The sequence below is a fragment of the Budorcas taxicolor genome, chromosome 2 (assembly GCF_023091745.1).
Source record: "Budorcas taxicolor isolate Tak-1 chromosome 2, Takin1.1, whole genome shotgun sequence".
NCBI lineage: Eukaryota > Metazoa > Chordata > Mammalia > Artiodactyla > Bovidae > Budorcas > Budorcas taxicolor.
Window position 1 is genome coordinate 48,864,741 of NC_068911.1, and position 71,365 is coordinate 48,936,105.

The 71,365-nt window shown below is 43.4% G+C and overlaps 2 protein-coding genes and 1 non-coding gene across 4 annotated transcripts; 2 read left to right on the forward strand and 1 right to left on the reverse strand.

The window, feature by feature from the left end:
- Positions 1–13,911: 13,911 nt before the first annotated feature.
- TRNAR-CCU (transfer RNA arginine (anticodon CCU)) lies at positions 13,912–13,984 on the reverse strand. Its single transcript has one exon. It is a non-coding gene; the product is annotated as a tRNA-Arg (tRNA).
- A 10,520-nt stretch (positions 13,985–24,504) lies between these two features.
- AMMECR1L (AMMECR1 like) lies at positions 24,505–44,317 on the forward strand. Of its 2 annotated transcripts, XM_052656941.1 has the most exons (9): positions 24,505–24,649; positions 26,172–26,281; positions 33,592–34,036; positions 36,272–36,382; positions 36,683–36,797; positions 37,423–37,513; positions 39,061–39,157; positions 40,012–40,065; positions 40,764–40,876. In XM_052656941.1, exons 3-8 carry the CDS (start codon positions 33,630–33,632, stop codon positions 40,037–40,039), a joined length of 849 nt encoding a protein of 282 aa, XP_052512901.1. In that variant the 5' UTR covers positions 24,505–24,649; positions 26,172–26,281; positions 33,592–33,629; the 3' UTR covers positions 40,040–40,065; positions 40,764–40,876. The 2 variants fall into 2 exon arrangements, with proteins under 2 accessions (XP_052512901.1, XP_052512893.1); XM_052656933.1 differs by lacking the exon at positions 40,012–40,065 and having other exon boundaries at positions 40,764–44,317.
- A 2,408-nt stretch (positions 44,318–46,725) lies between these two features.
- Positions 46,726–59,916, forward strand: POLR2D (RNA polymerase II subunit D). Its single transcript, XM_052660470.1, has 4 exons — positions 46,726–46,841; positions 48,588–48,768; positions 54,734–54,829; positions 57,774–59,916. The coding sequence occupies exons 1-4, from the start codon at positions 46,769–46,771 to the stop codon at positions 57,850–57,852; spliced, it is 429 nt and encodes a 142-aa protein (XP_052516430.1). The 5' UTR covers positions 46,726–46,768; the 3' UTR covers positions 57,853–59,916.
- Positions 59,917–71,365: the final 11,449 nt, after the last annotated feature.

Here is a 71,365-nt window from a genome sequence, read left to right on the forward strand (position 1 = left end):
AATCCAATTATCTGCTAATGGGTGGGGTTGCACTCACTCCCTGGTAGTTTTTCAGCCTGAGGCAAACCAGCCTGCCAGTCTACAGGCTCTATGATAGGGTTAATGGTAACTTCCAAGAGGGTTTACTCCAAGGGGAACCTTCCCAGGCTGCTGCTGCCATTGCCCCCATCTCTGGGAAATCCCATGGATAGAGAACAGTGGAGCCTGGTGGATTAGTCCATGGGGTCGCAAGAGTCGGACATGACTTAGCTGCTAAACCACCATAGCCCACAGACTCACGCCTCCACAGAGACCCTCCAACACTAGCAGGTAGTTTTGTTTCAGTTTCCTGTGAGGTCACTGCTCCTTTCCTCTGAGTCTTGGAGCGTGCAAGGTTTTGTTTGTGTCCTCCGAGACTGTTTCTGTTTAGAGTCTCTCTTTTCCCCAGTACCCTGAAGTCTTGTAATCAAATCCTGCTGGCCTTCAAGATCAGATTCCCTGGGGATTCCCCGTCCCTTTGTCAGATCCCTAGGCTGGAAAGCCAGAAGTGGGGTTCAGAACCTTCACAGCAGTGGGAGAACTTCTTTGGTATTATTGTTTTCCAGTTTGTGGGTCACCCACCCAGTGGGTATTGGGTTTGATTTTATCATGATTGTGTCCCTCCTACCACCTCGATTCAGCTTCTTTGTCTTTGAATGCAGGGTATCTTTTTTTGGTAGGTTCCAGCATCCTCCTGTCAACTGTCGTTCAACAGCTAGTTGTGATTTTGGTGGTCTCACAGGAGGCGATATCAGCGCATGTCCTTCTATTCCCAGATATTAACTTTTTGACTTGAAGAGTGTTGCAAGTGTTTTTCCTAATGTAAAACTTTCTCTTTAGCTTTATTTTTCTAACAACTTTACTCATTTCCTTTCACTCACCATCGTGTTAGTAAGCATTTACTAGTGCCTTGATGTTACCATCTCTGTATAAGATAAAACAAAACAAACAAAAACTAAGCTTCTCATTTTCCCTCTTTTCTACACTAAGCTCTCTTATGCCTGGATGTGAAACATTCATGCACGTTAACGTTGGCTTGGCTTGGAAGGTAACCAGACAATCTTTTCTCCTTGAAATTCAGGAACATTTATTCTGAACTTTCCAGTCTGCAGATCCTCTACCTTTCAAAGAACAGGTCTGCGGACTTCCCTGGTGGTCCAGGGATTAAGAATCCACCTCCCAGTGCAGGGGATGCAGTCTTGATCCCTTAGTTAGGGAACTAAGATCCTACATGCTGTGAGGCAACTAAACCTGTGCACCTCAACTAGAGAACCCATGTGCTGCAACTGGAGAAGCCCTCGCTCGCACTGCAACTACTGAGTCCACGTGCCCAAGCACCACAACAAAGACCAAGCACAGCCAGAAAACAGATAAACTACCAAAGAGCAGGTCTGCAAAGGCAGAATGCAGGCATCCGTAGGCAGCACTCAGATTACGCTCTCCACAAAGCATTCGTCTAGCTCTTAGCCTTAGACACATCTACTCATTCTTGATGTCTTTGATGTATAGATGCTATGAGTGTGCTATGTCAACCTCTTATACCTAGGACGCAATGATGTGTGTTATTTTAGTCCTTGCAGGGCCAAAGTGACATGGGAGAGAACTGGGGCTATGGTGGTTTAGCTGCTAAGTTGTGTCCAACTCTCGTGACCCCATGGACTATATATAGCCCTGCAGGCTCCTCTGTCCTCTATCCACAGGATTTCCCAGGCAAGAATACTGGAGTGGGTTGCCATTTCTTTCTCCAGGGGGATCTTCTTGACCTAGGGATCGAACCTGGGTCTCTTGCATTGCAGGCAGATTCTTTACCAATTGAGCCACCAGGAAAGCCCCGATGGGGGTTATAGGAGATGAGATTTCATCTCACCCCAGTGTGCTGTGCCGTGTGCTCAGTTGCTCAGTTGCTCAGTTGTGTCTAACTCTTTGCGACGCCATGGACTGCAGCCCACCAGGCACCTCTATCCTTGGGGATTCTCCAGGCAAGAATGCTGGAGTGGGTTGCCATGCCCTCTTCCAGGAGATCTTCCCATCCCAGGGATTGGACCTAGGTTTCCCGCATTGCAAGCAGATTCTTTACCACCTGAGCTACCAGGGAAGCCCATTTCACCTTAGTGTTAAGTAAATCCTGGAAATTGCTGTTATGGGCATAACATGTGGATATGCCTACCATCATGTGTCTTATAGCAGGGCCTGAGCAAGTGGTGGCAATTAATACTGTGCATGTCAGTATACACTTAACGTCATGTTTCCATAGAAACTTAGTTATATGACTTTACCTCCTAAAATTCACAATATAGCCAAGTGCCATTTTAATATGCATTGATATAATTTCTTACTGAGTTTCCTAAAATGTCCAGGCTGAGATGTAGGAAGGGCCAGGGTTGGCTCTTGTTGGCAATGAATAGACAGAAAGAGCTTCCATAAAACAATAAATTGCCATTAGCTTAATTTTTTTAACGTCACTCAGGAAGACTGTATTTGGCACAACAGTCTTGGCACAGTTATTGTCAGCAAGAAGCTAATGTGAGGACATGGCAACTGGACCTGCAAATGATTTCCTTGAAGGTAGATTGTGAACAGTTTTTCTTGGAAAGCTTCACTTTCCAGCGCAAACTTGAAAGAAGCTAATAAAAGCTTAGGATGGGGACTTCGCTGGTGGTCCAGTGGTTAAGAATCCAGCTTCCTCTGCAGGAGACATGGGTTCAATCCCTGGTTGAGGAACTAAGATCCCGCATGCCGTGGAGCCTTTAAATTAAGCCCACGGGCCACAACTAAGACCTGATACAGCTAAATAAATAAATAAAATATTTTAAAAAATAGAAAAGCTTCGGGGTTCACAGCCACTGGAGAATCTGTATCTCAAGCTGCCTGTACATTCATTTTGTAGACTGCAGTAGTGTGAGGGCTTAGCTGGGCAAGGTTTCCTACTCATCATGTAATAGGGAGGAAACTTTTATCCCTATGACAAATTAATCACTGAAGAAATGTTTCCATAAGGTTAAATTGTACATAATGGTCCATCTCTGAGAACCCTACCTCCCAGGTAATTAGCTAAAATATCTTTGTTTTGCTCACAGGAAACATCTTGATCAGGCCCACTCCTGGATGACTGGAGGGAGGAAGAAATTAACACATCCCTTCCAGAGGCTGATGGGAACCAGGAAGTGTCTGACTTTAATTTCCCCCCTTTTAGTATAAAAGGAGTCTGAATTCTAACCCAGGAATGATGATTCTCTGGGACATGAGTCTATCATCTTCTCTGTCTTCTGGCTCACAAAGTCGCCATTCCTGGCCCCTACAACCTGAATCTCAATTTATTGGCCTGTTGTGCAGGCAGCAGTATGCACTGGAGTTGGTAGCAATCACCGTCACGCTTACCGCTTACAGAGCGTGACTGTGTGCACAGGTTGAGCACTAGGGCAAGGCCTCTACATCTGCCATTTAACCTGGCCACTGTTGGACAGTTACTAATCAGATGAAAAGCTAGGGCTCAGAGAGCTAAAGTGACCTGCCTGGCAGGTAGAGGAGCTAAATTCAAACCACAAATCTGTGCACTTTGCTCCATGCAGCATCCTACTCTTAGTCATGGACTGGCAGTACTTTCCTCACCCACTCAGTTCATTTGCATACTTACCTGGCCTTTCATCTGGTGAGCTGAGTTGGCACATAAATCTGACAAATGTGTCCTGTATGCTAGAAATTGTCAGGTGCCCCTGGTGGCTCCGACGATAAAGTGTCTGCCTACTATGCTGGAGACCTGGGTTCAATCCCTCAGTCGGGAAGATTCTCTGGAGAAGGAAATGGCAACCCACTCCAGTACTCTTGCCTGGAAAATCCCATGGACGGAGGAGCCTGGTAGGCTACAGTCTATGGGGTCTGGTAAGCTACAGTCTATAGGGTCGCAAAGAGTCGGATACAACTGAGCGACTTCACTTTCTTTCACTTTCACTTTCTACATATATGATCACTTAAACTTCACAGTTCTAAGAAGTAATTACCTTTGAACTTTTCGTTTGAATATTGTCATTTATTTTTTAAGTAGCAAGTCAATACAGAAAAGTGCACAAATCTGAAGTACACAGCCCAGTGATTTTCACAAAATGAACACACTTGTGTAATCATGGCTGATCAAGAATCAGAACAGTGTGTCTTTCCTCCCTTCCTCCCTACTGCCAGTCCACTCTCTTTCTGGCTAACACATGCAGCTCCATGCAGCTCAAATGAGGATTTGGGGGTCTGATTCAGAGAGGGTTGCAAATAATTAAGGAAATGGCACACACACAAAAAAAAGTACAGGTTTTGTATCTTATAAACTCAGAATGAAATCGGCAAGTTAGGCCTCTCCTGTCACATAGGACTAACTTCAAAGTGAAAGGCACAGATCATAATTTCAAATGAGACTCTTTGGTAAATGTCCTACAACTTATACTAAAATACCTTGAATGTCCCATATTGCAAGGCAGTTCAGCAGTACTTATTTTATTTACTTTAGTATTTTATTTATTGATTTGGCTGCACCAAGTCTTAGTTGCGTCATGCAGGATCTTTCAGTTGCAGGGATCTAGTCTTGGGATTTTAGACTTGGGGTCTAGTCCCTCCACCAGGGATAGAACCCAGGGCCCCTGTATTGGGAGGGCAAAGTCTTAGCCACGGGACCACCAGGGAAGACCCAGCAATATTTATTTTAAATCCACATTTCTTTTACAGGTATTGAGCATCTGATATGTACCAGATGCACAATCAGGCCTGTCCACACTGGCTCCATTCCCATGGATGGTTCCTTTTGGAGCCAGAGAAAAGGCCACCTATAATTGTGGCTCTTTTTTAGATTATTATTTATTTACTTTATTTTTGGTTGTGCTGGGCCTTCATTGTGGTGCACAGGCTTCTCATTTCAGTGACTTCTCTTGTTGCAGAGCACATGCTGTCCATGCGTGGGCTTCAGTAGCTGGAGCACTCAGGCTCAGTGGCTGTGGACCACTGACTTAGTTGCTCTGCATCGTGTGGAATCTTCCCAGACTGGGGATCAAACCCATGCATTGTCACCTGCATTGGCAGGCAGATTCTCATCCACTGTACCACCAGGGAAGTCCTGTAATGGTGGTTCTGACACCAACTAGATGTCTAACAATTCAATTCAATCCAGTTTGGACACTACCTACTCATGGTTAGGGGCAGACCCCACAGGTTTAAGAAGTCATTTCCACAAGACCACCCCCACTTCAGATATAAATTGCAAGTCCTGGGGGGTCCATCCCTAATTCTGACAGATCAGCTACAGATTAAGGGTTCCCCCACCTCCTCCTCAGTTTTAGTAACTAGAACTGCAAGGAGATCCAACCAGTCCATCCTAAAGGAAATCATTCCTGAATATTCATTGGAAGGACTGATGCTGAAGCTGAAGCTCTAATACTTTGGCCATCTGATGCGAAGAAATGACTCATTGGAAAAGACCCTGATGCTGGAAAAGACTGCAGGCAGGAGGAGAAGAGGATGACAGAGGATGAGGTGGTTGGATGGCATTACTGACTCAATGAACATGAGTTTGAGCAAGCTCTGGGAGTTGGTAATGGACAGGGAAGCCTGGCGTGCTGCAGTCCATGGGATAGCAAAAAGTCGGACACAACTGAGCGACTGAACTGAGCTGAACTGAGAATGACTTACAGAATTCAGGAAAATAGTTTATTCACATTTACTGGTTTATTAAAAAGGATACATCTAAGGGACAGCCAGATGGAAAGTGCAAAGGGCAAAGCAGGGGGAATGCATGAGCAGAGCTTCCATGAATGGATTTTGGAGACACAGAGTCACTCTACCACACCTCTTCTATGGTAATTTACTTTTAAACATCACTGCCTTCACAATTATTTGAAAAGGTATTTAGTTTGGATATCTTGAGGCAGTCCTTGCTTCCTGTCGAGATTCTTGAAATATCTCACCAAAAGTGTCACTTTGTGATGAGAATTTGGGAGTAATTTTCCATCAAAATAGTTGACGTCTCTAGGCCTTAATGATAAAATTGGCTAATACAGCTAGTTATAATACCTTGGGGTTTCCCAGGTGACGCTAGTGGAAAAGAACTTGCTTGCCAATGCAATAGACAAGAGACACAGCTTCGATCCCTGGGTTGGGAAGATTCCCTGGAGGGCATGGCAACCCATTCCAGTATTCTTGCCTGGAGAATCCTGTGGACCGGAGAGCCTGGCAGACTATGGTGCATAGCATCACAAAGAGTCAGACCCAACTGAAGCAACTTAGCGCACACTCACATAATACCATGGTGTGAAATTTAGAGCCAGTACTAAGTTTCCTGTGGGTAAGGTGACTGACTTTGAGCTTGGATGATTGATGGGTTACTTATATCTTAACCTGGCCCCACCTCCTCAGTGTCTCATTCTTCTTGTTAAGAATCAGGATCAGATCATGGACCTGTCCCAGGGAAGATGCAATCGCTCACCCTTCAGAGAAACAGGAACAATAACCAGGCCCCTGAAACCTGCTGCCTCCTTTGCACCTGCCAAGAGAAATGAAGGCTAACAAAGAAGGGCCAGTTTCCTTGAAGCTGCTAAAACTGCACTCATGTCCCTCCTCCACAAAGTCTGGAATGTGAGAAACCGACACCCACCCCACCACGCCCCAGTCCTGGCTCTCAGGAACAAAAGAAACATTACGCCTTGCTTGTGGGTTACCTGTATTTTGAGTCTTTCTCTTTAGAGTCAAGGGGCTTCCCAGGAGGTGCTAGTGCTAAAGAACATGACTGCCAATGCAGGAAACATAAGCATTGTGGGTTGGATTCCTGGGTCGGGAAGATGCCCTGGAGGAGGGCAGGGCAACCCACTCCAGAACTCTTGCCAGGAGAATCCCCATTGACAGAGGAGCCTGGCCGGCTACAGTCCATGGGGTCATACAGAGTTGGACAGGACTGAAGTGACTTAGCAGCAGCAGCTTTAGAATCAAAAGAATATGATTCTGGCTCCATAGATGGAACTGGAACGTTATTCCTTAATGAGACTGATACAAAATAGGATCAGAAAACTGGGTGACTGTTCCTGCAGAAATCTGATTTATTTAGGATCTTCTGATTTTGTGAGGATGGAAGATGGGGCTCAAGGAACAGAGTAATTCTTCCCTTGCACCCTCCCTCTTCCTGTAGACTTTAGGATTTCAGCAACTCTCTCAGAGGCATTTTTGTTGCCTGCTGTCGTTTGAACTGTTCCAGGGACACTTTATAGTGTCCTTTTAAAAAATAATAATAATTTTATTTATTTATTTTTGGCTTTTTTGTTGCTGTGCAGGCTTTTCTCTAGTTTCAGAAAGAGGGGGCTACCCATTGTTGCAGTTGGTGGTCTTTTCATTGCAGTGGCTTCTCTTGTTGCAAAACACAGGTGCTAGGGTGGGTGAGCTTCAGTAGCTGCAGCATGTGGGCTCCATAGTTGCAGTGCCTGGGCTCTAGAGGACAGGCTCAATAGCTGTGATGGATGGGCTTAGTTGCTCTGCTGTATGCGGAATCTTTCCAGACCAGGGATCTAATGAACCTGTGTCTCCTGCACTCGGAGGTGGATTCTACTGCTGAGCCACCAAGGAAGCCCCTTGTTATTTCTTTTAATAGAAGACATCATCTATTGGCACACAGAAATGATGAGTCTGGAGGTGGCTCCTACCTCCAGGCACGACCTGTTTCAAACAATACAGTCAACATGGTTTCTCTCCAGCTCCTCCAAGGTCATGAGCTACAAGGTGCCATGACCCCAGCCAGCAGTGCCCAGAGAAAGGCAAGCTGCCACTCTTGCTCAGCAACTGTCTTTGGCCTGAATTAGGTCATGGAGTCAGGCCTGACCACTCACTAGGATGAGAAGGATGAGATGCCAGACCTAGTCCCAGCCTGTCCTTACAGTGAAGAATGAAGCTGAGCCAACCTGACGGCTGGGCAAAAGTGTGGTAAAGGTATGTTCCTGGGGATCTCACAATACACTACCCCAGGTCTTCACCCTTCAGCTCCCTCTGGCCAGGTCAGCAAGAATCGGTTCATTTTTATGGCTGAGCAGTATTCTAGTTTTCAGTTCAGTTCAGTCGCTCAGTCGTATCCGACTCTTTGTGACCCCATGAATTGCGGCACACCAGGCCTCCTTTTCCATCACCAACTCCCAGAGTTCACTTAGACTCACGTCCGTCAAGTCAGGGATGCCATCCAGCCATCTCATCCTCTGTCGGCCCCTTCTCCTCCTGCCCCCAGTGCCTCCCAGCATCAGTCTTTTCTAATGAGTCAACTCTTCACATGAGGTGGCCAAAGTACTGGATTTTCAGCTTCAGCACCATTCCCTCCAAAGAAATCCCAGGGCTGATCTCCTTCAGAATCGACTGGTTGGATCTCCTTGCAGTCCAAGGGACTCTCAAGAGTCTTCTCCGACACCACAGTTCAAAAGCATCAGTTCTTCAGCACTCAGCTTTCTTCACAGTCCAACTCTCACATCCATACATGACCACTGGAGAAACCATAGCCTTGACTAGATGGACCTTTGTTAGCAAAGTAATGTCTCTGCTTTTGAATATGCTGTCTAGGTTGGTCATAACTTTTCTTCCAAGGAGTAAGCGTCTTTTAACTTCATGGCTGCAATCACCATCTGCAGTGATTTTGGAGCCCAAAAAAATAGTCTGACACTGTTTCCACTGTTTCCCCATCTATTTCCCATGAAGTGATGGGACCAGATGCCGTGATCTTCGTTTTCTGAATGTTGAGCTTTAAGCCAACTTTTTCATTCTAGTTTTAGACTAGTACAAATGAAGCTGCTGTGACAATTATATAAAGGTTTTTGTGAAGACATAACTTTTCATTTCTCTACAATATCTGCTGGTGCAATTGTTGGGTCCTATTGGGCTTCCCAGGTGGCTCAGTGATGATCTGCCTGCCAATGCAGGAGACACAGGTTTGATCCGTGAGTTGGGAAGATCCCCTGGAGAAGGAAATGACTACCCACTCCAATATTCTCACCTGGGAAATCTCACAGACTGAGGAGCCTAATGGGCTACAGTCCATGGGGTTGCAAAAAGTTGGACATGACTTAGCAACTAAACCACCACCACTATGGAAAGTATACGTTTAGTTTTTAAGAAACTGCTGAACAATTTTCAAAATAATTGTACCATTTTACATTCTCATCAACACTCTATGAGGGACCCACTGTCTCTGGATCCTTGCCAGTATTTTTTATAACCACTACTTTTTATTTCAGCTCCTCTGACAGGTATGTAAGAACATCCCAGTGTGGTCTTCACTTGCCCAGGGATACTGAATATCTTTTCATGTGCTTATTTTCCTTCCATATGTCATCTTCAATGAAATGTTTATTAATGCATTTTGACCATTTCCTTGGATAGTATGTTCTTTACTATGCTGTTGCGAGAGTTCTTTCTATATTCTAGATATGAGTCCTTTATTGAATATGTGACCTGCAAAATTTTTTGTCCTTTCTGTAGTTTGTCTTTTTATCCTTTTTCAGAAGGTCTTTCACAGAGAAAAAAAATTTTTTGTGTGAATCTAATTTATCACTTTTATTCTCTTATGGATGGTATTTTTATTTGTCATGTCTGAGAACTGTTCACCAGGCCTTAGATTCTGAAGATTTTCTGCTGTTTTTTTCTTCTAAAAGTTTTATAGTTCTACATTGTAAAGTCTATGGTTCATCTTGAGTGAATATCAAGTGAAAACACCTTAATGCCAGGTAAAAGTTGTGAGGTTATGCCAAGACTTGTTTTTTTTTCTTTTCTTGTTTTTGTTTTGTTTGCCTAAGGATGTCTAATTACTCCAGCACCGTTTGTTACAAAGACTCTTTTTTCTTCCACTGAACTGCCTTCTCATCTTTTTGAAAGAAAACAGTTGGCTGTGCTTCTGTAGGCTATCTCTGCTTTCTCTATTCTGTAATCTGTTTGTCTCTTAACCAATACCACGGTCTCTTTTTTCCCACTTTCACTGAGAAATAACTGACATATGTCACTGTATAAGTTTAAGGTACAGAGCAGATGGTTTGATTTACATATATTGTGAAATGACCACCACAATAGGTTCAGCTAACATTCATCATCTCATACGGATACAATAAAATGAGACAAAAAAAGGGAAAAAAGGTTCTTTTTGAGATGAGAGCTCTTAGGACTTACTTTTAACATTGTTCCTTTATGTCAACCACATATAAAGTGTTAACTAAACTCATCACACTGTGCATAATATCTCTAGTAGTTATTTGTCTTATAGCTGGAGGTTTATACTCCACCTTCCTCCAATTCCCCCTTCTCACACCCTTTGCCTCTGGTAACCACAAGTTTGATCTATTTTTCTATCAGTTCTTTTATTTGCTTATTTTTAAATTCCATGTATCAGTGAGATTATACAGGGTTTGTCTTTCTCTATCTGACTTACTTTACTTAGCATAATGCTCTCGAGGTTCATCTGTGTTGTCCCAAGTGGTAGGATTTCTTCATATTTTATGACTGAATAATATTCCGTTGTCTACATACAACACAACTTCTTTATTCATTTATCCATCTATGGATACTTAGATTGTTCTCATGTCTTGGCTACTATAAATAACACTGCTATAAACATGGGGGTGCAGACATATTTTCGAGTTAGTGTTTTTGGTTCCTTTAGATATAGTCTCATGAATGGAACTGCTGGATCATATGGTAATTCTGGGCTTCTATGGTAGCTCTGGGAAAGAATCTGCCTGCCAATGCAGGAGACATGGGTTTGATCCCTGGGTCAGGAAGATCCCTGGAGAAGGAAATGGTAACCCATCCCAGCATTCTAGCTTGGGAAATCCCATGAACAGAGGAGCCTGGCGGGCTACAGTTGATGGGATCGGAAAAGAGTTGGACACAATTTAGTGACTAAACAACAACGGTAATTCTATTTTTTTTGAGGACCCTCCATATTGTTTTCCATAGCAGCTAAGGACCCATTTATAATCCAGTGCTTAGTTCACAAAGGTTCTCTTCTCCATGTCCTCTTTAGCATTTGTTTTCTTTTTTTTTTTTTCAGGGTTGTTATGATGGCCATTCTAACATGCATGTTAACTCATTGTGGAGTTTTTTGGCTTTTTAGCTATTATGGTTTTAAGCGTATCTATCTATTTGTTGGCTGCACACGGGCTTTCTCCAGCTGCACTGAGCAGGCCTAGTTTTCACTGTGCTGCGTGCTTGTGCCGCATGGGGTTCGTCGCTCCAAGGCATGTGGGATCTTCTTTGCATCAGACCACTGCACCACGGAAGTCCTCACTGTGATTTCAATTTGCATTTCCCTAACAACTAGTGATGCTGAGTATCTTTTCAATAACTGTTGGCCTTTCATATATTTTCTTTGGAAAAATGTCTATTCAGTACCACAGCCCTTGATTGCTGTAGCTATATAAGGAAGCCTTAGTATCAGGTAGGCTGAGTCACCCCATTTTACTTTTCTTTTTCAAAATTGCTATAGATATTCTAGTTCCTATTCCTTCCCATATAAATTTTAAATTAAGATTTTCTATGTCTACAAAAACCCTTGGTAGAATTTTTAAAGGAATTGCATTAAATCTTTATTTATATAGATTAACTTGGGGAGAATCAATATCTTTATTATACTGATTCATCCAATCCATGAACACACTATGTCTTTTTGTGTTTTTAGATTTTTTTTACCTCCTTCATAAGCATTTTATAGTTCTCATTATATTGATACAAGCCTTTACATATTTTATTAGATTTATACCTAAGTGTTTGATTTTGGGGGGAAATTGTAACTGATATATATGTATACATAATATATACATGTACATGTTTATACAACATATGATTTTTATATACTATATATTTTATTAATATTTGGCTGTGTCGAGTCAGTTGCTGGACCCAGGCTCTTCCTTGCAGCATACAGGCTGTTAGTCATGGCATGCGGGATCTATTTCCCTGACGAGAGGTCAAACCCAGGCCCCCTGCAGTCAGAGCATGCAGTCTTAACCACTGACCACCATGGAAATCCCTAACTGGTATATATTTTTAATTTCAGCTTTTATTACTAGGATATGGAAGTATGATTGATTTTTGTGTATTGATTTCTTTTATCCTGTGGCCTTCATTTATTAGTTCTAGAAGTTTTTCGCAGTCCCGTATGTTCTACATAGACAATCATGTCATCTACAAATGGAGGCAGTTTTCTTTATTGCCTTCCAACCTGCATCCTTTTATTTCCCTTTCTTGCTGTACTGTGCTACTTAAAATTTCTAGCACTGTGTTAAATATATACTTTACTTTTTAAAATCCTTTTTTTTGCTAACAATAATTTTTCTCCTCCTAAACCATCTCCAGCATGTTTATTTTTAATTTACCTGTTAAATATTTATTGTGCACATACTACGTGCACACCTGTATGCTGCAAGCTAAAGAGATGGAAGTGAAAAATAGCCAGTTCTGTTTTGGAAAAGCTCTCATTCCAGAGAGAGAAACAGGCAAGGAAATATACACAGTAGCCCTCCTGGGAGGGACCAGCATCCAAGAGGGTGAGTAAGGCTATAGGTACAGGCACAATGGTTGTTCAAAGGAGCCCGTGTTTCCTCCACCTCTGCCTCCCTGCTAGTCTGGGCAAGGGGGACTAGGGGGCCTAGAAACCTGTGGGGAGGCCCCAGTCATTCCCAGCACCCAGCTTGGGAGCAGCTCTTCCTCACAGCACAGTGGATAATGCAACCCAGAAGATCCAAAACCTCACTTCTTTAAGGTTCCAGCTGTCTAAAGAAAATGAAAAGGAGAAAATTCAGTTCTCAAGGGGGATTTTTAAGTCCTCTCTGAGTAGGCAAGAGATAGAACTATATAGTGGAGGTCTTGTGTCTAAACTGGGCTGCTGGAAGAAGTGGAGCTATTGTGGTCCTGTCAAGGTACAGAGTCAAAAATACCCATATTCACTCTCCAGTCAACACAGGAAGCAGTGGGCCTAGCGGCATGTCCACCTGTGCACAGGTCTGCCCTCTTCCGCCTCCCTGAGCAGAGACACGCTTCCCCTCCCCATCCTGGGCCCTCTCTGCTTGTTCTCTTAGCATCCTCCTTCCTACAGCTTTGTGGTTGGAAGGAAAGTAATCATGAGATTGAGATGTCTGGGCTCTCTGCTTCTCTGGAGAAACGTGTACCACGGTTCTAAGGCTCTAAACCTTACAGCTTTTCCATCAGTTAAGATCCTTGCCTTGAGAAGTGAGAAAATACTCATAGCCTTCGAAATTCACTCACATATTCCCTCTTTTGGACAGACACGTTTGTGTGCCCAGTGCTGTAGTTATGTGGTATTTCATGCTTTGACGTATTCAACATATCAGTTGCGTGGCTTCAACTGGAAAGCCTTCACGAATTCAGCTGGAAAGCCTTCATGACAGGGGTCAGTGAGCCAAGATGTTTTCAGGCACATTGAGCTGCTTCTACTCTGCCTTGGTGTGCACTCTCAGTGATTCAATGTTTTCTATTGTTCTCTGTGTGTTCAGTGATTTCTGTCCAACGTGGTTACTTCTGTTTTCCCTGAGCAATCCCCAAGCTAATCGTAATCCGCCTGAGCATGAATAAATAAATCTCTGAGCTTGTGGCTTCTCACTAGCTCCTTCCTTCTGGGGCCCTGTCTCCTGCCTTTCCTTCTGTATTGGTTAGACATCAGCTGCTTATTCAGCCCTATTTCCCCCCCCATCGTGTCTGCACATAAAGATCTCAAAACAGAACAGTGAAGGAAAAATAGATGTCTTCAATTACTCTTTTTGGTTTCCATCTCTGAGAAACACAAAGTAATTATGTTAAAAGACTCCTTCTTATATTTGAAGGCATTTACTTTTTAAAATTAATTAATTTATGTGGCTGTGCTGGATCTTGGTTATGGCATGGGGGATTTAGTTCCCTGACCAGGGATCGAACCCAGGCCCCCTGCATTAGGAGTGCAGAGTCTTAGCCACTGGACCACCTAGGAAGTTCCATGTAAGGCTGGATTTTTGTAATGTGCCCACTGACCTCAGAGAGGGCAAAGAAAGGAAAGTGTGTCTGACCTCTGGCCCTTTCCTTCCCCTCATGTGTATCTGACCAATGCAGCTTTAAGAGATAGAAGTTCAGGAAGTCAGCAGGCCCTAAGGTGCTAGACAGTTCAGGGATGGTGCCAGCTTTCAACATTATTGGAATAAGCCCTCAAACTTCAAAGATTTCAACCCAAACCTGAAGGATGTGCTACCGGCATATTCCCAGTAACAGAGAGGGCAATCTTATTTTGGAGGAACCTTGAGCTGATGGCTGTGCCATTATTTACCTGTTACTGCTCAGGCCAAGCCTATCTTTCTCTATTCTGCTCTGTGATGCTAGGACTGGAATCCGTAAACTATATTTCCTAGAAGCCCTTGCCATCTAATTTCTTTTCAGGTTCTGCCAATGAGAAGTGCTGGTGGGAGACTGGAAGATGGTAAAGAAGGCCCCTCTCATCTTCGGCTCCTGTGGCTCTCCTCAAGGTCTCCCCTACAGACTCTCTTAGAGATCTCAGCACCAGCCATGCAAGTCTCTCATCCAGCACCAGCCTGTGGTGGCCCATCCGTTTTGTCTGAAACACCTCCTGCGTTTCACACAAAAGTTTCTATTTCCTAGATCTTAACTGATAGGATATGTGTTACCAAGATTAGGAGTTATTTTCGACCTCCTGGAACATATTCAACTTTCTAACACATCTGAGGTACCTGCCACTGCCTGTTCCTCGGTCTGTGCAGGAAGATGTCATGAATGTAATGATCAGGGTGATGTTCTGTGGAACGTCAGGAAGATTCAGCTCTCTGCTGGCACAGTGACGGCAGTGAGAAGGAGAGGTGACATAAGCCTGAGGCTAGACAACCGAAGATCTATTGCTGCCACACCTCCTTCCTGCCTGGGTCCTGACGATACAGCAGCCATTTTTAGGATATGCATTTGAGGATGAACTACACTGAGGCTGCCAAAAAAAAAAAAAAGGATATTTTCAGGGAAAATCTTAAAATCACTAGATTCAGAGAAAGGAATGATTTTTCTTTTTTCCTATTTTTTTGGAGGTACCACGTAGCAGAAAATTGTTTTAAAATAAGTCTGGATAGACAAATTGTGGCATATTCATTCAATATGTATTGAATGACATAGTAGTTTATGAAGCAAAGAAAAATAGTGAACTATAGCTGCAGAGAACCAGAGATGAACTCCTAGGATATAACACTGAGCAAAAGAAATTAGACACAAAAGAATTCACACTGTATGAAGCAATTTCTATGACATTCAAAAACAAGGAAAACTATTCCAAGGTGATAGCAGACAGAATAATGGTTAGCTTTTGAAGAGAGATTAATACAGGTAGAGGCACATAGAAGCATTCTGGGCTGCTGGAAATTTCTACGTCTTAATTCAGACGGTTGCTACATGGATGTATACTAAGAATTTACATCCAGTAAGAAATTGCTGAGCTGTACACTTATGAGTTGCACATTCTATATGTGTATCTCTCAATAAAAAAGCAATACAAAATTCTCAGTAGAGAAAAGACATTAAAAGTATTTATAAGATAAACAGATGTGTAATTTGAGCTACTGCATGATAAACAGAAGGGGAAAAGGTGGAAGTAGTGACAGATTTCCTCTTCTTGGGCTCCAAAATCACAGCTGACAGTGACTGCATCTATGAAACCAGAAGATGATTGCTTCTTGGCAGGAAAGCGATGACAAACCTAGACAGTGTGTTGAAAAGCAGAGATATTACTCTGCTAACAAAGGTCTGTATAGTCAAGGCTATGGTCTTCCCAGTGGTCACATACAGTTGTGAGAGCTGAACCATAAAAAAAAAGGCAGAGTGCCGAAGAATTAATGCCTTTGAAATGTGGTGCTGGAGAAGACTTCTGAAAATCCCTTGGATGGCCAGGAGATCAAACCAGCCCATCTTAAGGGAGATCAACCCTGAATATTCACTGGAAGGACTGATGCTGAAGCTCCAGTATTTTGGTCATCTGATGTGAACAGACAACTCATTGGAAAAGTCCCTAATGCTGGGAAAGATTGAGGGCAGAAAGAAAAGAGGGCGTCAGAGGAGGGATGGCTCCACCACATCACCGATGCAATGAACATGAACTTGGGCAAACTCTGGGAGATGGTGAGGGACAGGGAGGCCTGGCATGCTGCAGTCCATGGGGTCACGGGGGACTGAACAACAAGAACAACTTGAGCTTTCCAACCTGGTTTCATTTATTTCACCAGAAATAAATGAAGTTTAGGAAATTTTTGATGAACTGTGTATCAAAGTGAAAGAAAGAAGTCGCTCAGTCATGTCCAACTCTTTGGGGCCCCATAGGCTGTAACCTACCAGGCTCCTCTCTCCGTGGGATTCTCCAGGCAGGAATACTGGAGTGGGTTGCCATTTCCTTCTCCAGAGGATCTTCCCAACCCAGGGATCGAACCCAGGTCTCCTGCATTGCAGGCAGACACTTTAACCTCTGAGCCACCAGGGAAGCCCTGTACCAAAGTGACATACAAAGTTTAAAAGCTTATCTTCTCAAGAGTAATGTGGTTTAATTCAAACACAAAGAAAACACTGTGGGACTTAGTTTATTTATACTACTTCATATATCTGAAAATATTCAACTCACGTACACACTTGTATATATAAAGATTTATTTGAATCAGGTAAGTATTCATCTTTTTAAAAAGTAATTAGTTGATTTGTACCTTTGGTTGTGCTGGGTCTCCATTGCTGTGCATGGGCTTTCTCTGGTTGCAGCAAGCAGGGGATACCCTCCAGTTGTGGTGTGCAGGCTTCTCACTGTGGGGGCTTCTCTTGCTGTGGGGGTCAGGTTCTAAGGTACACAGGTTTCAGCAGTTGTGGTTCGAGGGCTCTAGCGGGCAGGCTCAGCAGTATGGCACACAGGCTTGGCTGCCCTGTGCCACGTGGGCTCTTCCCAGACCAGGAATTGAACCTGTGTCCCCCAAATTGCAAGGTGGATTCTTTACCACTGGACCACCAGGGAAACTCTTTTTCTTTTTTTTTTAACTTTTTTCCTGCTCCAGGATTCAGTCTAGGATCAGGTTACATTTGGTGGTCATATCTCTCTAGTTTTCTTATTTATTAAAAATTAAAAAAAAATTTTTTTGCCAAGCTGCAGCATGCAGGATTCCAGTTACTCGACCAGGGATGAAACTCGTACCCCCTGCAATGAAAGCACAGAGTCCTAACCACTGGACCACCAGGAAAGTCCCCTCAACATTGCTCTCAAGTACCCAAAAGAACTCACCCTTCGAAGGATACACAAGAGTACACAAAAGATACACAGACACGTTTGTGGAGGCCAAAGCGCAGATGCAGATTCTGTATCTACTACCAAGACCAGACTCATGTCAGTCTGGAAAGTGGGACAAATGAAATCTATAACTGTTGTTCAGTCGCTAAGTCATTTCCGACTCTTTGGGACCCCATGGACATAAGCACGCCAGGCTTTCCCATCCTTCACTATCTTCCAGAGTTTGCTCAAATTCATGTCTAGTGAGTCAGTGATGCTGTCTAACCATCTCATCCTCTGCTGCCCTCTTCTCCTTTTGTGTTCAGTCTTTCCCAGAATCAGAGTCTTTTCCAATGAATTGGCTCTTCACTTCAGTTGGCCAAAGTACTGGAGCTTTTATCTTCAGCAGCAATCCTTCCAATGAACATTCAGGATTGATTTCCTTTAGGATTGACTGGTTTGATCTCCTTGCGTTCTTAGGGACTCTCAAGAGTCTTCTCCAGCACCACAATTCAAAACCATCAAGTCTTCAGCACTCAGCCTTCTTTATGGTCCAATTCTCATACTGTACATGACTACCGGAAAAACTGTAGCTTTGACTATATGGACCTTAGTTGGCAAAGTGAGCTCTCTGCTTTTTAACATGCTCTCTAGGTTTGTTGTAGCTTTCATTTCAAGGAGCAAACATCTTTTAATTTCATGCCTGCAGTCACTGTCCACAGTGATTTTGGAGTCCAAGAAGATAAAATCTGTCACTGCTTCCACTTTTTCCTCTTCTATTTGCCATGAAGTGATGGGACCAGATGCCATTATCTTAGCTTTTGTTTTGTATTTTTATTATTCTTTTTTTTTTATTTCTGTTTTTTTTTAATCTTAGTTTTTTGAATGTCGAGTTTTAAGCCAGCTTTTTTACTCTCCTATTTGACTCCCATCAAGAGGCTCTTTAGTTCCTTTTCACTTTCTGCCATTAGAGTGGTATCATCTGCATATCTGATGCTATTGATATTTCTCCTAGCAATCTTGATTCCATATTGTGATTCATCCAGTCTGGCATTTTCTATGATGTGCTCTGCAGAAGTTAAACAAACAGGGTGACAATATACAGCCCTGTGGTACTCCTTTCCCAATTTTGAACAAGTCAGTTGTTCCATGTAAGGTTCTAATGGTTGCTTCTTGACCTGCATAAAGGTTTCTCAGGAGACAGTTAAGATGGTCTGGTATTCCCACCTCTTAAAAAATTTTTCAGTTTCTTGTGATCCACACAGAGGCTTCAGTGTAGTCAATGAAGCAGAAGTAGATGTTTTTCTAGAATTCCCTTGCTTTCTCTATGATCCAATGAATGTTAGCCATTTGATCTCTGGTTCATGGATCACAGCCTTATCATGGAGAATGGGCTGCGTAACTCAGTGAAGCTGTGAGCCATGACATGCAGGGCCACCCAAGACAGACAGGACATAGTGAAGAGTGCTGACAAACTGTGGTCCACTGAAGAAGGGAACGGCAAACCATTCCAGTCTTCTTGCTGAGAGAACCCTATGAACAATATGAACAGTTCAGCTTAGTTCAGTTCAGTCGCTCAGTCGTGTCCAACCCTTTGGGACCCCATGAATTGCAGCACACCAGGCTGCCCTGTCCATCACCAACTCCCAGAGTTCACCCAAACCCATGTCCATCGAGTTGGTGATGCCATCCAGCCATCTCATCCTCTGTCGTCCTCTTCTCCTCCTGCCCCCAATTCCTCCCAGCATCAGAGTCTTTTCCAATGAGTTAACTCTTCGCATGAGGTTGCCAAAGTATTGGAGTTTCAGCTTTAGCATCAGTCTTTCCGATGAATACCCAGGACTGATCTCCTATAGGATGGACTGGTTGGACCTCCTTGCAGTCCAAGGGACTCTCAAGAGTCTTCTCCAACACCACGGTTCAAAAGCATCAATTCTTCGGTGCTCAGCCTTCTTCACAGTCCAACTCTCACATCCATATGTGACTGCTGGAAAAACCACAGATTTGCCTAGATGGACCTATGAAATCTATAATTCCCATTAATATATCCTGTGAAAACTTATTTCATGGTCACAGGTTGATAAATGTCTTTGGTGCATCAATGCATTGCCCATCGAAGCTGTACATCTAAAAGAATGCATGTGTTTGCTTTGCAGGCTAACTTCATGCTTATTCAATACCCTAATACGAATGAGGCTCACAGTGACAGAGCAATTTTTGACATGTTAACCCTATCATAGCTTTATAAGTATGGTGTTATGGTGTTTTAGTCATTAAGTTGTGTCCGACTCTTGCGACCCCATGGACTGTAGCCTTCCAGGCTTCTCTGTCCATGGGATTTTCCAGGCAAGAATACTGGAGTGGGTTGCCATTTCCTTCTCCAGGGGATCTTCCCAACCCAGGAATCAAACCTGGGTCTCCTGCATTGCAGGCAGATTCTTTACCAACAGCTACAAGGGAAGCTAAAGGGTGTGTTGCCTCCCCGTTAGGGAATTGAACCCTGGTCTCCTGTGTTACAGGTGGGGATACTCACCACTACACTAACGAGAACAGCAGCTTTTATAAGTATAAACATTTAAATTCATAGGGACTGCTACAATCCCCATTTTACAGATGATAACACTAAATCACTAACATACTAACTTGCCCTAGATCACAGGTGTTCGTAGCAGGACTAGAATTTGAAACCATGAAGTCTGATTCCATTCTCTCTTTTTCAAATTATTTTTTTTTTAATTATTTAGTTTTTAAAAGTGCTCCACTCAATATGCCAGCAAATTTGGACAACTCAGCAGTGGCCACAGGACTGGAAAAGGTCAGTTTTCATTCCAATCCCAAAGAAAGGCAATGCCAAAGAATGCTCAAACTACCGCACAATTGCACTCATCTCACACACTAGTGAAGTAATGCTCAAAATTCTCCAAGCCAGGCTTCAGCAGTAGATGAACTGTGAACTTCCAGATGTTCAAGCTGGTTTTAGAAAAGGCAGAGGAACCAGAGATCAAATTGTCAACATCTGCTGGATCATGGAAAAAGCAAGAGAGTTCCAGAAAAACATCTATTACTGCTTTATTGACTATGACAAAGCCTTTGACTGTGTGGATCACAAGAAACTGTGGAAAATTCTGAAAGAGATGGGACTACCAGACCACCTGACCTGCCTCTTGAGAAACATATATGCAGGTCAGGAAGCAACACTTAGAACTGAACATGGAACAACAGACTGGTTCCAAATAGGAAAAGGAGTACGTCAAGGCTGTATATTGTCACCCTGCTTATTTAACTTCTATGCAGAGTACATCATGAGAAACGCTGGGCTGGAAGAAGCACAAGCTGGAATCAAGATTGCCGGGAGAAATATCAATAACCTCAGATATGCAGACGACACCACCCTTATGGCAGAAAGTGAAGAGGAACTAGAAAGCCTCTTGATGAAAGTGAAAGAGGAGAGTGAAAAAGTTGGCTTAAAGCTCAACATTCAGAAAACAAAGATCATGGCATCCGGTCCCATCACTTCATGGGAAATAGTTGAGGAAACAGTGGAAACAGTGTCAGACTTTATTTTTTTGGGCTCCAAAATCACTGCAGATGGTGATTGCAGCCATGAAATTAAAAGATGCTTACTCCTTGGAAGAAAAGTTATGACCAACTTAGACAACATATTCAAAAGCAGAGACATCATTTTGCCAAGGAACGTCCATCTAGTCAAGGCTATGGTTTTTCCAGTGGTCATGTATGGAGGTGAGAGTTGGACTATAAAGAAAGCTGAGCGCTGAAGAATTGATGCTTTTGAACTGTGGTGTTGGAGAAGACTCTTGAGAGTCCCTTGGACTGCAAGGAGATCCAACCAGTCCATTCTAAAGGAGATCAGCCCTGGGTGTTCTTTGGAAAGACTGATGCTAAAGCTGAAACTCCAGTACTTTGGCCACCTCATGCGAAGAGTTGACTCATTGGAAAAGACTCTGATGCTGGAAGGGATTGGGGACCAGAGAAGAGGACGACAGAGGATGAGATGGCTGGATGGCATCACCGCCTTGATGCACATGTGTTTGGGTAAACTCTGGGAGTTGGTGATAGACAGGGAGGCCTGGCGTGCTGGGATTCATGGGGTGGCAAACAGTCGGACACGACTCAGCGACTGAACTGAACTGAGCTTTTTTTGGTGGTGCGCGTCTTCGTTGCTGCGTGAAGGCTTTCCCCACTCTCACTGCTACTGTCTGTTGTGGTGCACAGGCTTCCCGATGCAGTGGCTTCTCTTGTTGCAGAGTACAGACTCTAGGGCATGTGGGCTTCAGCAGTTGCAGCTCCTGGGCTCTCAAGTCGCTGTGCATGGGCTTTAGTTGCTCCAGGGTATGTGGGATCTTCCGCACCAGGGATAGAACCCCTGTCCCCTGCATTGGTAGGCAGACTCTTAGACACTATACTACCAGGGAAGTCCCTCCATTCTCTCATAATCATTATTTTAAAAATTGAGATATAATTGACCTATAACATTTTTTTAAATATTAAGATATAATTGACATATAACATTGTATTAGCATAAGTTTAAGGTATACAATGTGTTGGTTTGACACATTTATATACTGTACTATGATTACCACCAGGAGAGTTAGCTAATGTCTCTATCATGTGACCTAATGATCATTTCTTTTTGTGGTGGAAACAATTAAAATCTAACCTCTTACATTACCATATATTCTTAAACATTCAAGGTCAGAATAATGGAAAGATAGGGAGACCAACGATTTGATCTGAGGGTATTTTGATAGAGTGGTACAGCAGATGAGGGTGACATTTCAGGACCATGCACAGCACTTGAGCCACTTAGTTCTCTTGTCGTTCCCCTTTCCCAACTACTAATATATTACTTTCCCACTGCTTTGTGGCTTTCTTCTTCACTTAATCATTCAGGCTACAAATAATTATTGTATGCCTACTATGTACCAGGTTTCTGAATTACGTGCGAGAGACGAGATAGTAAGACACAGGCCCTTCCACATTTACAGCACAAATTGCTCTCGTTTCTTCCTCGTTCCTAATCCTAATTTCACTGTTTATTTTTTTTGCACCAGTTCAGACTGTTGCTTGCTGATGTGAGGTGACTCCAAAATGACTTTCTAAAAAGTCCTAACCCTTTTCTTTTTGGCCTCAGTAAACAACAGAAATAGTATATGGGTCCTACTTTTCAGTAAAATGCCTTTTCACAGCTCAAGGCAAGGTTTTGTTTTGTTTTTTTTTAAATTTGAGAGTGTTTCAAACCCAACCCGGTTCCATCATTTACCTACCGGCAGCTTGATAACCAGGGAGCAATAACTTCCTTATCTGTGGATTACTCAGTGACAATATAGTACCACCCCGGGAGCAATAGACTGAGGCCCTTTTCCAGATGCCATGTTTTAAAACTTTCAGCTGGAAAGACCTTCACTATGTGAAACTTATTGCGATTATTTAAAGTCAGTATCTGGTCTTCTTCAGAAACCAACAAACAAATAACCTCTGGCTTGCTGCCTCCTGATTTTGGCTCTAGACCATGGGATTATTTAATTTGGAGTTTTTCAGTGTGACAAGAGGTTAGAAACTGGCCAACGTGGGCCTCAACGACAGATAAGTGCGTCAAAACTGGCAGGAATTATGAAGACTGCTATAGATGGCTTTAAAAAAATCGACCTCCTGTTCTGCAAGGCATCATCGTCTCTTCTTCCCACTGCTGCGCTTTGCCAGGTTTTATGAGAGTTCCAGGTCTGAGAGGCACCAATCACTCCATTTCCTCGGTTTTTGCTGCGTACAGGTAATTAAGCTAAAAGTCTGTGGTAGTAGATCTTATTATGCTTTAGCACATTATGCATTCCAGAGCAGAAGGTTTTTGCTGGAAAGCTTCACTGTTAAGATATGATTTGCATTTTTTACTAGATACTTGTCTTTGCTCCTTGAGGACAAACACGTTAGGATTCCTTTGTGCATAAACAAAACTGTGGGCTTGACTGTGTGTTTTTAGCAAGGCTGGAAATGCTTTAAAACAGAGCACGTTTTTGCTGCAGAGCCTAAACTATTTGGTTAAGGTGAGGGAGCGAGGCAGAAATTAAGACTTTCTGTGCAACTCTATGTGTAGTTAAAATGAGTGCTAAGTCATCGTTCAGTTCAGTTCAGTCGCTCAGTCGTGTCCGAATCTTTGCGACCCCATGAATCGAAATTACAACTATTTACTCCTAATTTAAAAAAAACAAACAAACTGGTTTTTGTAGTGCTCTTTGAGGCCCCTGCCCTGCCAGTACTGAGGAATGTGCTTAGTCGACCTACTGAATCAAGCCTGTACTGTGGACAATTCCACCTGCGTGGTCTCCAGACTGGGACGCAGCGGGTCAAGACAGAGATGGGCTGTTGGCACCTCCCGGGTCTGGTTTGCCCTTTCTCATCCATAAGGAGACTGGCCCAGAGCCTGGAATATCTCTCCCGCGGATCTGGCCAGAGCCAGGGGGTTGGCTTCATTTAAAGCTGGTCTGAGCTGCCCCTTCCTGACTGCTTTCTAAGGCGGCGGCTCGGTCGGGGGAAGCGACGCGCGCCAGGACGCTTGGGTTCTAACGCGGGAGAAGGCGGAGCTGCGAGGCCGCGGCACCCGGGCACCCGGGCTGGCATACCCAGCTGGCACTTAGGCCTTGACGCGGCGGACAATGCCGCCCAGCCGGCCGCACTACAACTCCCGGCGCGCTCTGCACTCGCTCGCAGAAAGCCAAGGGGACCCGGCGTGCTCTGCGCCGGCCAGCCTGACAGCCCAGCGCACCCCTCGGCCTGCTCAACGACCTGGGAAGAACCAGCCTGCAAACCTCCTCTCGCGCCTTACTGTCCTCTCCTCTTTATTCCAACTGCCTGAGATTCGGCCACAAGAATAGGAAGCAGTCTCCTAAATTCAACCCCGTAGAGTCGGCACCAGCCAATAAAGTACTCAGAGTCAGGCCACGTGACAGTAGCGGGGCGGTGCTCCGGCGGCCCCCTAATCTCTATGGTTTTGGCGCCTCGCTAGAGGGCGTGTGGTCCACTGGAGGACTCCCTACATTCTTCCTTCATTACCTCACTGCCTCCGGTGGCTGCTGGGATACCGGAAGACTCGGGTCCCGACTCGGCTCAGTCCTCCAGCTGCCCGGGGAATACCTCTAGCAGTTCTTCCCTGCCGCCACCGCCGCCCCGCAGCTTCCTCCTCCGCCCGCCCCCTGCCGGCCTTCTTGGCCCCGCCCCGTCCGCGCCGCGCGTCCGGCCCGCCCGCGGCCCGCTTCTCTCGGGAGCCCCCACCCAGGCGCATGGCTCCATGAAGCAGGAGGAGGAGGCAGAGCGCGAGAGGTCCCGTCTGCCCCGGCTACGTCTGGGCCAGGAGGAAAGGTGGGAAACTCGGTCCGCGCCGCGCCCTCTTCCCCCGCCCCGCCGGGCCGCCCTCTCTCGCTCTGCCCCCGAGCCCTCCGGGCCTCCTCACTCCGCGGCGACTGGAGGGGCCGGGGAGCGGGCCCCCCGGGTTCGGGGCGAGGGTCCCGGGGCAGCGTGGGGAGGGGCTCCCGAGCGGCCGGGGAGGGAGGCGGCGGGCTGGGCCTGCGGGCCGCGTGTGCCCACCGGGGGGCGGGCGGGTCGGGAGACGCGCCGGGGCGGGGGTGGGCGGACGCCCCTGCCCCGGGCCGCGAGGAGAGGCCAGGCGAGGCTCCCACTCTTCTGCACTCCCTCCTGGAAACAGTCTCGGGTCGTGTAAAGTTTGGTGGTCTCCGGCGCCGCCTGGCGGCCCTTGCCCCCCCGCCCCCCCGTCCCCCCGTCCCGCCGCCCCCTCCCCCGCTTGGCGTCTGGATTCCACCCCCGCGGCTCGGCCTCAGCTGCCCTACCCGTCACTGGGTCGTCTCCCGACTCCTCCTAGCGCCCCGCGCTTTCCTTCCATCACCTTTTCCTTACCTTTTACCTTTCTCTCTGCCCTTCTTGGCCCCTCCCGCTCTGGTCTCTCCTTTCCCCCCTGTATCTCGCCCTTTCTTTGCTAAACTCTTTAACACGCACGCTCTCGCCTTTCATTAATCTGTTTTTTTTTTTAAACCCCACTTTCATTCTGTCTTTCCTTATCCACCCAAAGCCCCTATTTCCATCATCTCTCCACCTGATACTCTGTGGGTTTTATTCCTCCCTCCTTCCCAGGCTGTGGATTTTGCCCTTCATTACTTGCCCTCCTCTGTTCCCTGTCCTGATCTGAACTCCTCACGTTGCCACACTCTCTCACCCTTGTCCCTCTGGGCCTATCCTCTTTCACTGCCCTCTCCTTGGATAGAGTGGGTGGGGCCTGGAGTCTCCTGTTTACATCTTTGGGAATAACTCATATCTACTACGGGGGGGTGGGGAGAGTTGGTGAAGAGACTATGAAGAGATTTATGCCAGCCTAAGAGTAACGATGACTGACTGTTACCAACAGTTATCATCTCCACCTGGGATAACAAGGTGGCCTGTCCTCGGGACCCTGGCATGCTGTCCAGTAATCCTTCAGCACCCTGTTTGCAGAGGATTTGGAAATCTTGTTTGTAGTCTGAAAGCAGTAGAGAGCCTTGAGATGGTGTATCTTGGCCTGAGAGCAACTTTTGATCTAAATTAGTGGTGGAGGAAGTTTTAATGTGTGTTTCATGCTCAGGTTCAATAAAACCTTTAATCTTCCTTGTCCTCCCTTCTTGGTGTTGACGTCAGGAATGAGGTGATTTAATGCAGGGGGCTGCCCTTGCCACCTTATATTTAGATTTTGAAATGGTTTGAATTAAGGAAAACCTGTTCCTTAGCTTTTTTTTCCTTCCTAGAAATTACTCTGTTGTACCCCTTTCAGAAACCATCTCTTACCTCCTCACTGCCTTGGCTTTGCTCACTCACTGCACCTGCATTTCCATCTTAGGTACAGGAAGAAGGAATGGAGTCAGAAGGAAGAAAGTTCATTTCAGAGACAAAATAGCTCCCCTCCTCTGTTATAGCTGTTCCCCTGACAACACAAACTTCCTGCTTTCAGTGAGTATTACCTTGGACATACTTAGAATGGAATTGTGTTGCTTTTATTTTTTTGTCTTTTTTTTTTGGCTTTAGGTCTGGGCTTGGACTAGAATATATGTTTACTTTGTTCATTTCTATTTTTCTACTTACATGAGTGTCCTAAACGTGATGAATCCTTCCACTTCCACTTGCTCGCTTTTAAAATAATTTTAATTGGTAAAAAAACAAGTTTATTTTCCATAATCCAATTAGAGTGACTTAGATGGTTTTGTAGCATTACACTTACCCTTGGGTTACATAAAGGTTTGCCTCCCGCCCCTTCCCAAATTACTCTTTAAAGACAAAGATCATAACTCAGGTTAATACAGTTTCTGTCAAGGTCAATTATCAGATGTCTTCCACATGGTTATAATTTTCAGAGAATTTTGGAACATTTTGCCCTAAATCTGCTAGGGTGATACTGTTTTCGTAAAAACTAAAATTCTACATGTAAACAGAGTTCTGGGAAATTTTTTATTACTGCTGGGTCCCCTCTGATGGTATGCAAACACTTGTAAAAAAGTTTTTCAGAATGCTTCATACCTTATTGGAGCCTCACAGTCTCTCCGTGAGGAAGGCAGGGGACAAATATTTTCATTTTACAAATGAAAGAACTGAGGCCCAGAAAGATCTGGCATCCTGCCATAGCTCACATAGTTAAGGGAGGGGATCTAAAAAGGAAACAAAACATTTGATTTCTTATATTCGTGTTTTTCCTTACGCTAAGTTCACACGAAGGTGTGTAGTATTGTGTGCTTTTCTAGATCGGTAAATTTAAAAAGCAGTTGTATAAGGAGATCTGGTTTTCGCAGGGAAAACTTTTACACAGCAGATGTTTCATATGTGTGTGTGTGTGTGACCGGGTTTCTGAAATACAGAGATGATTATTTGAAATAATGTCCAGAATATTTTGTGGGTCTTTCATCTGACTATTTCTTGGAATAGTTCCTTAAGTAGGCCAGAATATAGTTTACGTGCCATTTCACTACTCAAATAATTATTAAATTGAATTTCATTTCACTTCTGTGTCACAAAGGAAACTGCAGTCTGTTCCCTTCTGTATAAAATTGGTTTGAATAGACATCTGGACACTAATAATAACAGAAGAAAATGCAGAGACCGCCCCCCCCCCTTTTTTTTTTTTGCCTTTTTCCTACCTCCCAAGTCTGGTTTTTGTTGTTGTTGTTAAAAGGTCATGCCCCCTGAATAGCTGTTTTGAAACTTGTCTTCCAAAGGTGAACCTATTTTTTTTCCTACCTCCTAGCCTTTCTAGATATTTTTATCTAGAAAAGTACTATTGGTTATTGGAAATCTAACTATTTTGTCTCGGTAGTTCTGTTAGTACTCAATATATATCAAGATTTCTGTAATAGTAGTGTATTTAGCAAATTTAGCTTCTTTTTGTTATATGGCTTCAAACTTAACAGAGGACCTTTATAGAATAGAACTGTGCACAGCTGTCAGCCCAATATTCCTTATACTTCCTGGCATCTCACAATGAAAAGATCAATGGATGACTTATTAGAAGTATGAGTCTCCAAAGAGGAAAAACATCAAGGTCATTAGAATAATAACCCCATATTAATAGTAATAGCAGATGCTTTAATAAATAGTAGTTCTGTGCCAAAGATCAGCTAGATGTTTTTCATGTCTTACTCAAAGAATGCTCACAGATAAACCCTCTGTGGTAGCAGGAACCTAGATCCACAGAGACGGACAGCCTGCCTGAATCTGCATAGCCTGTACCTGCTAAATCAGATTTGGGATTTGAGCCTGGATGACGACTCCAAAGTCTGGACTCTGTCCTCTGAGGGTGGGAGCTGCTCTCGGAAGGCATCAGCTTGTTTTCAGTGGACTTTGGAGCCTTGGAAGGGACCCCCAGTGAGGGAAAAAGGCCCTCCTGCCCAGCCAGCCATGTCTGTCAGGATGCCGTCACACCCTCCCCTCAGCACTGGTCTCCACATCTTGTTTATAAATATAAGCAATTCATCACACATCATTTCCATTAACTTCTGAAATTGTACATTGCCTTCCCAACAAATTATGCTCTTAAAGTACTCCATCATTTGAAAAAAGTAGGAAAGTTCTTGTCACATGCAGTTTAGGAACTAGGCACGTCGTTTGGAAGGAAAGCCTTGAGCAACCTACAGGTAAGCAGCCCCTGAGGCCAAGCCTGGGACTGACCAACTGCTATGATTTGGCAGAGAACAGCTACCGGCATAAACCAAACCACGAAGTTAGTGTAGGGGGTGTTTGACCTGATTTTTAGAATGAAGTTAGTGAAGGGGATATTTGACCTGATTTTTAGAATGAATGGTCTACATTAGCTATCCATTTTGCTGTGAATTAAACCACACCTTGGTTTGGGCCGAGTAGAATTGACATTGTTGATATGAGTAGATACTTGTATGTCGGTCACCTTCAGCTTCTGACACACTCAACAGTCAGCCCCTCACGGTGGAACAGAGTAAAGATCAGGCTGTGCCATAAATACTCGTTTTATTAGAAAGGCTAACTTAAATGAAGTTGCTGGGAGATCTGTAAATAAGATTGTTGGTTTGTGTACCATATGCAGGACACTGGGTTAACTGTTGTGGGAAAAAACCCAGAAATGCAGCCTAGCTTCTGTGACTAAAGGTACTGGGGAGTTCAGTGCTGGCTGGAATTCAGGTGGCTTTGTACGCCACTCACCTTCCCCTCAGGCTGCAAAGGTGCCTTTGTTGTGGACCCTCGTGAGGGTCAGGATCCCTTGAGCACTGTGTGTCAGATAAAGGGCATGGTGACTTTCAACACTGAGAACAATTTCACTGGACACTTGCTAGGTTAGGAGGCCTTAAGAGGTAAAACAGTGACTCCTGTTATTTCCTCCAGCTCTTTGTGGAAGTATGGGTATTGTCTCCATCTGGTAGAAATCCAGTTTTAACTAGCTTGTTCTCATTGTCCGTTCTAAAGTAGACGGAGTGTAGGAAAATGACATCACTATTATAGGCCCTTAAAATGGCCTTGAGTTTAGCCAACTGAAGGCTCCAGAAGGGTCTTTGTGGTCTATGTGTTTATAAAGGTTTTTACCTGATTCCAGTTACTTCAGATGAACCCACTTGACAGTAGCCATCCAGTTACTCCTGTGATCACTGCTGGTGGTTTTTATGAAGTTGGGGGAAGGCTGAGAACAAAGGCGTAGTTCCCTAAGAGAGGTAGAACATGTATGCCACGGGGGCATTTTCGGTCGGCCACAGCAGGCTAGTCTATTGCATTGACGTTGATCTGAGGGATCTTACACTGTGCCCTCAGGAACAGAGCCGTTGGAGAGTCAAGTATGTCTTTTGTCCTTGTGGGACAGTCCTGGGAGCCGGGTCTGGGACACTTAGTTGTGGTGAGATGCCCACTTTGTTGGAGTTGGGTTAGGAGCGTCTCAAGAGGGAAACCTGATGGAATTGATAGGTAGTGGTTGCTATGTAAATAAAAGTACTCATTACCAGCACCTTCACAGTCTGTACTGTTTAGTTAATATTTGCTTTACGCTGACAGATAAGTAAAATGTTGGCCCGTTTAAAAAACAAACCTTAAATAATTCAGTAGGGTGAGAGAGATGGAGTAAGTAGGCTGTGGATGAAATAAGTTTGGCCCTTTGTTGAAAATTATTACAGCTGAGTATTGGGTTCATTATACTCTTTTACTTTATGTTTGAAGTTTTCTATAGATTTAAGTTTTATGGAATAAATGTTAAAGAAATGCCTTCTAATATACTTTTGATGCAGAAAGTCTCTAACTCTGCCTTTAGTCACTAATTGAGAATATTGATTGAATTGTTTGTTCAGTGGCCTCCAGAGAAAACTTGGTCCTGAGGATCCACAAGGTTTGGGTTGGCTCTGTTGATTACAAATCACAGTTGCGGATGGTGTGGGGGAATTGCTAAATGTAGTCTCTCGGTATGCCCCCCGACGGAGCGGTGGTTGTGCATTATGGGTAAGCCAGGGGTCTCCAGCTACAGGCCTTGAACCACTACCTCCTGTCAGATCAGCAGTGGCATTAGATTAAAAATAAAGTGCACAATAAATGTGCTTGAATTGTCCTGAAACCAGTCCCTGGGCCAGAAAGATTGGGGGCCACTGGTGTAGGCAGAATCTTCCTAAGCTTGACCTCACCTGCCTTGGCATGGTTTGAAATCCCTCTGCTCTGTTACAGGGTGTTTCACCCATCAGAGAGCGGATCGCACCTTTGGGGGAACACCTGAGTTACCACTATCTCACGACATTTCTCTCTTCTTCAAGCGGCCTATGGTGTAAGGAGAATGAGGAAGGATTTCTTTTTTTAACTTACTGTTATTTCATCCCTTCTCTTTGCTTCTTTGAACGCTGGGACTCTAGAGGCAGAGCCTCGGGGCCCTACTGGTGCTGTTAAAGATCTAGCTCTCAAGAGAAGGTCCCTCTGCTTGGATGAACACATGCCCTGAACCCTCTGCCTACAGTTACGCCAAGGAGGACAGTCAAGTAAGAGCTCAGAGGACAGTGACATTCCTTGTGGACTCAGGCGACTGTGGCAGGGGTACTGGTCATTGTCAGGGTGGTGGCAGAGCTTTGGGCTTAGGTTTTGATTTTTTTCCCCCTGCTTCTCCTTTTTTTTAAAATTATTTTGGCTGCACTGGGTCTTCGTTGCGTCTCGAGGGGGTTCTCTGGTTGTGGTTTGGGAGGGCTTCTCTTGTTGCAGAGCACGGGCTCTGGAGCCTGCAGGCTGAGTAGTTGCAGTGCACAAGCTTAGTTGCTCTGTGGCACGTGGGAATCTTAGTTTCCCAACTACGGGTCGAACCTGTATCCCCTGAATTGGAAGGTGGATTCTTAACCACTGGTCCACCAGGGAAGTGAGCTTCCCTCGGCTCCATTTTTGTTGGCAAAATTTTGCAAGCTATTCTTCTAGTTTTTAGTATTCCTTTGATTTTTTTTTTTTTAATCACGCCCTTAGCAAAGGGACTGAATCCAGTGGATATTATTGGCAGCTTCGTCGTCGTTTGTGGCTCGGTGGGAAGACCCAAGCCGTGTAGTCTGGCAGGTAGATTGTGGTCCAAATCCTGAGCGGCAGAGTTTCTTATTAAACCTAAGTGTCCTCCTTTGTAAAATGATGGCAATATCATCCTTGCTGGGTGGTTCTGAGGATTAAGTGAAATCCTGTTTAAAGAGCATCTGTTTTGTGCTCTAAGCCTCGAGTGTGCAGCAAAGTCCTAGCCTTCCCAGAGTCTCCACCTCTGGGGGGAGCAGTCAGATGAGAGCCCAGATGATAAGAGCAGCTAACTTTATGCCAGAAACTGCATGGAAGCACTTCCCATAGATTAAGCTCAAGTCTCCTAACAGCCCCATGAAGCAAGCACTATTGTTATTCCCAGTTTGCAGAAACTGATGCATAGAGAGGTTAATCCTGGAGGAATCACATTTGAACCCAGGCCATTTGAGTCTGGAGGCAGCATTTTTAACCAGGACCTCCTGCTCCTTTTCTTAACAGTCTGAAGAAGACAGTGATATCCACACTCAGAAACAGTCTATTCATTGGAGGTTTTAATGTATCACATGCATGAGGCTTTCTTAAAAAGAAGCCTGTTGCAAGCTAGACATTGAAATGTTCAAACTGTTACTCCTCTGCTAGAGACAACTTTCTTTCGAAGAATTGTCCTAAACACAAAATGTGTATTTTGTTAGGGATCGGGATATATCAGAAACAAAAGCACCATTTGTGAAATTTTTGTATCTCATTCAATCTAAAGTGACAAGTTGTGTTTGTAGAAATAATGGCATTGGAAATGGGTAAGTACATAACTAATTTAAAAGATTGTACACATTACAACCAAAATACTATACAGTACAGTAGAGTAGTGCCTAAAAAGGCAATTGTGTGCTGCGTGTTCAAATTACAGAGAAAATTTTAGATGAAAATTATGTATATATATATTGAGTAGGAGGCTAAAACTAAGTGAAAAGTGAAAGTGAAGTCGCCAAGTCGTGTCCGACTCTTTGCGACCCCATGGGCTGTAGCCCACCAGACTCCTCTGTCTATGGCATTTTCCAGGCAAGAGTACTGGAGTGGGTTGCCATTGCCTTCTCCAGGGGATCTTCCCAACCCAGGGATCGAACCCGTCTCCCGCATTCCAGGCAGATGCTTTACTGTCTGAGCCATCAGGGAAGCCCTTAAGAAAAAAACCAACATGTAGTGATATGTGAAAAAACACAAAGTACATTTTTCTCAAGTTAGCAGGATTTTATAAACTTCGGTATTATCAACATTGAAATAACTAGGATCTATTTTCATGAGTCTCAGTTATTGACATAGATAACAGAAAGGATCTTGGTCATGTTACAGCTGTATATCTTTACCTTGGGCTTCTTAAGAAAAAGAATTTAATGGAAAAAGATTCCTTCCTCCCCTTTATCAGCTGGAACTCTGGTTTCCTGGCCCATCTGATGCCACATTTTGTCAGACTGATGGCTTTGCATCTCTGCCTTGCTGTGACAGGGCAGAAATGGCTACCTCACAAAAGGACTGAAGCTTGGGTCATTTGTGTGAATAAAGGTTTCTGCTTGGTTGTAGCTTTTTTTTGAATGGGGTCTTGAAAGTATAGAAGTGTAGAAATTGGAGTACGTTCAGAGGTGAACTAAAGAAAATGAGTAAGACCACAGGATCGCTGTGAGGACAGAAAGGTGCGCGGGTGCCTTGTGTTAGCGCACTCTCGCCAGAGCAGCGGCTGCTCTTCATCCTCACAGAGGTCTGGAGCTAAAGTCACGTAGCTAAGTTGAGGTTGGTGATGAGGAAAATGCAGAAAGGATGTGGTTAACCAGGAAAACATGCAAGTTCCTCTGGGACTCTTTAGAAACAGAGTGGTTCAATTTGGAGCCTGTAAAAATGTAGAGAAAGCATCCTGATGAAGAGCCTGTCAGGTCAGGTGTAGTCTTTCAGTCAGTCTCGAAAAGACCCCATTCGCCTGCAGACTGGCTGCCACACTACCCTTCTTTCTGCCCGAGGAGGCCTGGGCAAGAGGGAGCTGTTTTTGGCCTGCCTCCATTCATGATGGTCATAACCTTTATGGAAAGTGAAAAATAGCTTCCCCTCAGGTAACGGTTGGGTGTCCCTGGTGTGGAATGCAGGCTCTTCCAGCCCACTGTTCTGACACCCTTTGTGAGCAATGTGACCTGTGTGAGAAAGAACTCGATGACTCCTACCCCTTCCATGTAGACCCTTTCTCTTTGGTTTTTGTGTTCTTCTAACTAACCATTGAATTAATGCTTGGATGTTCTCTTTTGGATTAGGGTTCTGCAGCATTCCAGACCTCAAGCACTGAATCAGGATGGGAAAAAGACGTTGTGTTCCTCCACTTGAGCCCAAGCTGGCAGCAGGTTGTTGTGGGGTCAAGAAGCCTAAGTTATCTGGAAGTGGAACGCACAGTCACGGGAACCAGTCCACAACTGTCCCCGGCTCTAGTTCAGGACCTCTTCAAAACCACCAGCATGTGGATGGCAGCAGTGGTCGGGAGAATGTGTCGGACTTAACTCTGGGACCTGGAAACTCTCCCATCACACGAATGAACCCCGCATCGGGAGCGCTGAGCCCTCTCCCCCGGCCCAATGGAACTGCCAACACCACCAAGAATCTGGTGGTGACCGCAGAGATGTGCTGCTACTGCTTCGACGTCCTCTACTGTCACCTCTACGGCTTCCCGCAGCCACGACTTCCCAGATTCACCAATGACCCCTAGTGAGTAAAGCAGTCGTGCGCTGGGGACAGTGAGAAAAGCATGGCACCTGCTTTCTGGGGTCATTTTCTTGCAAGAGTCGTCTACTTATAAAAAGCTTTAACATGGTTTGGGCAAGGAGTAATGGGAAAAGAATGATGAAAAATATCCAAACAATATCCAGAATATCGAAAGTGGATACTAGGCCACATTTGAAGGAGTTGTTGGCTTGTCGTTAGTTACATTCTGGGAATCAGGAGGGTTTTGATTTTGACTGTCTTTTGGTTTCATATGACAGTGAGTAGGTCATTCAGATCTTCATGTGGAGAAGTCACACCACCACACCATTGTGGACCCAGGCATTGCTGAAATCCGAGTCAACTACCAGTGTCTGAGGGCCAGGCTGGTGCTGAGGAGCTCATTCAAGAGTCCCATCACTTAACTGTCAGTCCCATGGGGCTGCCAGCACCCCACCAAGAATGTCAGAATTTGTTTTGATGCTTTTAGTTCAAGACTGTCCCAAGTTCCCGTGAGGTGTTAGTGACTTAAATAAGGAATATGTGTATGTCAAGGGTGAAGTCAGATGAAGAAAGGCATGCTAAGGCTTTCTTTCTCAGAACTGGAGGCAGCTTCGAGGTGCATTTAAAGAGCAGTGCTGCTTTTTTATTTTTTTAGGAGGTGCTTTTAGAGGATTCACTGACTGAGAACTGTTAGTGCCATACTGAGGATTGGGTTGGGAATAGACAGGCATGGAGAAATAGTCCCTGCTGTCAGCAGACTTGAGTTGACAGATCACACACAAAAGCTAAGCAGGGTGTGCCTCACGCTGTCTGGGCAGATAGAGGGGAAGTTAGTCTGTGATTGTGTCAGAGGAGAGGAAATGAGACAATGTGCTGGCTTTTTAGGGAAGTATTCCCACATGACGTCTGTGGACAGAGAAGCGCTAACTAAGTAGATGGAGAGTCGGAGCCTTGATCTGAGTGCAGTCAGGTGTGTCCCTTGCAGGAGCGGGACACAGACTGTGGAGAGTAGGTGGTGACCACAGCTTTGTATGGTGTGGGGACAGTGGAAGTGGAAGGGTTTTTGAGTAGGTTTTGGAACATTAACTTTGGCTGGTGCTGTTCAGGTGTTTTACTGAAAGGAAAAGATGGGTAGGTGGGAGATCTTGCCTTGTAATAATGATCTAAGGTAACTTTAAAGATGTAAGGTGCTTTTTAGCAGTGTTAACTCAAGAATCTTAAGAGGTAAAGGCATAGGAACATGGAAGAATTTTGGGAAGAGGAGGCAGCCCCGTAACCTGTGTCTGAATATCTATTACTATCTATCTGATGTAGCCTAATGCCGCATGACTTTGGCCTAGAAAGTGGTAACTTCTGCTGAAAATAAGCTATTAAAAAAAAAAAAAAGAATTATTTATTTTTGACTGCATTGGATCTTAGTTGCGGCCCATGGGATTCTCTCTAGTTGTGACGCTCAGGGTTTAATTATCCCTCAGCACGTGGGATCTTAGTCCCAGTTAGGGATCAAACTCATTTTTACTGCATTGGAACACAGATTCTTAGCCACTGGAACACTAGGAAAATCTCAGAATAAGCCTCCTTTTTAAAATACTTATTTATTTGGCTGTGTTGGGTCTTAGTTGAGGCGCATGGGATCTTCATTGCATCATCCAGGTATTTTGTGCGGTGAACAGACTCTGGTTGTGGTGCTCTGGCTCAGTAGTTGTGACAGGCAGGCTTGTTGCACGTAGGGTTGAACCCATAACCCCTGCGCTGCCTGGTGTATTGATAACCACCAGGGAAGTCCGCAGAATAAACTTTCTCAGGGAGCCTTTTTTCTTCTGCAATCTATAAACAGAAGAGACGGAAATAATGATGGGTGCAGTATGGGGTTGAGGGGAGAAGGTGTGCAGGCTAGTATGTCTTCAGGAAGGATGGGACTGGGAGACATAGACACAGAGAAAGAGGGTAAACAGGAGGAGGAAGATGTGGAGAACTAGAAGAAAGGGTCCTGAGAGAGGAGGAAGGAAGCAGTGCGTCCATGCGGAGTGGAGCGGAGCTGAGAGCCCGGGCTGCAGGAGCCTCTCTCTCTGCCTCATGGCCGCTTCCTCTCTATCTCCACCTCGGGGCCGCACGGCGCCCGGAGGCCGCAGCCTTCCGGACAGCCCACATCAGAGAACAGTCGTGTTGGGGAAGAACAGGCGGACAGGGATAAAACCAAGGTTTTCTTCTCTGATTGCTGCATGCTTGCTCTTTCAGTCCACTCTTTGTGACATGGAAGACAGGGCGGGACAAGCGGCTTCGTGGCTGCATTGGGACCTTCTCAGCCATGAATCTTCATTCAGGACTCAGGGAATACACGCTAACCAGGTAATGACACCACACGTGAGATGGGTAGATTATTTGCAAAATTTGAAAATAACTGCCTGTTTCTTCTGAGTGGTAAAGCTTGAGTGTTTCTTTTTGATAGTCAGGAGCTGTGGGGGCTTTAATCTGGTGTCACTTAGCAGTTCAAGTATAGACAGACAGTAGCATCGGGTTGTTTTTAGCATGTTCGTGTTGATGGGTAGTGAATGTTTTCTGCAGAGCTCAAGAGCCGTAAACTTTCAGGCTCATGATGTTGGCTCCCGATTCCGGAGCAGCCTCACTTATGTTTTCTGTCCCCTCCAGTGCACTTAAGGACAGCCGATTTCCCCCCCTGACCCGAGAGGAGCTGCCTAAACTTTTCTGCTCTGTCTCCCTCCTTACTAACTTTGAGGATGCCAGTGATTACCTGGACTGGGAGGTGAGAACAGCCGCATTTGGAACTCTGCATCTCTCGTTGCATTTGGGTTCGGGTTAGTACATGGTAATGTATCTCCTTCATTGAGCAAGGGTATAAGCATGTGAGAGCTGAGGTCAGAGGCAGTTGTAGGCAACCTGGGTGACAGAAAAGATACTTCGATATTAGGAGCAGAAAGAAACCCCTTTCTTACCAGTCTACTCTCTCCCGTGTCCTTTCCCCATGTCTAGTAAATAATGGGATAAAGGACATTCCTGATTCTTCTTGGTAAGCCCTTGAATAAATGTTGGAGCCACATGTGAAAAGTCAGGAGCCCTGATCAAATCCTGTAGCCTGTTTTTGAATATTAAAGGTGGAATATTCATGATTATTGGATGCATTATTGAGAGAATTGATTATGCAGCCTCCATAGTCTCAGAGAGGTGGCTGCACATAGACTCGCCCTTTCCCTGAAGCAGCAGTTTCTTTGGCTTCTGTGCCTGAGAGAGAGTCAGTCGTGAAAAGCATGAGGCTCCCCTTTTCTCAGCCCTGGGTCAAGCTGGTCAGAGGACAGTGTCAATTTACATGAGGATAATTGAAGTTCCATTAGAGTAAGTAAATGGCATTTATTGGTTGTGTGTTTTTGTAGGTTGGGGTCCATGGGATTCGAATTGAATTCATCAATGAAAAAGGCGTCAAACGTACAGCCACTTACTTACCTGAGGTTGCAAAGGAACAAGGTGAGTTAGACGAATGGAGTGGTACCCTTCGCAGTTGTCAGGTAGAGGGCAGGAGAGTGGGCGGTGCTGCCTTTCAGTCCAGTGCAACTGCGTATGAGTGGTGTGCTTTCTCCCCATATCCATCAGATTCTTACAGAATAAGAAACTCCCCAAAAGAGCTGGGAAAGAAAAGGGGTAAATACTTCTCAGGTCTCTGTTTCACTTACTTTCAATGAGTAGTAGTGTTTCTTGGCCCCAAAACTGCAGTGGTAATTGTAGGAAAAAAGAACTCAGTAGCTCCTACAGTGGCACACTAAAGGTAGGAAGTGGGTTGGGCAGGTTTTCTCTTTAAAAGAACATTTAGGAGAATACCTTATAATGGTGCTTATGTATTCTGCAGCATACAACCCAATTTTCTTTCTTTCTTGGAACTAGTCCTTTTTAAAAAAATAATATCTGGTAGTTAGGTATGATCGGAGAAGGCAATGGCAACCCACTCCAGTACTCTTGCCTGGAAAATCCCATGGACGAAGGAGCCTGGTGGGCTGCAGTCCATGGGGTCGCTAAGAGTCGGGCACGACTGAGCAACTTCACTTTCACTTTTGACTTTCATGCACTGGAGAAGGAAATGGCAGCCCACTCCAGTGTTCTTGCCTGGAGAATCCCAGGGACTGCGGAGCCTGGTGGGCTGCCGTCTATGAGGTCGAACAGGGTCGGACACGACTAAAGTGACTTAGCAGTTAGGTATGAAACTGAAATAGAGAAAAATACTGAGTTCAGTATATCAGTGAACTGATTATGTGGAGAGGGATTGCCTTGTTGGTTCCCGTCATGGAAAGCAGTGGGGATATGGCTTAAAAAGGAGGAAGCGTTTTAGCCACCTCTTTGAGGTCATAAATCTGGCCTTTCTGTCCAAGGAGATGGACCAGGAATATTTCCTAGTAGTGAGATGTGATGATAATTTAGATAAATAATCAAACACTTCTGCTATTTGAAAACTGATTGGGAAAATTAAAATCAAGGCACCTGCTGCAGTGATTTATGGAATTCTGTTTGGTTTTCAATTTGATATATTTGGTTGTATATGGTGAAAATATTTCTAGAAGAACACAGCAGTAGATGTGCAAACAACTTTCTCATCCTTCCTAAGGGAATAGCTTCGGTCCTGCTGTCAAGTCTCTGTAGTAGAAAGCGACTCCTAGAAATCATCAGAATGCAGCAAGGCCACATGAAGGTCTGCAGGCTGCAGAATATGAGCTCTCCCCTCTCCAGAGCAGCCCTGGTTACAGTTCCAGGCCAGCCAAGTAGGGGCCGTATTTGCTCCCAGATGGTTGTCCTGCGATCATACCTGACAGGGTAGACTCAGAAGGGGAAGGCCACTGACGGTGTGTGCTGGGCATCCTCGCACGTCTCAGGCTCTCCTTGGACTGCCGGGGCGTGGGGGCCGCGCCCAGCCCGCCCTGCCCCCAGCGGGCCCGGCTGCTGCCCTCCTGTCGCTGTGTTAGGGCACTGCCTGCCTGGTTTGGTGTCACTGCACACTGACCTCTGTGTGCCTGTCTTCTCCTCAGACTGGGATCAGATCCAGACGATAGATTCCTTGCTCAGGAAAGGTGGCTTTAAGGCTCCAATTACCAGTGAATTCAGAAAAACCATCAAACTCACCAGGTAAGCCACTGTCTCATTTTCCTTGTCATTTTAACTTAGTTTGGGTTAGATGGAAGATACTTTTGATAGACAGGGGAAGAGAAAAATGTTCCCTGCTAATGTCTCCAAACCAAAGAAGTGTATGTGAGGTTGAAGCTCTGAGGAAGCAGTGGCAGCGAAGCAGAGACTCCCCAGCATCCTGGGCGTGTCCGCAGCTCCGCTGATGGCATAGTTGGGGCAGAGTAGCTGCTAAACAATTGTGGGTGTCTTTGCCAGACCCACTTGTTGGGAGGCTGAGTGGGAAGGCTGAACGCAGGAGAATAACAGAAGTCCTGGGTCAGCTGAAGTCACCACATGCAGTCAGGTAGTGTGGTGATGGACTAGTAACAAGGAATCGCCTCTGCCTGTTAGGAGCAAATACGTCTATGGGGGGGCTGTTGTAAAATCTGCATGAACTGGACCCTAAATCCCAGCTCCACCACTTCCAGCTGTGTGACTTGGGCCTCTCTGAGCAGAAAAAAAAAGCCTGCCTTGGGGTTGTTCTAGAGTGTGGTAAGGTAATGTGTGCAGAAATTCTAGTCTGGGGCCAGGCAGCATTGTAGGTGGTCAGTAGATGTCAGTTCTCTTCCCACCCCTATTGAAATTGGAAATCCTGAGAGGTGTAGCTGCTGTGGGTTTGTGTGGGCCTCTGTTGGCCTCTTCATCTGTGAAATGCTGAATAATCATGTAGTAGCCTCACAGGTCTATTTGGAAGATAACCCCATGTTTTTGAAATGCTTTGGATTCCAAAAAAGAAAAATCTTCAAATACAAAGCATTATTATTATCATTATTATTATAATTTATTTGAACAGCCATTTCCCTGTCAAAATTCAGGAATAATCACCTTGCAGTGGAGGAGTGATTACAGAGGGAAAGAGATGGCTCTGGGTAAGGATTGTCACACCCAGCTCCTGTGGTCTGTAGTAGGCTCCATAGGTTTGTAACACCCCATGCTTTGCATCCTGACTCATGGCTCTTTTTAGAGCAAGGCCAAAGTGCTATGAATTCTGTTCTGATGACCCTGTGGTATATGATACGGCACATTCATCTGGGAAGTGAGACCCAGGACCTTTTAACCTGCTTCATCAGAATTTGACCCAGAATTAGGTATCTGTGCCCCTTTTAGTTATAAATAACTTGTTTGTTGCTTTTCTGCAAGTTGAAGTTGCATTTCTGTCAAATTTATCACATTTTAACCTGAAATAGATAACGCATTTTACACTGGGCGTTGGTGCAGCCATCTTCCCGTCTGCCACCCATATAATTTGACCTTGAAATTCTTCATCCAGACCCTAGTAGCAGATTGCTTAAGAGCAGCCTAATGATAAGCATATGAAGTGTTTAAAGGTGGGATGTGCAGAAAACACATTCTCAGGGGTGGACTGTGACTGTGCTTTTTCATCTTGTTCATTTGTAATAACAACACTGTTTTCTTGTGCTGTCTTTCATTTTCTGTAAGTAAGATTGCTCTTGGTCTTCCATTTTATTCTTTGAAAATGTGGAATAAGCTTTTGGTTTACTCTGCTGCGTGATTTTAAAATGAAGTATTTGGGGTTCCTAACACCCTTTCCTGTTTCCTTACACAGGTACCGAAGTGAGAAGGTGACAATCAGTTATGCAGAATATATAGCTTCTCGACAGCATTGTTTCCAGAATGGCACTCTTCATGCCCCGCCCCTCTACAATCATTACTCCTGACACACGGCTGCATGACCAGTCCCACCCCCCCGTGGCCACCAATGGCTATGACATCATTGGAGCAGATGCCTCCTCTTCCTGGTCCAGTTACTTCTATTACTGCACCATTTTATGATGCTAGCTTCCGTTGCCAAGTCTGCCTCCAGCTGACTGAGGTGGGAGGGGGGGCTTATATTGAATGAAACAGAACTTGAGGGCCCAAGCCTTATCTCAGCCTTTCCTCAATACGGGGTTCCGTTGGATTGGGGCTCCTCCATGCCTAGTGAGAATTCCGTGTGGGCTCAGAAGACTTTGGCGTGCAGGTGCCGCTGCTGATTTGCTGCCTGTGTGTCGGACACACAGTGGAAGCTGGAACTGATGGTCCATGAAGGCTTACCCCACACACACCTGCAGCCTCCCCAGATCAAGTAGGTGTATTCCCCTGGCAGTCTGGGCAACGGAGACCAACAAGAAACATTTTTAGGTTGTTTTAAATTCCTTTTTTTAAACTTGCAGTTTATTGCGTACTGAGAGTTGATCACAACCTCCATGCTTCATAAGCGGACGCCATGTTAGGGTCGAACGTGGGCACCATGAGTCCTCTGTGGCTCCTGGACAGAGACCCACCTCAAGATCAGAAGCCCTTTGGATGGCGTTGCAGATCTCATTGCTCAGTTAGCCTCGAAGGTTCTAATTCTCATCCCACTCTCAGTTGGATTTTTCTGGCACTCTTTCTGCATCGAGTCTTCTGGTATTGAACCGAGCTCTGTGGTTTGGCCTGCTGAGGATGGACTGGGATGCCTGCGGGAGGTCCTGATGGCATCACTGCACGCAGTGTCAAGGGAGAGACCTCTTCCTTACCACCTGGCTACCTCACTCCTCTACTGGTAGCAGTGCCTATAGCTGGATCTAGGTTCTCAGAGACGTTCCAACAAGCACTTGGGTTGGGTTTTAGAAGGATACGTCGTCATAGGAGAGAATCCAGGGTCTCCAAGCTGTTTTTCTTTTCAGGCAAACATCCTGAGAGACCTTTAAGCAGAGGAGTTCCTTTTTCTAGTTTGCCTGTAGAAGTGGGAAAACTTAATGTTTCAGGTCCTTTATGGGGACTTTAGAACAAAGCTGTGTAATTAAACAAGGTGAATCTTTATCTTGCCTAACACGCTGGGAAAACTTCACCCCACTGCGGCAGAGTTCCAAATAGCTTATTTTATTTTAGGTCATTCATACCTTCATGTGGCATATTCCCCTTTCCCATTCTTGCTGATTCCAAATAGCTGTCAGCAAGTTTCTCCCTCTTGCCTATTCGCTCATATGGTGGCACAGTTCATAGAAGTTGGGAATTTGGAAGATGTTTTGAGAACATTGTCACAGAGGCACTGCTGAAATGATTCACAGGAAGAGGTGGCCAGTTGGAAGACAAGACCCTACAGGTGATACACTGGTTTCCAACAGTATGCTTAGAGAACTCTAAAGTGGATTGGGTGTCAACCCAGTGAACACAATGTTTTGATTTAATTTATTTTTAATGTTTATGTGGTAGTGGTGTGGCTTCCCAAAATGGGCAGATATTCAAGTCAAAAGATCTTTTGAGTTTTCTTCTGCCAGGAGCAGGGGGCGGGGGGAGCAGGGACACCAGTCTAAGGAATGACACACATGCTTTTCTAGGCCCTGTTTCTTGAAGAGATGGGTTAGGGTGAGCAGTGTGTTTGGCACCATCCTCTGCTGCTGTTAAGGATGTGGAATGTGCAAGGGAAGTGTGGGCTGATGTCCAGGTGTGCAGGCCAGGCTCCAGCACCATCTCGCTGTTGGGCGCACTCCCACATCCTGCCACCGTTCCCTCGCAGTGTTAATGAAAACAGGCTTCTGAAGATGAAGGAGTTGTTTCATGATTTCCTGCTGCTGAGAATAATAAATGTCTTGTTACAAACAAATGTGACGACGGTTACTTTCAGGTGCCATGGATTGATGTCAGGGTGGTCAGCTCTGGACTAAACCACCCACCTCCAATTTGTACAACAGTATTGGTACATAGGGCTACACTCATTACTGTTCAAGTCTTCTATGTTAAAAGTTGTGTTTAATTTCTAAAGTTTAAAAAAAGCAAAAAAAATGGTGCTAAACTTTCACCCCTGAGCACGCTCAGTGAGACTGGTCATGCAAGCATTTACAGTGCCATGCTCTTTCAAGCCTATTGTTTCTTGTAGAAATGTTGCCCTATTTGTCTTTCCCAGTGTATAGTATTTCTTTTTAATTTTATTGAGGGTGGGGTAGGAAACCTGCCATTTAAGAAAAAAACAGAAAATTTAAAACCCCAGCAAATGGGGGAAAAAAATCAGTGCACAAGAATCGGGCTTAAGCCCAGAACCACACTGAAGTGGGCTCAGTGGTTTTTGGAGTGAAGAAGCCTTACTCCCCGCACATTCCCTTATGCTCCCATCCGAGTCCAGCCATGGAGATGCTCGGGTTCCTCTGACGTTAGTAAGAGGACTCAGGAGTCGACCAAGGAAAGCTGTTTGGCCCTGTGAGGAATGGCACTCAGTGTCTGTCCTGAATGGAGCCTAGTCAGAAAGTGGTCTGGAAATGTCATGGTTACCTTATGAAGATGTGTGGCAGGTGGCTCTCAGGAAAAATACTAAGTCTGGATCATCCATATGGCAGCTTTGCGTAGGGAAATGACAACTCCGAACTGGAATTGACCTGCCTTCCATGTTGCTTGACCAGAGCAGTGATGAGGGTGGCCAGTGTATGTGGTGTGAGTGGTAGGTTTAAAGAGAAGGAATGTTTTCTGCTCAGTGTTTCCTTTGTCCTTGGACTGCTCAAGCTGAACAGTAACCACCATTTTTAAGGGACCAGCCCACTGTGGCTGGTTTGGTTCGGAGTTCGTTTCATCCCTAGCTGTGAGTGCCTTTCGGTCTGGAAAGTTGGCTTGTCTCATAATACCCACAGCTAGGACATTCTGTAATTTCGAATTGTCCTTGTTCTTCATTAAAAGAGAATGTCTTTGATCACTAGAGTTTATCAGTGTTGGATTGTTTCCACTGTGAGGTTCTTAAACTTTTTCGCTTCATAATATTAAAGCAACTCATGTTAAAGACCATTTCAACACGAAAGGTTTGTAGTTCAGACATTACATGTATTTTATTGTTTATAATAAAAAAATCATCTATACAGAAGTCCTGGGTGTTAATTTTAATATTTGCACAAGATCTGTTTTCCATGGTATGTTAACACCTACAATTTCACTAACTGTTGATGTTATTTTCTATTGAGATTCTGGAACCTAGGGAGCTATTTGTTCTTTTTGTTTATTTTCATTCTTACTTCCCTGAAGCAAGAGACTTTGTATGGCCTTCAGTGCAAAGACTTTAGACCAATTCTTTGTATTACACTTGGTTGCCTCTTGGCTATATAACTTCTGAGTGCAAATCATTGAACTCTTTAACAAAGTATTGTAGAGAATAAATCATAATGGGTAAAAATTGTTCGTTGTCTCGTCTTTTTTTTTTTTTTTTTGGAATAGTAGATAGTAGTAATAGTTATTTTTGAATAGTCATTATTTAGAGATAGCCAACCAGATCATATTTATTCAGCCTGCATGTTTTTGTATGGTGTTGATCTCCAATAACCTTTCATTTTTAAATTTTTTTGTGGTTGCTAGCAGTACCACTGGCTTTTTAAGAGCCAAATTTTCTGAACTAAGATTCATAGTTCTTAGACTTCCCAATGAAGCTGACCTTTCCCAGAAAGCTACAACCTGAAAGGGGGTCGTGGGGAAATGCTCAAATTTAAGATAATTCATGAGGTTAACTAACTCAGCAGTGACCCTGGGACATTGTGTGGTCTGACCTAAAGGAAAATATTTCTTAGTTTTGGATGGCCCAGAAAGCGTAAGATGTGTTTGGAGAAAATAGCAAGGGATAACTTCAAACTTTACATTCATATACTGATATTGTTAGTCTTTGGCTGAAATTATTTGCATGGATGTATTTTTTTTTTTTTTTAAAGATACCCAGATCCAAATCCCTGATACTTGGCCACAGGTGTACATTATCAGGATTAGATGATGATTTTGGAAATAGCTTACAACTGATTAAACAGACTGGGATAATAACTCCGGAGTGAGAGGAATTTTGTTCCTTCAAGAGAAATTACGGTTCTAGAGTAGTATTTCATATTTATAATGCCACCTGTAGTTAAACGGCATGGAAATCCATGTCTTTTTTGTTGTTTTTTTGTGGTAGTAAAATATAGAAGTGTTAGTCACATCTGACTCTCTGACCCCATGGACTCAAATATAACATAAAATTTGCCATTTTAACCTTTCTGTTGTGAGAAATGTTAACCATGTGGTCAGAAATCAGAGTTCTTGTAAGGATGGAGGAGGTGCTCCAAGTCTGCTCTAAATCTGCTTCCAGATAAATCTAGTCTGTGACCTTGGCTTGAATATCTGCCTTTGAAAGGCACTCACTGGGCTGGTTGAAGAATTTGACTCTGAGCCAATACAGTACAAAGAACCATAGTAGCTCTTGAGGAACTTAATGATCTCTTTCTCTATATCTTCTGTTGCTGTCTTTTACAATGGAAGTTAAGTCCAGACCTTCCATCAGCTACTCCTAGTGAGCTCCTCTTGGGTACGGCTCTAGGACTGATTCATCTTTTTAAATTCAGGGCCTTGCACTTACGTGTTTATAATGGTTTCCTGAAGGAAAGTGTGGGCAAAACAGCCTGTGAAACATCAGTGTGGATTATTTGCTGTTCTCTCTTCTGTTGCCTTCTCTTCCTGCTGTGTGTTAGGTATGTGGCTAATACTGGGGCCAGCAAATGTTAAGGTCCAGTTAAGTAGTAGGTAGGTGCTCTGCAAAAGCCTGTTGGATGGATAGATGGGAGAAGGGGGCCTACACTGAGCTCAAAGACTATCCCATACCCAGCTGGGGCATGTTCCCAGACTCCTCTGGGCATTGGCCTGCAGCTCTAATGAACTGTGTAGGAAAGCACTTTGAAGCAGTAATAAGCTCTGCCAGCACTATATGACCTACCATTAATTCACCTGATACATTTCTTTTGGAAACACATACACAAGGCAAATTAACTTTTATAAATTATAATTTAAAGGAATTATAAATTAAAGGAATACAGATGCATACCCTTGTCTGGTAATATCTTCATTTTTTGTGAACAGTTTATATACTTACAGATGGTTCATTCCTGAGCCAAGCAGTGCACTATGGTTATTTCCTGCATTGTACAACCATCTGTTTTCTCTCAAGTTGGAAACAGAATCATTTTTCATTTGCTTACTTACTCTAAGTATCACCCAAATGTTCCAACAGGCTTCTCAATATCACTATCCACTATTCCATGTTCAGAAGTATTGGAAAAAGTCCACTACAAATCAAACATTTTAAATGCTTTGAGGCATTGGAGGAATCACACTGAATGTTTTCAGTCACCTACCCAGCTTCCCATCAACTAGAGATCCTTGGGTCGGTCTGCGCGTTCCTGCATCCCATCTAATCCTTCCCCTGCGCCCTGGAAAGCGGTATCCTCATCCACACTTCACAGGTGAGACAGCTGAGGCTCAGAAATGCCAACTGAGCAGTCCCCACGACTCGCGGCGAAGGACCTACTGTTGAAGAAAGTGACGGTTTTCTCCTGCCGCGGCCGCAGGATACGCCACCCCGCCGCGGCACTTCCAGAGACCTGCAAGACCCCACCGCTCTGGCCCCTCCCCGCTTGCGCCCGAGGCAGCTAGGTCCCTTGGCCCCGCCCACCCGGCGGTTGTTTCGCCTACCCATCGCGGCCCGCCCACCTTCAGTGGGGCCCCGCCCCGTCCCCAAGAACACGCCCCTTCCGTGGCGGCGACCGGAAAGAGCTTCCGCTTCCGACAGCGTGGGTACTGGTTCTCGGCGAGAGGATGGCGGCGGGCGGGAACGATCCGCGCTCTGGAGATGTAGAGGAGGACGCATCACAACTCATCTTTCCCAAAGGTGCGGCCTGGACAGGCGTGGCGAAGGGCGCGGAGGAGGAGGGTGCGGGCCGTCTGGGCACGGTTCCGCGGGAACTGGCCAGCTGGAATCCACACCGGCAGCCGTGGAGCCGTCGGCCCCCAACTCCACGTCGCCCCGGGTGGCCTCTTGTTCGTGTTTAAGTTGTTTTAGTCCATAAACTGGGAAGTGCTGGACGGTTGTGTCAAAGATAAAGCCAACACTAAAGGGGTAATGGCACGTTTTAATCATTAATATACTATCGCAGTAGGGAAAAGCGTGAAGCGTGGAATCATCTAGAGTTGGATTTGTGCGAAGGTGACTGGGCGTTTTAAAGGGGGAATGAAGGAATAGGGAGAGGGGTGAGCAGGGCCTCATAAAGAGTCAGGGAAGTGAAAAATTACGAGAAGCGGGGGTTGGTCCGTTTGAAGCTCATTTGGATTTGTTAACTGGTGGTTATGGGGTTAGGCTCCTTCTCTCCCAACACCCTGCGCTCTGGGCTGTGAGACAAGGGCCCTATCTTCAGATGTTGTCAGGAACAAACAAATTATTTTGACAGCCTTCAGTTTTCATAAGCAGCCACTGTAAAGGAGCTAGAGTCATCCCAGGGATGCAGCCTTGAGCTGTTAGAAATCGTGTTAGTGTTTTCTTCAAGTCTTTGTGGAACAACCTTGAGTCCTAATCGAGAAAAGGGCGCACAGGAGCCTGGCCAGAGCTTGGTTATGAGAGAAGAGAATCTTTGTCAGATGGCAGCGAGTAAAGGACGGTTTGCTATCAGGGATGCTATCAGGGATTCTGTGCTGTGTGATGGACTTAATGTGTAATTTAAAAACGCAAAATAAGTAGCTTAAGACTTCTTACAGGTACTAAAAAACACGAAGTTAGTGAACAGCAACAACAAAGTGGGGAAAACTTGAACAGTACCTGCCTTTTTAAAAAAATTGCCACTAATATATGCAGAGTAAAACATTAAAGTCCACACCTTTTCACCCAAACAACTATAAATAGTGTTTATCCTTCCAAACCATGCTTATTTATAAATATATACTTATACCCTTTATTCTTTGCAAAAATAGGATTATGCTATAGAAATCATAAATTTTGTAGAACTGTTCTATTCTTTTAAAGGACTAGATAGTACTTGATGGGAGGTGACGGTGTTCAGTCGCGAAGTTGTTGTGTCAACTGTTTTGCAACCCTTTGGACTGTAGCCCACCAGGCTCCTCTGACCCTGGAATTTCCCAGGCAAGAATACAGGAGTGGGTTGCCATCTTCTCCAGGGGATCTTCCCCACCAAGGGATCAGGCCTCTCCTGCATTGGCAGGTGGATTCTTTACCACTAAGCCACCAGGGAAGCCCACTTAATGGTTGTACCATAATTCTGTTTATTAATGTGTATAGAGATTGCTTTCAGTATTTCATAGACTCAGGGTGAAATATTTCCGAGGACAGCATCACAGACGGTGTAGGCATAATGGACACGTATGTTTGTTTTCTTTTTTAAGGTGTGATAACTGAGAGGTAGGTGGTTTTCTGAATTTCATGATAAACCCGTTTTTGGTACTTAGGTTTTGTCTCGGTTCTTTTTATTTAAGGTGTTTTGTTTGTGTGAACACTGTACAGTTGTAGGATGTGAAGCCTCTGGATTTCTGCAGGGTCAGAAGTTTGCTGATAGTAAGGCAAATGAACATTTAGAAGCTGACTTGGGAAGAAATATTTTCAGCTGACATTTATGCTTCTCGCAAATAGAGTTTGAAACAGCTGAGACGCTTCTGAATTCGGAAGTTCACATGCTTCTTGAGCATCGAAAGCAGCAGAATGAGAGCGCAGAGGATGAGCAGGAACTTTCCGAGGTCTTCATGAAAACTTTAAATTACACTGCCCGTTTCAGTCGTTTCAAAAACAGAGAGACCATCGCCAGTGTCCGTAGGTGAGTGCTGAAAGAAAGTTCTCACTAATCCAGACTGTTGGGCATCTGCATGTGGAAGGCTGTCAGCACCACCATCCCCACTCACCCACCCCACCCCTGCTGCCTCATGGGCGTCGTTTGTGCGATTCATGTGAGGAAAATGATGTCTTTGGCAAACTTTAAAGTAGCTTGTTAGGCCGAAATCCTCCTTGCCTACTTTTTCTGTACCCAAAATCCCACTTAAACCTCCCTGCAGAGTGACTACTGTCAAAAGTTTGTTGCTAGCCCTCCAGAGCTTATTCCATGAATTCATATACACACACGTCACAAACACACAGCCCTGTTATGTTTTAAATAGAGTGGACTTATTTATCATTCACCTGATATGTCCTAGAGATCTTGCTGCATTTTGGTTTTTTTTTAAAATATCTATTTATTTATCTGTCTGTGTCAGGTCTTAGTGCCTGCACATCAGCTCTTCACTGCAGCGTGCAGGCTTCTCTCTCATTGTGACTTGCAGGCCCCAGGGTATAGGGCTCAGTAGAGTATAGGGCTCAGTAGGGTACAGGGCTCAGTAGAGTACAGGGCTCAGTTGAGTACAGGGCTCAGTAGTTGTGGCAGATCCCTTTAGTTGCCCTTTTGCATGTGAAATCTAGTTCCCGAAGCTGGGATCGAACCCACGCTCCCTACAGTGGAAGTGTAAAGTGTGGAGTATTAACCACTGGACCACCAGGGAATTATCCTGGTGGAATATATTATTATATAATTAATTATATAATAATATATATTATATATTATATAATATAATTTTATGTATTGTGTATAATTTATTAGATTATATATTATTAAGATATCTGTATATAATATACAATAACTTAGTTATATAATGTTTTATATAATTAATATATAATTTATTCATTAACGTAGCAAGAGGGACTACCCTGGAGGTCCAGTGGTTAAGAACTTGCCTTTCGATGCCGGGGACCCAGGTTTCATCCCTGGTCAGGGAACCAAGATCCCACATGCTTAATGGCATGGCCAATAAATAGACAAACAAACACAAATTTGGATTATTCTTTTGGATCTTTGCCATTCAAACAGTGACTGGTTTTTAGCCTTTATTCTCCTTAAGGCATTGCTTCTCAAATTGAGTTGGATATGCTCTGAGAACAGTGAGGTGCTGGAGCGTACAGGAGGCCCCAGAGAAAATGAGCTATTTTAACGTTTCTTTGATTTCCTTGGGGATGAACTTTATTTGTATGAATTAAACAGTCACTTGAAGTTTGATACAAATCAAGCTGCTGGATAAGTCCATTTTTATAAACTGGGTAGCATCTCTTTCTTGAAGTATCAGTTTTGATACTATGTGGTTTTGATAGTATGTGGTTTAATACATTTCTACATTAAAGCAAGCAGATACCAGTATACTGTGAAGTAAAACAAAAAGTGTATATGAGTTCTTGAATTAAATCATGAGACTTCAATCCTTGCAGTTGCAGAAAGTCATTATGCCCCCAGGTTGTCTCAGGGTGCTTGTTTGCTCCACTCCTGTGGAAATGTTTGAGAAGTAACTGTCCTAAGGAAAAGCAGATGAACGAAAAGATGTATATGTGCAGACTCTTCAGAGAATTATAGTAGTCAAGGGTGAAAAACAACCTAAATATTCAGTAGTAATTAAATAAATTGTGGTAAATCCGTTTGATGGACTCCTATATTGTCATTAAAAATTATGATAGGAAATGAAATTGAAGGATGTTCACAGAAGTTAAACATGCAGAGGGAGGTCCCGGCGGTCCATTGGTTAGGGCTCAGTCCTTCCACTGCAGCAGCTCAGTTCAGTCTCTGGTTGGGGAACTAAGATCCCATAAGCTGCTCAGTACAGCCAAACAACAAAGTTAAATGCACAGAAAATGAAGTGATAAAACTATGTGAAGGATAGACTGTTGTGAAAAGTGTGAGTGTATTCATGGGGAAAATGTTCCATACAAAACTGCTAATTGTTGACCCAAAAAATGACTTGAATAAATGAAGGTGGACTTAAACATTCACAAATGAAAGGTCTTAATACTATAAAAATGTCATTTCTCTTCAAATTAATGTATACATCTAGTGCCATTCTAAATCCTCAAGGGAATTGATGTATATATGCCCTCCAGGCTCCTCTGTCCCTAGAATTTTCCAGGTGAGAATACTGGAGTGGGTTGCCGTTTGCTACTCTAGAGGATCTTCCCAAGATTGGCAGGCAAAGATTCTTTCATCACTGAGCAACCTGAGAAGCCTACACACAGACACACAGACACACACACACACACACACACTCACTCTCTCTCTCTCTCTCAAATACGCTCATAATAAAGTTTAATGTGCCATATAATTCAACTAAGATGAGATGGTAATAGATCATAGTGGCTGAGGCAAGACACTGATTATTTGGATCCTACCAGTGAGTAGGACAGTCTATCTAAAATGGTGCTAAGAAAAATATATCCTCAGCAGTGAAAAATAAATAATAATAAATAAATGAATAACCCCCAAAAGATCTCAAGTTTGTAAGAATTGTCAGGAAAAAATTTTAAAAAGAAAAATAAAAGGGAATTTGCCCTATAGGATGTTAAAAAAACATTGAAAAATGACAGTAATTAAAATAGTGACACTTTGGTGTGAGGATAGATCTTGGGACAGAATAGGAAATTAAGGAACAGATTCAAATCCAAATTGATTATATTTTATATGATTCCAGTATATGACAAAGATGGCATGCTAAGTTAGTGGGAAAATATTTTAAAACAGAGTTTTAACTCTGTACACCTTATTCCAAACTGGTTTCTTTAGAAATTAAGAATGTAAATGTAAACTATGATGCATGAAAGTACTATGTGTTAACATGAGTGAATGTACAATTTTGGCTGTGGTTAGTAGGACTTTATATGTGGGGAAGGTTGATAAACTCTAGTTGGCTGTAAGCTTTACAAGAGCAAGGACTTGATCGTATTCATCACTGTCAATTTCATTAAAGGCACTAACTAGTTTTTAGTTGAATAAGTAAATGAATTTGCAATAAATATCTTTAAACTTCCTTACATCAAATAAACTGCTATACTTAAAATGTAAGTACGAGTAAAGTGGGAAAGGATTGATAATCCTTAATGTTAAGAGCTCTAAAACGTAAGAGATGATACCCAGTTTATGAAAATGAACTTAGTCTTAATGACGAGATTGATATCACAACTTCAGATGACTAATTCATATGAAGTAATGTTCATCTTCAAGGAAATCTAAGAAATGCTAAAATGGCCAAGCAGATTTAAAAAGAATGGGAAACCACCCCACGTCTCCTGCACTGGCAGGCAGACTCTTTGCCACTTGAGCCACCTGGGAAGCCCTCTTCATTCTTTACCCATTCCTCAATACGCCTGGGTCTTTGACTATCTTTGTGAAGCCTCCCCAGTGACTACTTCTCTTGGAACCATCTGAGACCAAACCTCTCCCCTTTGGACCATGTTATAGGTTGAAACGTGCCCCCTCAAACGATGTTGAAGCACTAAATCCCCAGTACCTGTGAATGTGTCTTTCTGTGGAGATAGAATCTTTGCAGACAAGTCAAGATGAGGTCATATTCAGTTAAAGTGGATTCTAATCCAGTATGACTGTTACTCTTATAAGAAGAGTATGACAGGGAAAATACCATATGACAATGCAAGCAGAGAAAGGTTGTCATATTTACAAGCCAAGGAGCACTGAGGATTGTCAGTGGCACCAGAAGCTAAGAAACTGCAGGAAACAGCTTCTCTCCTAGAGACTTCAGGAAGAGCATGACCCTGACAGCATCTTAATTTCAGACTTCTGGCCTCCCGAATTGAAATAATAAGTTGTTTTAAGCCAAACAAACAAAGAACGGGAAACCTAGTGTAAGAAGTAAGGGAAACAGGCGCCATCTTTTACTGCTGGTGGAAGTGTATAATGGTAAAACTCTTTCAGGGCACTGTCTCTCAGAAGCCTTCCAGACAGTCCTCTCTTTTGACTGAATAATTCTGCTTCCAGAAATTTATCTTTAAAACACACAGTAATCAGATACATAAAGAAGTATGCATTTACAATGATGTTCAGAATGCATTATTCAAAATGATGAATAATTGGAAGCAACGGAAGTGTTCAAGAGCAGGACGTTTGCTATATAAATTAAGACACAATCTGTTGAATGCCAAGTCGAAGGAAAAGGTACGTGTGTAAAATGTGGAAGACAGTGACTGTATTGTTGAGTGAAAAAAGGCTGGTTACAGAATAACATTTGTTATGTTTTCTTTTTTTTAATTATGTAGAGAAGGGGAAGAGGATCTCCATGAATATGTCAGCACTGGTTATTTCTGGGTAGAATTTCAGGTTATTTTCCCATGTTGAGTGGGTTTTTTTGAGAGGGTGTTTGTTATAAATGAGCATGTGTTCATTTTACAAACAAACCCCTTCATATACATATATTTACTACATTATGAACCTGTGTAAGTTTTTCTTTATAAAATGAAAATAGCTTTATTAGGTGACCAAAAGTTAAACGATAGAATGAGTGAGTTTATTTCTAAAACATAGAAAGATGTTTGGAATGGTATACGAAGATGGTAATATTGGTTTCGTTTAGATAGTAATATGGGTGACATTTTTCTGTCTTTATTTTCTCAATTTTGTATAATAACTAGTAGACTTGTAATCAAGTGATAAGGACAGTAAATGTTTTTGTCTGATCAGATAATCAAGGGTTTCACAGGCAGTCCAGTAGTTAAAACCCTGTTTTTTCACTGCTGAGGATGCAGGTTGGATCCCTGGTCAGGGAACTAAGAAGCCGCATGCCGCACAGCACAGCCAGAAATAAGATTTCTAAAAACAGGTCCTTTCTGAAACCTCATTTACCATGGACAACCTCTGTTGTAAGCAGTGTGATCTCCCTGGTGGTCCAGTGATTAAGAATCTCCCTGTCAGTGCAGGGGACACTGGTTTGACCCCTGGTTGGGGAGGAGCCCACATGCCCGAGGGGCCCTGATTGCATGCGGCACAGCTACTGAGTGCGCTCTGGAGCCCGTGCTCCACCGCGAGGAGCCGATGCAGCGAGAGCCGGGGCACACAAGCGGAGCGCAGCCCTCACTCGCTCCACTAGAGAAAGCACGCGTGCAGCAACAAAGACCCATCGCGGGAAAAATAGATAGATAAATAAATATTTTTTAACATTTAGAAAATTTCATGTATAGTTGATGTCATTGACTTGATAAAATATTCTACTAAAATGATATTATCTTTTTAGAAAATATAGTAGATGTATGAGAATCCAGGATATGATTTGTATTAATGATGTTCTTTTTTACAGTTTGAACTAGAGGTACATTTAAAATAAGATGCAGCTTATACACAGATTTGTACAAAGTAAGATATGCCTCTATTTATTTCTTAGATACATGTAAAAGAGAATTGAGGCATTCCCTGGTGGTCCAGTGGTTAGGACTCTGCACTTTCACTGCAGAGGGCTTGGGTTCGATCCTGGTCAAGGAACTAAGATTCTGCAATCCATTCAGTGTGGCCAAAAATAAAGTAAAACTTTTTTTAAAAAAGAATTTCCTCCAAGTCAAAACGCCTAATAGATCAGGGAAATCTAAGGTCGTGTGTTAAGACATAAAATTAATAACGAAGCAAAGAACAATGGTAGGAAGAGCAGAAAGCAACAAAGTAAATTCTTGGGGGAAAGATGGTATGGTCCTCCAGGTAGAGAGCATTTTTTTCGTAAGTTTTTATCACAAGAATCCTCTACTTAGGTGTGCTCAGATTACTTTTATTGTCTTTGCCTGATTCATAGCTTCCTGCTTTCCAGGAAGAGACACTGGAACATGAATTGATTTGAAAGTGGGATTTTGCAGCAGACCTAATCTTAATGGAAAGATTGCAGATGCTTTACATTTTTCTCCTCCTTGCTAGCTACATTTTGATATTTCTCCCCTGTGATCAGCTTGCTGCTCCAGAAGAAGCTTCATAAGTTTGAGTTGGCCTGTTTAGCCAACCTTTGTCCAGAGACTGCTGAGGAATCCAAGGCTCTGATCCCAAGGTTAGTACTGGTGGTGAAAAGTTCTGTGTGTGTTGAATAAATTCCTACAAGTAGAATTACTCTGTTTAAAAGCTGGGTGATTTCTGGATATCACCAACATATTGGGTTGGCCAAAAAATTCGTTTGGTTTTAAAAGTAAAAACACATTTTTCATTTTCATCAAGAACTTTATTGAAAAACGTATTCACCATTTTGTTCCACTACCTTCTGCCATTTTTCAAGCAATTTCATAATTCCATCTTCCCCAAACTTTTTATCTTTTTGATCAGAGAACTGTTCCAGGTTCCTTTTACTGTCTTCTATTGAAGAGGAAAAAATTGAAATTTTTTCCATTAATAGAATTTTGTACAGACTGAAATAAATGGAAATCTGAAAGTTCAGTGTCTGGTAAATTTGTTGTTCAGTCACTTACTCGTGTTGGACTTTTTGCAACCCCATGGAAGGACGCAGCAAGCCAGGCTTCCTTGTCCTTCACCATCTCCTGGAGCTTGCTCAAACTCATGTCTGTTGAGTCGGTGATACCATCCAACCATCTTATCCTCTCTCGTCCCTTTCTCCTCCTGCCTTCAATCTTTCTCAGCATCAGGGTCTCTTCTAATGAGTCAGCTGTTCGCATCAGGTGGCCAAAGTACTGGAACTTCAGCATCAGTCCTTCCAATGATTTTTCAGGATTGATTTTCTTTAGGATTGACTGGTTGGATCTCCTTACAGTCCATGGGACTCTCAAGAGTCTTCTCCAACTCCACAGTTCAAAAGCATCAGTTCTTTGGCACTCAGTCTTCCTTATGGTCCAACTCTCACATTCATACATGACTATTGGAAAAACCATAGCTTTGACTATGTGGACCTTTGTCAACAAAATAATGTCTCTTCTTTTTAATACTCTAGTTTGTTATGGGTTTCCTTCCAAGGAGTAAGCGTCTTTTAATTTCATGGCTGCAGTCACCATCTGCAGTAATTTTGGAGCCCAAGAAAATAAAGTCTCTCACTGTTTCCATTGTTTCCCCATCTATTTGCCATGAAGTGATGGGACCAGATGCCATGATGTTTGTTTTTTTGAATGTTGAGTTTTAAGCCAGCTTTTTCACTCTCCTCTTTCACCTTCATCAAGAGGCTCCCATGAATATGGTGGATGAATCAAAACTTCCCAGCCAAGCTATAACAGTTTTTTCCTGGTTGTCCAAGAAACATTTGGTCTTGCAGTATCCTGGTAGAAGATTATGCATTTTCTGTTGACTAATTCCTGACAGTTTTTGTCAAGTGCTGCTTTCAGTTGATCTAATTGGGATCTTTTCCAGAAAGAGCTCATAATAAAGAACTCCCTTCCAATGCCACCATGTACACAACATCACCTTCGGATGAAGACTGGCCTTTGGCGTGTTGGTGGTGATTCATTTTGCTTGCCCCAGGATCTCTTCCATTCTGCATTATTGTACAGTATTCACTTTCATTGCCTTTCAAACTTTGTTTTTAAAACAAAATGTTTTAGTTATACTCATGTAGAGAATTGCACAGGAAATATGGTCAAGAAGGGTTTGGTTTGGGTTTTTTTGCACAACTTATGTAGAACCCAGACATCAAGGCTGGTGCAAATGATTTTCAATGCTTGATTCAGATATTTTGAGTACGTTGGCTGTCTATCTCCTGTGTGGTATAGCATTGATTGTTTTCTCAATATTGTGTTGATTTCATTGCTGTCAACTTCAGCTGTTCTGTCTGACTGTGGGATATCATCCAGCAAGAAATCTCCAGCACAAAAGTTCACAAACCACTTTTGACATTTTCAGTCAGTCACAGCACCTTCTCCATACACTGCACAAATCTTTTTTTGCACTTCAGGTGTGTTTTTACCTTTCTTGAAATAAAGCATAATAGGCCAAAAATGTTGCTTTTTTTCTTCTGTCTTCTGTATTGAAATGGCTACACAAAAATTCACCAATTGTGATAAGTATTTTTTCTTAATGCATGCTGATGTGACATGCAAGCTGTCACAATATAGTCTAACAAAATTGTTTTGAATGAAATTAAAGACAACTAAGTGCTAATAGAGCCATCTTAAGGAAAAAACCGAACTTTTTGGCCAGCCCAGGAGAATGAGTGCTTTTGTAGTAAGACCAATGTTTTTATAGTATACCAGTTGTTGGCAAAAATGTGAAACAGCTGAAACTCTGGTCCACTGATGATAGGAGTACAGATTTATACAGTCACTTTGGAGAATAATTTGGCTACATCTAGTAAAGTTAAATACACCCCATGACCCCCAAATTCATTCCTGGGTATGTTTCCTAAAAGCAGTTCAAACATAGTTTAAAAGGAGACGTGTTCCAGTGTATATTGCTGCATTATTAGTGGAAACTTGCCAACAGTCTTCAGTCTGCAAGACTGGATAAATAAATCTTTGTGCAGCCATGCAATGTTTATTATAAAGCAGTGAAAAAAATAAGTGAACTAGAACAATGAGATGATGTCAACATATGCCAGGATGAACGTTGAGTGCAAAAATTACAGAAGGATACATACAGTGCTGTTTCTTATAGTTTAAAAACAGTGCTATGGATTGCTTAAAGCTACATTTATGTATACAATAGTAAGTATAAAAATATATGTAGGGGTAATGAATGCCAAATTTAGGATGATTGTTACTCCTAGGGAAGGAAGAGAAGGTTTTGGAGTAGCGGAGCACACACAGAACCATGGATTTGTGTCTGTCAGTATTTATTAATGAGTCAACTAGGGATCATTCTTCTATACCTTTTATGTATTTCAAATACTTGATAATGTTTTCAAAGGAAAGGAAGGAAATTGAGTTGAAACGTAAAGGTGCCAGTGTTTAGGGGTGAGCGGAGGGGTGAGCCAGCAGTGCTCCAAGATCCGCACCTACAAAAGAAGAGGGTGGGAGTACTGTCAGTTGCTGGGACACTCACTCTTGGTTTTCTTCTTGTAGCCTGGAGGGGCGGTTTGAAGATGAGGAGCTACAGCAGATTCTTGATGACATCCAGACCAAGCGCAGCTTTCAGTATTAATCACCAGATATCACTGCTGCTGGGGAACCATGTCACATCCCCAGCACAGCACCCCTGGCTCAGAGTCTGGGGCTGACTCACACTGAAATTCTGTTGCAGAAGACACTTGGCCTTCCTTTGGATAGAACAACCCAGTGCTTCGTCTTGGTTTAGGTTGCTATTTCAAGCTTGCCTGTTGGCCAGTGATGACCTGTACAAGCTTGGAGAGGCCTTGCAGTAGCTGCCCGTGGCTGCCTGAGCTTGCCTCTGGGAAGGACGAGGTGGGGTGATGCCATACAAGCGATACTGGTGACTGCCTCACAGCATGGTCTTTGGCCCTTGGGTTATTTTGATTCCTAACATTTCATGTTTTAATATCAATGTGTTCATAGTTTTTTAAGCTCTTCTAGGACATGTAAAACTAGTATGGGAAACAGTCTTACCTAAATGCAAAAGGAGGAATTAAAGCAGACCTGTGTCACTGTTTGAAATTCTTAGAGAGAAGACGTAGAGCCTTGGCATCATTGTGCTTAGCCCAGGAGACAGGAAAGTGGTTTCTGAGAAAAGCAGCTCCTCTGTTATCCTGAGGGTAACCACTGGGTGTTGTGGAGCACACAGCCTGCGATGGATAAGCATGTGGCATATGTGTTCTTAAAGCACTTACTTCATCACTCCCAAATTCAGACTTTTCCCTCCTAGGCTGGATGTGAAGCAGGGAGTACTTTGCAGTATCCTCACGTGGGGTGTCAGGTCCAGACGTCTGGCTGCCTGCTCAGCAGCAGGTGTTCTGTGGGGATTTGCAAGGAGGGAGCCTGCCACTTGCTGAGCCCCTGGAGTGATATCACTCGATCTGAGACTAGTTGCATGGAAAATAGCTAAATATTGTGGCTTTCAATTTTCAGAGGGGAAATACGCCTGTTTTCTTCACAGTTCGGGGATTTTTCTTTGAAGTACTTGTTGACTCCACCTGAATTCATGATCCAAGGATAAGGATGGGGAAAGAACAAAGTTGGCTTTAGAAAGTCAAGGCCATTTTATGTCAGCTTCCAAGGCAAAAATCCAATTTTCTTATTTTTATAAATTATTTTCAATTTCTGAAATGACGTGGTTTCTAAGTCACCATTATTTGAAGGAAATGTCAGTTATACCTCAGTTAAAGGAATATTTGAGAAAGTACTCTTCATCCTTGGGCAACTTCACTTCTTTGAGACTCATCAGCGTTCTCAATTGTAAAATGTGGATAATGATAGATACTGAAAGGTGAATGAGAAAATTATTAGTAATTTAGAGCCTGTTGGTATCTGACATACACTATACCCCAGTACCTGTTAGCTGTTCTTAGCTTGCTTCATAGAAATTGGTGCAAGGATTTGGTAGCCTACCCACTGGCACTGGTATCAGACTGTGAGAACAACGCAAACTGACTACTTTTTGAAGCCTGTGGACTTAGTTCATAAAAGAGGCAATTACATGGTTGGCACCAAGCAATGGAACAGAAAACAGACCTAGATACCAGCTGGAATCTAGGCGTGTGTGCTGTGGGGCAGGAGCAGGGCCCTGCCACCGTCGCCATGGTGTTCCCACTGGAGAATTTTACACCATGTAAAGCCCCTGGCACTAATGAATGGCAGGCAGTAAGGCAACTAGAAGCAGATGTAAAAACAATAACTCATATCGGGATCATGGGTGAAAGCAGCCTCGTGCTGTGTTACAGGTGCACAGCCTGGTCTGCGCCTTCTGCTGGGCTGGTTCTTTACAGTCCTGGACCGCAGCTCGCTGTCCAGGGAGCAACAGGCCTCACAAGCTCTTGGATCGTCTGAAACATCGCTAGACTTGTACTGTTTGCAAAAGCAGAATTCAGACACGTTGAAATAAAGATGTCATGTTGTCAACGCCTCACCTCACGGACAGCTAAGTGAACCCGAAAAGCTTTTCTGAAAAGTTCTAGTCATTTTGGTTTTATAAAAATGTACTAAACTTGAGTCTCGAAAAACAGCTTACTGAGTGCGGCCTAAGCACAAGCTGCATGAAATGACTATGTGTATAAAATAAAAATGACTTTTATGCTTTTCTCTCAAACCCACACGTTGAAGCCCACACAAAGACTTGTGTATGAATAATTACAGCGTTATTCATAATAGCCCCAAACAGGAAACAGACTGAATGTCCACCAGCATGTGGGTCAATCAGCAAGATCTGATACAGCCACGGAGTGGAATACCATTTAGCAAGAAAAGGGTGAACTAAAGAAATACCTGAACCATTGAAACACAGGGTATGTCGGTTGTGTGACATTATTTCAACTTTTTATTAAATCTAAGCCCAGAAGAGCTAAAAGACTAGTGCATTGATCACACCTGTATGTCCATCACGTACATTTAACACGTTTGTCATACTTGCTTTATTATGTTTTTCCAGGAAGCATTTTAAAGCAGCATGACTTCATTAAAAATTCAAGCATGCATTTTTAAAATACACTCTGTAAGTTTGCCTATTGCACTTATAAGAACACCAACAAGAATTCCCTGGCACTTAGTTCAGATTTCTCCTGGGGAAAGTTCTGGGCCAAAGGTCAGTCCCAGTGCTGGTACAATTTAGTATATAAAATCAATCGTTATTAAATATCTAAACACTGAGAAATACCGAAGAAACACATGGGGCTACTGCCCTCAAGTTGTTGGATGAAACTATCCCTGGGTGAAAAAAATGGGCCTAAACAGAGTGCAGGCCCTGAACAGTCAGTGATGTATCTGTTTGTGTCTCCTGTCTCCCTTCAGCATCAGCTGGAGGACAGTTTGGGACTAGGAGGCGGAATGTTTGAGTGGGGACAGCAGGGTGAAGGCAGTTTGTGTGTCTCACTCCTTTTGCATGACGCTAAGGGCATGCTTGATGGGCTTCCCTGGTAGCTCAGATGTTGAATCCACTTGCAATGCGGGAGACCTGGGTTCAGTCCCTGGGTTGGGAAGATTCCCTGGAGAAGGGAACAGCACTCCACGCAAGTACTCTTGCCTGGAGAATTCCATGGACAGAGGAACCTGGTGGCTACAGTCCATGGGGTCACAGAGAGTAGGACATGACAGCGACTTTGACAAATGACGAGGGAGTGCTTAAGTATTAAGTGTTGAGAAAATACATCGTCCCTGTTTTGTAAATACACTGCCCCTGTTTTCAGGACAGTGAGGAGTGCAGGGAGAGAAAGAATATACTTGAAAGATACAGTTGGAAGCGAGGGCTTAGTGAGACGGTGGAGGTGGAGAAGCAGCCCAGAAGACACCTGAGAATTGGGGAAGGCAAGGCAACGCTGTCCAGCGGAGCAGATAGGACTGTTCCGCGTCTGCTCCGGCCGGTGCGGGGGCTGCCTGCTACTGGTCGCCCTTGAGCACTTGAGGCGAGTGTCCCTTGAGGAGCTGCACTGTAAGTGTCTTAAATTTTAAAATGTAACTAGTCACACACACAATCTCCCCAGTAGCCCAGTGGCTATGACACTCAGAATGCAGTGGGCCCGGGTTGATCCCTGGTCAAGGAACTGGATCCCACATGCTGCAACTAATATCCAGCGTGACAAAGATTTTTTTTTTTAATTTAAATAGTCATATGTAGCCAGTGGACAACACAGCTCTTAGCTCCCAACACAAATGTCCTGCAAAGCATTGACAGCATTTCAGCAATATTGACAGTGCTCACATAAGCAGCAGTAATAATGGCGGGCCATTCATCCAAATGACGTCTCCAGGGTTTTGAAGGTTAAAGGTGTATATCACTCTCTGTGCATCACTGAGTCCAGTTTTTGTGTATGATACAAATTTCGCTTTTAAAAACCTGCCTCTTTACTACTAATGCTCATGGACAAAATTATAAAGGCTGTTTTAAGGTAACATTTGGTAATACTGAAAAGTTGAATACTTCATCTTCTGTTGAAAACCTCTTTCTTAATTCTGCCTTTTAAGTAGGCTGAAAACTTGGATGTTGAGTTTAAAAAGCAAAACTCCAAGATTTATTACCTTTAAAGGCTTCTGATACTTATATTTTATAATTCCACTAATAAATGTGGTTCAGGCACTGGATACTCCTGGATTCAAACTGAAGTCCTTTTAAATTCAGACCAGCCTCTATCTCCCAAGCCATATCAACACCAGCCCATGACCACACATGTCCTGAATACATCCTCCTTGTTAATAGGGAACTTCACAGTTCTCCATGTTGAAAGGCATCTTAAAGTTAGAAGACATGTAAGAAGCAATAAAAGCAATACTTTCTAAACTTAATGATAGAAGAATTTAAAAACGTGAAAGATTGCATAAACATTTTTAATTGTGTAAAATCACTAAAAAAGTGAGAGACATAGAGAAGACAAGCAGAAGGTGAAGATGTTTATAAACAGCTTTAAAAATAAATTTTAAAATATTGAAATTTCAGGAAAGACATAGATACAAGTTACATTCAATTACCAAGTTAATGGGGAAATGTGCACCCTAGTTAGTTTTCGAGAGTGTTTAAAAGAGGTGACATTTTTCTCATTTAAAAGATACAAAAGAATACCCTCTGTTTACACATAGTGACACACCTTTGTGTCAGGTCCTGCTTTATACACATGAGGATACAGAAACAGGACAGAACACCTACTCAGAGTCTGCAGCCTCAGTGAGACAAATAAAAACAAAGCGTATTTCCTGTTTGAAGTCTTTTACTCCCCTGAGTAATATGAAGACCACAAAATCATCCCCGAGCCCCTCCTCCCACCTCTGTGCTGTTTTTGTCCAGGACTTTAGATTGACTCTGTTTTTAATTACCCTCAACACGCACGCAAATACACGAAGTTTACAGTCAATGCAGAGACTTGTCCATATTTTTAACAACTTACTTACTCATCATTGCCTCTCTGCATCCCTCCTTCCTCCTGGGTTAGTTTTCATTTTCACAGAGGTGTTCCTTTGGTAGTTCTTTGAATAAGAGAAAGAGAGTAAATGTTCTCGCCCTTTCTTTAGCCAAGTATGTTCACCCTTATTTCGAGTGGTAGTTGTAGAATTCCATGTTCTACATAGACATTAACTTTCCAGGGTCCTTTGAGGATGCTATTGTTGCTTGTAAGATTTCTGACAGTCTTAATGTTCCTTTGTAAATAATCTGTTGTCTCTAACTGCTTTTATGATTTCCTTCTTGTTCTTTTGTGTTTTACAATTTCACTTCAAAATGTCGAGGAATGGATTCAGTCTTACACTCTTTGAGAATTTTTGCTGCTGCTGTCTATGGATTCATGCCCTCTATAATTTAGGACAGTTCTTAGTCATCGCCACTTTTAACTTCAGCTTATTTCCCATGCTCCTTCCTCTCTCCCTTTATTTAAAATTTGTTTTGGCCACACCATGCGGCTTGTGGGGTCTTAGCTCCCCGACCAGGGGCACTGGACTGTCAGAGAATTCCCCACCGAGGTTTTTTTTCAACAGCTTTATTGAAGTAAAATTGACATACACATTTAAAGTATACAAATTAATTTATTAATTAGTATATTCTTTAGTATAGCCACGGACTGTGAAGGCATCACAAGAATTAAGTGTGGAACATTCCATCATTTCAAGAGAAACTTACACCGTTAGTAGTCACTTCCCCTTCTCCTCCCCCATTTCCATCCTCTTCAGTCCTGAATTCTTACGTCAGTGACTGTAGTCTCTACTTAATAATTTTCAACTTGATGTTTTCCAAATCACCTTGTTCTTTTTTCCGCAGTGTCTTATTCTTTCATCATAGTTTCTACTGCTTCTTTCATAACTTCAGTTCAGTTCAATTCAGTCGCTCAGTCGCTCAGTCCGACTCTTTGCAACCCTGTGAATTGCAGCACGGCAGGCCTCCCTGTCCATCACCAACTCCCGGAGTCCACGCAGACTCATGTGCGTCGAGTTGGTGATGCCATCCAGCCATCTCATTCTCTGTCGTCTCCTTCTCCTCCTGCCCTCAATCTTTCCCAGCATCAGGGTCTATTCAAATGAGTCAGCTCTTCACATGAGATGGCCAAAGTACTGGAGTTTTAGCCTCAGCATCAGTCCTTCCAATGAACACCCAGGACTGGTCTCCTTTAGGATGGACTGGTTGGATCTCCTTGCAGTCCAAGGGACTCTCAAGAGTCTTCTCCAGCACCACAGTTCAAAAGCATCAATTCTTCGGCACTCAGCTTACTTCACAGTCCAACTCTCACAACCATACATGACCACTGGAAAAACCATAGCCTTGACTAGATGGACCTTTGTTGGCAAAGTAATGTCTCTGCTTTTGAATATGCTATCTAGGTTGGTCATAACTTTCCTTCCAAGGAGTGTCTTTTAATTTTATGGCTGCAATCACCATCTGCAGTGATTTTGGAGCCCAAAAAATAAAGTCTGACACTGTTACCACTGTTTCCCCATCTATTTCCCATGAAGTGATGGGACCAGATGCCATGATCTTCGTTTTCTGAATGTTGAGCTTTAAGCCAACTTTTTCACTCTCCTCTTTCACTTTCGCTTTTTAGTTCTTCTTCACTTTCTGCCATAAGGGTGGTGTCATCTGCATATCTGAGGTTATTGATATTTCTCCCGGCAATCTTGATTCCAGCTTGTTTCTTCCAGTCCAGCGTTTCTCATGATGTACTCTGCGTATAAGTTAAATAAGCAGGGTGACAATATACAACCTTGACGTACTCCTTTTCCTCTTTGGAACCAGTCTGTTGTTCCATGTCCAGTTCTAACTGTTGCTTCCTGACCTGCATATAGGTTTCTCAAGAGGCATGTCAGGTGGTCTGGTATTCCCATCTCTTGAAGAATTTTCCACAGTTTACTGTGATCCACACAGTCAAAGGCTTTGTCATAGTAAATAAAGCAGAAATAGATGTTTTTCTGGAACTCTTTTTCTTTTTTGATGATCCAGCGGATGCTGGCAATTTGGCATTTAATTTCTACTCTCTTTCAGACTGGTTATCTCAAGTTCTAGTTCTCTATTTGTTAATTTTGCCCTTTAGAGAGGAAATGTGTCAAATTTATTGACATGTATTTACAGAGGGGTCTGCAGGTCTCCTAGGCTTCTGGTATCAGTGGCCTTGGAATATTTCTTACATAACTTCTCAGCATAGCGATTCCTACAACACAGAATGTGTAGCATAAATGCCGGGGGCCAGTGTGAGGAACTCTGCCCATGGCAAAGGTCATGAGGAAGGCGGCTTGGCATACGCAAAGGCGTGATCAAGCCTCAGGAAACCCCCTGTTCCCGAGCATCTAACCCCAAAACCAGAGTCTGTTTTATGCTTTCACCTCCACCTCTGACTTTACGGGGGGCTCTCCCCCATAACCGTTTCTCTCAGAGAAGGAGTAAACGTGCAGCTCCAAGGCAATAAAAATTCTTGGGCGTGACAAGAGTGTTTCAGCTTATGGACTCCTCTGAAGGTTATTGAGCCCACCTGTATAGGTTCGTCCAGCCACATGTGATTGTTTACAGCCTCCCAATCTGAGAGGCATGAGATGTTTTAGACTTACTAAAGGCAAATTCTTTTAGGGAGTTAGAAATTATTAGTATAATGGGTTGGTTAGGAATTATATTGGTGAAGGGTTTTTCATTTGTTGTGTCAATAATTGTTGCTAATTCCCTGCTCTGGGTGGGACAAGGATGTCTCAGGTCAAACCTCTCTGCTGACAGACTAGCTTGTGTGACAGGATTTTCCATACTGCTGCACATGATTGTTTACTACCTCTCAACCATAAACAGCACAGAGAGTTTTGGAGTATTTGGAGAGTCTTAATTAGCATAGGGCTTTTTCTTCTTGTTGAGTCAATGATTGCCGCCAGTCCTCCATATCCTTAGGCACCTGGGAATATATTAATCAATGTATTTGGGATATAGCAAAGGAAATATAGTAGTTTTTTATGTTAGCAATACTAGACTTTTTGAGTTAATGGATTTTCTCTTTTGTAATAGATCACTGTACTTTGTTATAAATCACTGTGTCCTTGCTATGTAAAAATGTAACTTTATCATATCTTAAGACTAAATAGATCTTAAGGGGAACATTGGTGAAAGGATTTTCATTTGTTGGGCTGATGTTTGCTGCTAAATCTCCATGTTCCCTACCCTTATAATGAATACAACTAGCATATAGGAAGAAATAAGTATTAACCTTTAAGCATATAGGAGAAATAAGTATTAACCTTTAAGACTAATCATGTTAACCTTGGGTTAAATAAATTCCTTTCTTGATTGTAACTCACTACACCCTCACCCTATAGGAATGTAACTTTATTTGGAGGGTGGTGCCTGGTTTAAGAAAAAACACACTTGGAAAAAATAAGTTTTTTGGTTATCAGAAAGAAAGGATCATAAAATGTCAGCAGGTCTCACTCATGGCCAGAAGATGATGTAATATCCCTAAGAGCTTTTTTTATACATTTATGTGAAGCACCTGATTTTGATAAGGTCAGGACTGCTGACCCCCATGTGACTCTGTATTCATCCCTATGTGTAACAAAAGGTATATAAGCTAACCCAAAAATAAAGACATTGGATCAGTTTCCGGAAAGACTGGTTCCCCCATGTTGCTTCTTTCTTGCTCCCGTTTTTCTGGCTGAATTCCCATCTGCAGCATGATGCTATTCCACGTAATCCAAGTTGTTCAGCCTCCTTTTCTCCACTAATCTTCCTACTACACTATCCATTTCTAATCTCTCTATATCTGTGATTAAATATGTATTTTTCCAAAGACGCCGACTCCATCCCCACCTTCGAATCACCCTGGATCCACCGGGGCTGGACCTCGGCACATAAATTTGAATTCAAACCCACACGTGGCACAAGTTTCAGGTTTTGAGTTCTTGGAGGAGACATTTTTTTAACCTGAAGCCTTGAATGAGGGGCAAGCGTCCTTGTCCACCTGGTTCTTTTGGAAGAGCCCACATTTCACTCACAAGCTGGAATCAGGATTGCTGGGAGAAATAGTAACAACCTCAGATATGCAGATGATACCACTCTAATGGCAAGAAATGAAGAACTAAAGAGTCTCTTGATGAAGGTGAAAGAAGAGAGTGAAAAAACTGGCTTGAAACTCAACATTCGAAAAACTAAGATCATGGCATCCAGTCTCTTCACTTCATGGCAGATAGAAGGGGAAAAATGGAGGCAGTGACAGATTTTATTTTTTCTTGGGCTCCAAAATCATTGTGGATGGTGACTGCAGCCACAAAATTAAAACATGCTCCTTGGAAGAAAAGCTATGACAAGCCTAGAATGTGTATTAAAGAGCAGAGACATCACTTTGCTGACAAAGGTCCATATAGTCAAACCTATGGTCTTTCCAGTAGTCGGATACGGATGTGAGAGTTGGACCATAAAGAAGGCTGAGTGCCTAAGAACTGATGCTTTCAAATTGTAGTTCTGGAGAAGACTCTTGAGAGTCCCTTGGACTGCAAGGAGATCAAATCAGTTAATCTTAAAGGCAATAAACCCTGATTATTCATTGGAAGGACTGATACTGAAGCTGAAGCTCCAATACTTTGGATACCTGGACTCATTGGAAAAGACCCTAATGCTAGTAAAGATTGAAGGCAAAAAGAGAAAGGGTTGGCAGAGGATGAGATGTTTAGGTAGCATCACCAATTCAGTGGACATGAATTTGAGCAAACTCTGGAAAATAATTGGAGAAGGCAATGGCAACCCACTCCAGTACTCTTGCCTGGAAAATCCCATGGACAGAGGAGCCTGGTAGGCTGCAGTCCATGGGGTCACTAAGAGTCAGACACGACTGAGCGTCTTCACTTTCACTTTTCACTTTCATGCATTGGAGAAGGCAATGGCAACCCACTCCAGTGTTCTTGCCTGGAGAATCCCAGGGATGAGGGAGCCTGGTGGGCTGCCATCCATGGGGTCGCACAGAGTTGGACACAACTGAAGCGACTTAGCAGCTGGGAGATAATGGAGGACAAAGGAGTCTGGCATTCTGCAGTTCATGGGCTCAGACATGACTTAGCGACTGAAAAACAACACATTTCACTGAGGAGACAGATCTTCCGGTTCCTGGCATTATGCAGGGGACTCAGGAGAAAGATGATGTGGGAGACGGTAGAGCTGAATGATTGTCAGCAATAGGAGATGGAGGGCAAGCTGCAATTTCACTCATGCCTGTCATGGACAGCACAAGTTCTGGTTCCTTGCTGGATTCAATTCTATCTACCCCGATGAAAAAACAGTCTGGTGATATCTGGGTAGTAACTCTTTTTTCTCATCATAGGTGACATGGTAGCACTGAATTGCATTATGGACGGCTCCTGCCATTTACCTTCATTTACCACTCTACATTCAGGTCCTGTGCCTCAAAACCAGAAAAGCCTTGGATTCCTGTTCAAGATGGTGGAGTAGAAGGACACACTCCTCTCCTCCTGCTAGAGCACCAAAATCACAGCTAGCTGTTGAACAACCATAGGAGGATGCTGGAACTCACCAGAAAGATACCTCACTTCCAAAGACAAAGAAGAAGCTGCAGCAAGAGGGTAGGAGGGGTGCAATCATGATAAAATCAAATCCTATACCCACTGGGTGACCCACAAACTGGGGAACAATAATACTAAAGAAGTTCTCCCACTGTTAAGAAGGTTCTGAGCCCCACATCAGTCTTCCCAGCCTGGAAATCTGACAGAAGGACTGGGAATCCCCAGGGAATCTGTGAAGATTTGATTATAGGACTGCCACAGGACTGAGGGAAACATAGACTACAGTCTTGGAGGACACAAACAAAGTCTTGTGCAAACCAAGAGCCAGAGGAAAGGAGCAGTGACCCCGCAGGAGACTGAACCAAAACTACCTGCTAGTGTTGGAGGGCCTCCTGTGGAGGCATGCGTTGGCAGGGGCTCACCACAGGGTCCTCGCTTTGAAGTTCCCCCTTGGTGTAAGCCCTTTTGGAGGTCACCAGTAACCCTACCATAGTGTCTATAGACCCCAAGACTGGGTCACCTCAGGCCAAACAACTAACAGGGGGGGAACACAACCCCACCCATCAGCAGATAATTGGATTAAAGCTTTACTGAGCAAGGCCCTGCCCATCAGAGCAAGACCCAGTTTTTCACATTGCCAGTCCCCTGAATCAGGAAGCTTACACAAGGCTCTTAGCCTCCTCCATCAGAGGGCAGACAGAAGAAGCAAGAAGAAGCACAATCCTGCAGCAGCTAGGAAAACCACATTACAGTTAATCAGGATGAAAAAAGTTAATCAGGATGAAAAAGCAGATGAAGGGACAAGATAAAACCCCAGAAAGACAACTAAATGAAGTGGAGACAGGCAACCTTCCAGGAAAAGAATTCAGAATAATGATAGTGAAGATGATCCAGGATCTTGGGAAAAGAATGGAGATGATGGAAGAAATGTTTACCAAAGACTTACAAGAACTAAAGAACAAACAGAGATGAATAATACACTAGAAGCAGCCCAGAGCAGAATAACTAAGGCAGAAAAATGGAAAATAAATGACCTGGAGGATAGAATGGTGGAAATCACTGCCACAGAACATAGGAAAAATAATTTTTTTGAAAAATGAAGACAGCCTAACAAATCCCTGGGACAACATTAAATGCACCAACATTCCCATCATAGGGGGTCCCAGAAGAAGACGAAGGAAAGGACCTGAGAAAATATTTGAAGAGATAATAACTGAACGCTTCCCTAACATGGGAAAGGAAATAGTCAACTAGTCCAGGATGCAAAGGGAGTCCCAATCAGGATAAACCCAAGGAGGAACACACAAGACACACAATAATCAAACAGACAAAAATTAAAGACAGAGATAAAACATTAAAAGCAACAAGGATGGAGAAGGAAATGGCAACCCACTCCAGTGTTCTTGCCTGGAGAATCCCAGGGACGGGGGAGCCTGGTGGGCTGTCGTCTGTGGGGTCACACAGAGTCGGACACGACTGAAGTGACTTAGCAGTAGCAGCAGCAGCTTTTGTTCTGTCTTGTACAGAAAACAGTAATGGCATCATTGAATGTTTTTTTCAGAACCATATAAATATGTCTATAACATTAATACTTCCTTTTAAGACAAATATAAATTCAAAAGAGATTTTATTTAGAGAAACTGTTCTAATTAAAATTGTTTTCCTTCACGCTGTTTATATTTAGATTCATAATTGTTGAGAGAAAAGAATTCACTGTAAAATAAAGCCAACCTATATAATACTGTAATAAATTATTTTGTACTTAAAAAAAATAAATAAATAAAAGCAACAAGGAAAGATGACAAATAACATACAAGAGAACTCCCATTAGAACTCCTGCTTGACCTCCCAAATTGTGTATAGTTATTTCATATTGTTAAGTTAATCATGTTCCCATTATGGCATTCAATTGTAATTATCTTTTATTTTTTTTCTCTGGCTATTGATTGTGAAAACTGGTAAACATCTTTTACTATTAAAAAAACTAACAATGCCTTGTCAAAAAAAGAAAACCCCCTTGCCATTGCTGATTTCTCAACAGAAACTCTACAAGCCAGAAGGGAATGGCATGATATATTTAAAGTGATGAAAGGGAAAAACCTACAACAAACAATACCCTACCCAGCAAGACTCCTTCAGATTTGATGGAGAAATCAAAAGCTTTCCAGACAAGCGGAAGTTAAGAGAATTTAGCACCACCAAACCAGCTTTACAACAAATGCCAAAGGAACTTCTCTAGTCAGGAAACACAAGAGAAGGAAAAGGCCTACTGAAAATAAACCCCAAACAATTTAAAAAATGGTAATAAGATCATACATACCAATAATTACCTTAAATGTGAATGGATTAAATGCACCAACCAAAAGACATAGCTTGGCTGAGCAAATGAAAACATGCGTATATGCATTTCCACTTACCATGTCACTCTGCTTGACCTCCCAAATTGTGTATAGTTATTTCATATTGTTAAGTTAATCATGTTCCCATTTTGGCGTTCAACTGTAATTATCTTTTATTTTTTTGTCTGGCTATTGATTGTGAAAACTGGTAAACATCTTCTACTATTAAAAAAAAAAATCTAACAATGCCTTGTCAAAAAAAAGAAAAACCCCTTGCCATTTCCTGCATCATGAATCTCTTTGGTTCTTCAGTTACTTCTCCTTTGTCCTTACTCTGGGCCTCCAGTTCCATCAGGTTGTCAAGGCATGTTCACATATTTGAAAGTCACAACTTGAAGGTTCATATGTAGGGGATTTACTGTATAGCAAATATCTTGGGTGCTGCCAGAAGTGAAGGTGAGTGGCATGAGTAGTCATGGGCCCAGAGGGAAAGAAAGTCAGCACTAGAGATGGGATTTAATGGTAGAGAGAGGGAACTGAGTCAAGCAGGGAACTCTGTGGGGCTTCCCCGGTGGCTCAGCGGTAGCAATCCCGCTGCTGGGCATACACACCGAGGAAACCAGAACTGAAAGAGACACATGTACCCCAATGTTCATCACAGCACTGTTTATAATAGCCAGGACATGGAAACAACCTAGATGTCCATCAGCAGATGAATGGATAAGAAAGCTGTGGTACATATACACAATGGAGTAT

Coding starts and splice junctions, on each gene's coding strand:
- AMMECR1L (XM_052656933.1), top strand. CDS start 33,630: ATGGGAAAAAGACGTTGTGTTCCTCCACTTGAGCCCAAGCTGGCAGCA. Junction 37,514..39,060: donor TGAGGTTGCAAAGGAACAAG/GTGAGTTAGACG, acceptor TCTTCTCCTCAG/ACTGGGATCAGATCCAGACG. Junction 39,158..40,763: donor AAAACCATCAAACTCACCAG/GTAAGCCACTGT, acceptor TTCCTTACACAG/GTACCGAAGTGAGAAGGTGA.
- POLR2D (XM_052660470.1), top strand. CDS start 46,769: ATGGCGGCGGGCGGGAACGATCCGCGCTCTGGAGATGTAGAGGAGGAC. Junction 46,842..48,587: donor ACAACTCATCTTTCCCAAAG/GTGCGGCCTGGA, acceptor TCTCGCAAATAG/AGTTTGAAACAGCTGAGACG. Junction 54,830..57,773: donor TCCAAGGCTCTGATCCCAAG/GTTAGTACTGGT, acceptor TTCTTCTTGTAG/CCTGGAGGGGCGGTTTGAAG.